The following is a 72,089-nucleotide window of genomic DNA, read 5'->3' as shown; positions in this document are numbered from 1 at the left end:
GGGATACCTCCCTAACTTTTTATTCTTTTGGGGTATTGTGCCCATTCTAGACCTTTCTATAATAACTTATTATAGTTTTGAGTAGTTATGTCATGGTCAGCTAACGTCAGTACTACTACTATGTTATCACTTAGATGGCTTTACATAATGTAACTGCTTATGTAATTAATGCTTCCGCTTATTGTAACTCTGACAAATATTGGAATTGTATTCTTTTTTACTCAATGTATTTATTGGGGTGGGCCTTTGGGTGATGATCATGCGCTAGGACATTGTGTCGTTGAACCTGGTAGGTATTGGGGTGATGCATCCCAATCACCCTCTTAACTGTGCTTGTGGTATAAGCCCGGGATAGGGGCGTGACATTACCGGCCAGCAAATGAAGGTGGAGAGACATCGACTATATGGATTGTTGCAGCCACTCCCTATACCTGAATGGAAGTGGGAAAGAATTACCATGGATTTTGTGATAAATTTACCCAACACCAGGTAAGGGATGAATGCATTCTAGGTGATTGTAGATGGACTAACAAAGGTGGCTCACTTCATTCCCATCAGAATAAATTATTCGATGGAAAAGCTCATCCAATTATACATTGAGAATATAGTCCGCTTACACGATGTGCCTATAAGCATTGTGTCTGATAGGGATCCTCATTTTACCTCAAGGTTTTGGAGAAGTCTGCAGAAGGCACTGGGATCTCAACTAAATCTCAGTACGGCTTTCCATCCTCAGACAGACGGACAATCCGAAAGAACAATCCAGACTCTAGAGGACATGCTCAGAGCCTGTATATTGGAAATGAACAACAGTTGGGATGCCCACATACCTTTGGTAGAATTTATATACAATAATAGCTACCAGTCCACCATTGGTATGGCACCGTGTGAAGCTCTTTATGGTCGGAAGTGCCTGACCCCATTGTATTGGGATGAAGTTGGAGAACGGAAGTATCTTGGGTGTGAGATAATACAAGTAACCTGTGAAAAGGTGGATATCATTAGAGAAAAGATTAAAGCGGCCCAATCAAGATAGAAGAGTTATGCCAATATTCAGAGGAAGAATATTGAATTTAGAGTCGGAGAGAAGGTATTCCTCCGAGTATCTCCAATGAAGGAATTGCTACGTTTCAATAAGAAGGGCAAGTGGAGCCCAAAATTTATTGGTCCCTATGAAATCCTCAATAGAGTGGGACCCATAGCATATCGGCTGGCATTACCATCTTCCCTGCAAGGCGTCCATGATATCTTCCATGTGTCGAGCTAAGAAGGTATATCAACAACCCGGCATATGTACTCTCAGCTGAACCTGAATAATTAGATGTGGATATGAACTATGAAGAATAGCCTATGGAGATATTGGACAGAAAGGAACATAACCTCTATAATCGCACGATCGCATTAATTAAGATTCGATGGCGAAACAGTCCCATAGGGGACGCATCGTGGGAATGCGAAGAGGAAATGCAGGAAAGGTATCCCCAACTCTTCGAGCTACAAGGTAAGCAAATTTCGAGGACAAAATTTTTGTAAGGTGGGGAGAAATGTCAAACCTGCTCCTTGACTGACTGGGAATCTGGACGAAGAACAAGAAACCCTGGCCAATCACCCAAGCACTCTGTGGAGCATCACACCAGTGGCTAATACAAAAGGAATGATCTCCTACATACCTACCAGAAGGTGGATTGTAGCTCCATGTCACTGTACAACCCACTACATAATGTATAGCCTGGACTCCAGGTAATTTCTCTCCTCCACATAAATGTGGGGGTGACACCTAAAATAGGGTGCATTTGACCTTGGGTGAGGTGTAGGTGTAAGGCTTAAGCCCTGGGCCAAGCCCTAGTGCAAGCCCAATGAGATACAGCCTTGCTGTATTCTTTGGGTGATGCAATGGGTGATGCACACATCACCCAGTGAATCACCCAGAGTGGTAAAAAAACATTATTTTAAGCTACAGAAGTATGGGGACCACCTATACAGACCATAGGCACTCTCCAGAGGTAGATGGGAGTCTTGGGAACCACCACATACCCTCAGACCCCTGTGGACCCCACCAAAGTGCTCAGAATGGCCCAGAATTAGTTCCAGAATGCATTCTTGAAAGTGGGCCCAGGCTGCCAAATAGACCCTAGTTGTGGCAAGTCTATAAATAGGGGGTCTCAGGCTGAAATTAGAACTCTAAACACTATCCAAATCGTGGGAGAGAAAGAAGAGAGAAAAGAGGGGAAAAGAGAAGGAAAAAGTGGAAGAAAGGGAGGAGAAGAAGGAGAAGGAGAGGAAGCTTATCCCTGCCTCCAGGCTCAGCTCCAGCTACATATACAGACCTGGTTCAGGTATGAAGACCATGTTCTTTATACTGCCTCTATTGGTTCTCTGTCTAATTCCTTAGTCTCCGAGTTTTGAAGGTGTAACTGGTCATGGACAGCCCAGAACACCTGGGGGCTGCCATGTACTGCTCCAGATCTAACATGCAAACCAAGTGCATGAAAGATCTAAGCATTTTGAAGCTATTTTTACTGCTATTTTATACTTGGGACTGAAATCTATCCCTGTGCTAGACTGCACTGCCCTGTTGCACCAAAAACAGGTAGTCTGGGTTTGGATCTGTGCATGCAAGCTAGTCCTTGCCTGGATCTTGGTAGGGACAGCCTATTGCCATGATTTGGCATGTAAATCAATCCATGCATGCAGCCCAAACCATGACCATATGCTGGAACACAGCTGGGTTACTATTCCCTGTACTGTCTGGACAGCTCCTTGCTGCCAAGTGGTGGGCCCAGGTCATGATCAATGTGGACCACTGTAAAACACTCCACATGGGGTCCACAATGACCTAACATGCATGAAGGATCGACCATGGCACTACCTGTGGTGCGAAACCCAAGATCTGGAGCCTGTTCTCGTTTTAAACAGGCTCTGGGCGATGCACACATCACCCAGTGAATCGCCCAGAGAATTAAAAAGGGTTGATATACAGATCTGACCTTGGAGGCTTCCACCTGTGGACCATGAACAGTGTAAGGAGGTGGTAAATGACCAAAATACCCCTCCTCACATCTGTCCATAAATATGTACACCATGGGTACCCAAGTGGGCCCCACAGGGCTGGGAAACCCTGTCTGAGTTAGTTCAGCTACACTTCTGACCTAGGGACTGTATTGTGAGACTGTCGGGACCATGAACCATGTACTACATTGGTAAAATACCATGTTTGACCCTGAACTACATTCTCCAGATGATGCACTGGGACATAGACCCAAAGCCCAGTGCAAGACCCAGAGAATTCCAAGTGACATCAAACTGAGCACCGAGTCAGACCAGTGAGCCTAGATCAACACTGGGACATCCAAGAACAGTTTTGAATATTAAATAACAAATGTCTGATTTAATAGTTTAGGATTTGATTCCACGCTCAAGGTACACTGCCAGACACCAGCCGAGACTGAAACAACAACTGAACCTGTAGGACTAGACCAAGGTGAGTGGAATGTCATCGGGTATGTACGTGTAACATGAATGCTATGCTAAATTTAAATTTTATAATAATAACATTGTGGTACATGTTTAATTGAAATCTTATAAATTCATTACAAAACTGTGTTGGCTGTTGGACAATTCTATTTGAATGTTCTATACTGATTGTGAATGCTAGACTAGATGTCGTAGCCAGCTTGGAAATGAGGCCTGTGGTAGCCCATAGAATGGGATACGGTTGACACCGCCTAACTCATATGATGCCATATAGACATGGGGTTAGAGTTTCATCACCCGTGCTACACACCCTTACCAATAGGGGTTATGGTGTTTGATGCCTGTGGGAGTGACCGTATATATGAGAAAAGAAAAAGAAAAGAAAAGAAATGTGATAATGGGCTATATGCCGGGCTATAAGCCAGAAAAGAGAAAAAGGGATAGATGCCTCATAGGTTAATCACAGAGGGCAGGTTGGGCAAACCTAGGTGAATGAATGCAGGAGCTGACTGGTCCTCCTCGATAACTCAATGGGTGTATTTTCGGAAGGGGTTAAAAGCCCGCACCAGGGATACATGTATTGGGGATTGTAGTAGCACTTACCTGACTTAGTTGTATTGATAGGTGGCTAATAAATAATTTGATCTGCATATCATGTAGGATCATATGGATTTTGGTTGCATATGCATGCATGATGATATGTTTCATTCACGGGCTCAGTGGAGCTCACACTCTGTTTAAATGATCTTATAGGTGGATGTCACTATAGCGGGGAGGATTATTACCCAGAGGAGAGCCATGGTAGTTATGATGATATTGGTATGGACCCTGATGGAGGTCGTGCCATTGATGCAAGTGTTCTCAGTGGTTACTGAAGTTGACCCGTGAAGGGTGCTCTTGATGCTTTTTGTCTTGGAGACTCCTTTTTGTCTTTGACAGGAGTTTATCCCCATTTCTACTTTAGCTTTCTTCTTTCTTTTTGGGGCTTGAGTTACCTCGCCCTGTGTATATTTTCTTTTTATTTTAGGTGATGTACATATTATCATTTACTATTTTGTTTATGGGAATGTGTGAGGGAATGATCAACCATACTTATGTATATAACATCATTTCCTGTACTGCTACGCTTCTTTTATTTCTCAATGTATATATAGTTTCTCTGCAGCACTCTGAGTTACATGTTGTATTACTATGGATGTGTTTCTGTGAATGGATTAACTGCTTCTAGATCCGTGGGATTTGGTGGATTGTTGTTATGCAATTCGGGTCACCTACCTAAACCTCCCAGGGGGTGTTTTGGGTGTGACACCTATTGCCATGCATTGACGACCTATTCGACCAACTACAAGGTGTGAAGGTATTCTCTAAGATCGATCTGAGGTCCGGATATCATCAGCTGAAGATTAAGAGCAGCGACATTTAGAAGACGGCGTTCAGAACCCAATACGGGCATTATGAATTCCTGGTGTTGTCGTTCAAGTTAACCAACGCTCCAACTGCATTTATGGACATGATGAATAGAGTGTTCCACGATGTATTAGACAAGTATGTCATTGTGTTTATAGATGACATTTTAGTCTACTCCAAAAGTGAGGAAGAACATGCCCAACACCTAAGATTCATGTTGCAGCGGTTGAGAGAACATCAACTATTCGCCAATTTCAGCAAGTGTGAATTTTGGCTGCACCATATTGGGTTCCTGGGACCTATTGTCACTGAGACGGGCATTAAAGTGGACCCAAACAAGGTAAAAGCAGTTCTTGAAAAGGAGACTCTAAAGAATGCCCTGGAAATCCATAGCTTTTTGGGACTGGCCGGGTATATTGGCGTCGATGACAAAGCTAGCAAAGAAGGGGGCAAAGTTTGAATGGACCAACGCGTGTGAGAAGAGTTTTCGAGAATTGAAGGACCGGTTAGTGTCAGCACCGGTATTAATTATTCCAGATGGTACAAGTGGCATGGTAGTGTATGCGGATGCATCCCGAGCAGGGTTGGGTGCCGCACTAATACAAAAAGGGAAGGTAATCGCCTACACCTCTAGACAATTGAAGGGACATGCGAAGAACTACCCTACCCACGACTTGGAGTTTGCTATGGTGGTCTTTGCTTTAAAGATCTATCAGCACTATCTATATGGTGAAAAGAGCAAAATATTCAATGATCACAAGAGCTTGAAGTATTTTTTCACCTAAAAGGAGCTAAACATGAGATAGAGGAGGTGGCTGTAATTGGTAAAGGATTACGATTACGATATCCAATACCACCCAGGAAAGGCCAACATTGTCGCTGACGTTCTTAGTAGAAAGTCTCAAACTGCGTCCCTTGCATCTTTGGACATTAGTGAGCAACTGATAGAAGAAGCTAGGAAGTTTGATCTGGAACTTACAGTTGAAGGAATGGCCGTACTGCTGGCAGCAACAGACGTGCAACCATCGATCAGGGAGGAAATTATTAGGAAACAACCTAGAGACCCCGAGCTAGCAAAGATTATCTTGGAGATAGGACAAGGCACTCATAGGGATCCATACTTCTTAATTTCCAACGATGGAGCACTAAATTTCAGAGATAGATTATATGTACCAGCTGATTATGACGTGCAAGATCGAATCCTTAGGGAAGCGCATAATTTACCTTACTCGATACATCCTGGCAGCACCAAAATATACAAGGACCTTAAGGGTTATTATTGGTGGATTGGGATGAAACATACCGTAGCCTTGTACCTGTTGGAATGCCTCAGCTGTCAGCAAATAAAGGTAGAAAGACACTGACCTTATGGACTACTACAACTACTTCCAATCCCGAAATGGAAATGGGAAAGGATTACCATGGACTTCGTAACCAGCCTGCCAAATACGAGGAAGGGAATGAATGCAATCTGGGTAATTGTCGATGGATTAACAAAAGCAGCCCACTTCATTCCCATCAAGATAACTTACTCCATAGAAAAGCTTTTACACCTCTACATTCAAAATGTAGTCCGTCTTCATAGCTTGCATGTGAGTATCGTATCTGATAGAGACCCTCGGTACACATCAAGATTTTGGAAGAGTCTATAGAAGTTCTTGGGGACATCACTAAATCTTAGCACTGCCTTCCATCCCCAGATAGATGGGCAATCTGAAAGAACGATAAGACTCTGGAGGACATGCTTAGAGCCTATGAATTGGAGATGAAGGATAGTTGGGACGCTCATATTCCCTTATCCCAAGTTGATACAAGCAACTTGTGAGAAGGTGGACGTGATTAGAGAAAAGATCAGAGTGGCTCAGTCCAGACAAAAGAGCTACGCTGACAACCGGAGGAAGGACATCAAGTTTAGGGTTGGCGAGAAGGTATTCTTCCGGGTTTCTCTAGAAAAAGGCCTACTGCGGTTCAACAAGAAGGGGAAATTGAGCCCAAGGTACATTGGACCATATAAAATTTTGAAGAGAATTGGACTGGTAGCACACAAATTGGCCCTACTACCATCTTTGGAGGGTGTCCATGATGTATTCCATGTGTCAATGCTAAAGAAATACATCAACAACCTGACACATACTTTCGGCAGCACCGGATCAGCTTGATGTAGACATGACTTATGAGGAGAAGTCAACGGAGATATTGGATAGAAAGGAACATGACCTCCGCAACCGCACAGTTACATTTATTAAAGTTCGATGGGGAAATCGCCCACCTGAGGAACCATATTGGGAGCGTGAAGAAGAAATGCGTGATAAATATCCTCAACTCTTGGAACAACAAGGTATGCAATTTTGAGGACGAAATTTCTGTTAGGAGGGGAGAATGTTAAACCTGCCCCAATCTGACTGAAACCTTGCTTGTAGAATAGGAGCCTGAGGTCACTCACACCAACACCTTGTGGTGTATTAGTACTGTAATTAAGATCAGTGAGGAGCCGCCACTGATGGCATCCTACTTGCCAGTAAGAAGGTGGATACCATTGCCTTGCAATTGCTCAATGCATCATCAGATGCATAACTACCACTCCAGGTAATCACACCATAATATAAATATTTGGGGGCCATACCCATATTCATACATATATTATCGAGATAAACATGTGGGAGAAGTTGCCCAAGCAAAAGCCCCAACCCCTATGGAAGGCCAAAGCAAAAATAGCAAAAATAGTAAAAATGGAATTCTCTGGGCGATGCACCCAAACGCCCAGTGCAAGTCCCAAAGTTGCTGAATCATATTATATTCATTCCAAACTTGTGGGAACCATGTGCATTGTTATTGGACCTCATCAAGACATTCCCTAGGACATGTAGGAACTATTCCCCAGCCTTGAATCCATGTGAGCCCCACCAATATAGCTTTATACATAAAGAAGCTAGGAGAAGCTAGGATAGAATGCATTTTAATAGAACAGCCCCTAAGCCAAACAGGCCTTATTTACTCAAGGTCTATAAATAGATGGCTCATCTTTAGAGTTCACTTCCTACTGTTCAAATCATTGGAGAGAAAGAAAAGAAAGAAGGAAAGAAAGAGAGAGGAAGGAGAAGAGAGGAAGTGGAGCTAGGACACCCCCATCGAATTCTTCCCAAGCTTGAAGGTAACCTTTGGAGCTCATTCTAACCCCTCATGTTTTACTTTTGTACCTTGTACGAAGATCACTAAGACTAAGCCATATAGCCATGTCCTACCATGCCTTCATGTGCAAATGTCATGTAGAACTCTAGGATGGCCATGGAACCTCACATGCATGCCTTCCTTATATGATTTACTCATCATCTACACTGATACAACATGTAGTTGCATATATTTCATGTTCCAGCCATGGTTCATAGCTTAGTCTTAAGTTAAAACATGTAAGTAACACATGGATGGTAGGATAGAGCCATAGATCCTTGCATGCATGTTATGTTTGTTGTTGTATAGCTTAGGTTTGCTACTATAGTAGGAAAATATAACTAATATCATGCTGTTTGTATAAATTGACGGTGTTAGAAGGTTGATCTTGGCCATACTTGTTTGAAACTTGAATGATTGAACCCAACCCATCAATCCATATAGCAAACCATGTTTAGATTCTTATAAACCTATAGCTTCTACCTAATTATATGTGTTATCAACCTCTAAGAGTCATCTTAGATCGATTTGGGAAGAAACCAGCAAGCAAATCCTATTTTGGATTCAAAAATCTCATGTTCAATAGGCACTCAACGTTGCATTGGGAGTTGCACCCAAACGCCTAGTGAAATGCCCAGAGTTGCTGTTTGGGGTCAGATTTGATCCAGGCCTTTTGGAACTTCACCCACAGCCCCAAAGTAGTATTTTAAGCATGGAAACCACCATGGAACCCTACCCCATTCAACCTTGCTGTCATCCATACCTTAGGTGCACCAATGAGCCCTGACGGCCATCATCTAAAGGACCATGGGACCAAAACCTGAGCCAACCATGGGGAGAACTTTTGCAATCACTCCCTAAGGCTATCATAACTTAGAACAAAGGAAACCCAGGAAGAAAACCCCACTTTGCTGTATTTTTATTCTTTGGGAGATGTACTGGGCGTTTCTCCCTAAGGCCCAGTGCAAGTCCCAGAGAATGCTGTCATAACTATTTGATGCCCAGATCTGAAACCTACCTAGCCTAAGATAACCCTAGTAATCTAAACCTCCTTAGACGATATTTAACATATTCTAATGATGCCATTAACATGGGTTATAGCCTCAGGTGCGAAGAAGCGTGTCAGAACCCGATTGGGACTCGACCGACTAAAGGACAAGCAGAACTTGAACAAGGTGAGTTAAATTACACCATACGTGTAGGTGTAACATGACTAATGAGTCATGACAACAATATTAATTTATTTTACTATCCTTATAAATTTTTTATTGTTGATCTAATGGCATTGTTATTATTGTTGGCAACTTGGTGGACAGCAGTGGTGTAAGGAATGTGCTAAGCTAGTCTGCAAGTTGGGAATAAGGAACACTGTGTGAGCCTCAAAGCTAATAAATAAAATAAGTCCCCATGGCATGTGAGCTTCCAATAAGAAGACAAAAAGCACGACCTAGAAAATGAAAGGGGCAGCAAAATCCTATGGCATGTGAGCTTCCAATGAGAAGACAGAAAGCATGACCTAGAAAATGAAAGGGATAGCAAAATCCCATGGCATGCGTGAGCATTCAACATTTTATCATATAAGCATTGCCAATAAAAATAAAAGGAAAAGAAAAAAATAAAGCCGTAGAAAGGCAAAAACATTGGGTGCCTGACTCTTCTTGCAAGCCAGGTGATATACATGGAAAATGCCCATAACTCTCCAAGGGGTTTCCAACTCTTGACAATCTTGCTTAGGATGACATGACTCCTTGAGGTATGTCTTGGTAGCACACAATAGCATTGTAGTTTCATTTATGCTTATTTTTCATGTTTGCAAAGTATATTTCCCCATTGCATGAGTGTGTGAGTGTAGGCCACCTTGTTTAGTTATTTGAATATGCTCATAATCTCATAAAAATTGTATTTGAGGTCTAACAACCTTGCTCTCAGAGATCTGGAGGTTTTGTGTACAGATCATGGAAAGCATGTACATGGTTGAAGAGGTAATGGCTTGGTTTGAGAGATGAATTCTTAATATAGAGAGGTTTCTGGTGGTTTGAGCTCTTGGTGGCTCTTATTTCAGTGTATTAGATATGTTCCTAGAAAGTTTAAGGTCAAACTCGAGCTATATTGCCTCCTCAAGGTTAAAGTTCAAGATTTCTGAAAATTCAAGTCAAAATAGTGTTTTTCTTGGTTTGGAGGTTGGTTTAATGATTAGTGGGACCCACTAGTCTTTCGAGTGGCTACGCATGTGCAAATTCTTATTGGTGATGTGTTTCAAGTGTTACTTGAGCCAAACAATGGTTACTTTTGAAAATGACATGTTCAGTTGCAAGTTTTTAAATAAATCTGAAATTCAACAACTGTGAGTGTGAAGCCTTTTTGAGACTCTTGAAAAGTGTGTATATGAGAGAGAAAAGACAAATGGTTTGTGCCAACATGTTTACAAAGTTTTTCTCTACAAGGGTGAACAAACCACAGAGTCATTCGAGCTACAGGTTGACGTGTGTGAAGGCCAGAAGAGTGCATCAGGGTCATTGTTAGTGAAGCTAAACAACAAGCTTGAGTTAATTTTGAAGAGAGAGAAAGAGGAGAGAGTGTGGACCCCACCTGGAAGTGCCACGTGTTAGGGGGTAGTAAGGTGGCATGTCCACCTTGGCATTTGACTGAGTCAACATGGCCATATGGCCATCATAGCCTTGACAGCATGGCTGCACAAGCACCAGCCCAGTAGCCTAGCACCATGGGCACTGTAGCCCAGGCAGCAGCCCAGTAGCTCAGCCTCATGGGCACAACAGCCCAGCCCTCTTGGGCATTTTGTCAAATAGATTATGGATGCACATATACGTAAAAAATATTTGGAGGTTTTGAAAATCAAGCTACTGGAAGTCATTCTCTGTAACAGGCTAGTGAATTTTTTGGAGCATCACATGAGAATTCCAACTGTATGGATGTGAAGCCCACGTGGTAAATAGTGGGAGATAAAAATTTTAGCTTTTTCTGACCCGTGTACAGATCATGGATGAGTCTTCGTTGTCCCAAAAACGCAAGCAATTGTGTGGTTGAGATTGATCTCTAAATCTGAATTAGAGTCTCTTGTTCTGATTGGTTGATCTAAATCATAATCAATGGCTGAGATAAAGGATTCTAAATGGACACCTTAAAATTAAGCACATGCGAAATTGGTACACTTAAGTGATGACTTCTCATTGGTGGATTAGGAATCTAATCTGATGGTTCTGTTTTAATCTCATATCAAAGATGAGAATCCAACGGCTTATGTGTGCTCCACTCCCATGTAAAGCGGAAGACAGAAGATCGAATCTTATTTTAATCTGGGCCGTCGGTATGATCTGATCTAATGGCCCAGATTGACTCAATCTTTGCCTCAAACTTTAGGCTATTTAAAAGTCAAATTTTGGGATTTGTGTAGAGACGCTACCCCCCATATTTTGACGTCCTCTATGCATTGGTGAAGTTAGATTTAGGGTTTGATGCCTCTATGATTTAATGTTTGAATTTTCTTAGAGAATAAGGCATTTTGAGTAGATCAATGCATTGGGATCCGTTTTAGAGGCTTCCAGGACATGCCGCACGCTACTACTGATGTCCAGAAGGTCTGCATCGACAGTGGTTGTAGTTATACTTTGTTCTTGAGGTAGTTTTTCATTCAAGTTCCCCTTCTTATCATTTAGTCTTGTTGTGGAGTGAGATTCATGTAATTTTGAGTGTTGGGAATTTGGGTTGATCATATAAACTCATTTTTAGTGTTTAAAGCCTACTGTGCTGATACAGTTAGGTGTGTGGGAGTATTTCCTATGGTTCCTGTGTCATATGAAACTATGTTGAACGTGTATAATAAGGTTTTTTAATAGAAGTGTGCTGAGCAAAGCACTAAACCCGTGAGAGGTATTGCTCCGTGGACATAGGCCATTATGCCGAACCACATATATGCTTGTGTTGTGGTTTGATATTTTATTTTGAAGTGCTTACTTGCAGAGTGGGTATTGGTTGTTATAATCTGAGTTTGCCAAAAAATTTAATAAGCACAGATTCACCCCCCCTCTCTGTGCCAAGTGTCATTCATCATTTATTCTTATTGAATGATATTGTGAATTGTAGATAGCAAAGCTTGCATATAAACTGCTAGATTAGATGTCACAATCAGCTTGAAAATGGGATTGGTATTGGCCCGTAGAATGGGATGCGGGGCACCACCTGACCCATACTATTTCATATAGAATGCATATGGTTAGGGTATCATCACCCGTTCTGCAAAGCATTGCCAACAGGGGTTAAGGTGTTGGATGTCTGTGAGAGAGCTAATACTCGGGGGTATTATCCAGTTGGGTACCCGTCTTCAAGAAAGATGGTGTCAAAAGCTAATCTTTGAGGGCTGGTCGGGCTGACCATGGAGAGACTGTTGGGGTCGACTGGTCTTCTTTGATGACTCAATATGGTTACTACCAGGCATGGGGATTGTAGTAGCATCTTTATCTGCCCTAGTTTTGTTGTTAGGTGGCTTAATAAATATCAATGAATCTCATGCATATAGACTCATAGTTGTGCTTGCATATGCATGCATGGTTGATATTCATTCATGGGCTCGATTGAGCTCACACTCTTGTATATTTCTGTAGATGATATTGTAGGTGGATATATCGATGTCTAGGAGACTCATTTCGTGACAGAGACTGATGGTGATCATGAACATCTGGGTTTGGACCCCAAGGGAGGTTATCCCTCTTTTTTGGGTGATCAATGCGACCCTTGAGGATGACCCTCAAGGGATGGGCAGCATACTTATTCTAACCTTAGGGATTTTTTTGGGTAGATAGGATCTACTAATTTCCCTTCTTTTGTATAGCTTTAATTGGGCTTATGTTGTTTAGCCCTTTTTGTTGTTTTGTGAAGCTATTGGTTAGAAATGTATCGACTACACAGAAATGGTGAAATGGAACAAGTATAATGATGTAAATATTTTAATTATTTAATGTTAGAACTTAGCTTCCTCAGCACTCTATGTTCTATTCTATCCATTGTCATGGTTGTGTGTGTTTTTGAGTGATATTAACTGCTTCTAGATCCTGGGGATTTGGCGGATGGTTGTAAACATTGCTGGTCACTTGCCCAATCCTCCCGAGGTTGGTTTGAGGCATAACAGCCATACTCATATTCCACATCGATGTACTACAAGTCGGCAGAGACCTCACAGCCCACCCAGCTTGCTCAGACATCAGCTTCATCTCAACCTATTGGAGGCGGCAGTGTGCGGTGCTTCAATTGTAACATGTATGGGCACATCACCCGGGGCTGTCCATGCAAGCCCGAGGCATTTCAGATATCATCTCAGTCCACTGCATCATGGGCAACCCATTCTAGGCCTCGAGCATTCGAGAAAACACAATTCATTTAGAAATGCACTTAGCAGCACGTTTTGGATGCTTTGGTGGCCATGCACAAGGTCGATGTGGTGGGAGTTGCTGAACCAAAGGCCCAATTCTCGAAAGCAGTGAAAATCATGAGGATTGGTATAGATTTTGTTTGCTCTAATGGCTCTGAATTTGGTGATAGACTATGGATCTTCTGGAAGTGCAATATATAGGTGGTTGTGATAGAAACGCACCAGCAATTTGTCACAGTGGAGTGTGAGGTTGCAGCCCAGTTGGCTAGATTCAATCTAACCTTAGTGCATGGGGATTGTTTGTTGGCTGAAAGGCGGGGGATGTTGGAAAAGTTGACTACCTTTGCCAGGTCGTGCACCCTCCCATGGGCCATAAGAGGTGATTTCAATGCAGTGTTATCACCATCGGAGAAAGTGAGGGTCGTCCGGCTTATTTCCTATCTCTTGAGGATTTTAGCTATTTTGCCAGTCAGGCGGCTCTTATTGATACAGGGTATGTGGGGAACAAGTACACGTGGATAAATAAGCAGGATGGAGTGGCTAAAATTATGGGTCGGCTGAATAGGTTTCTTGTCAATTCTGCCTTGTTGTCGACCTTCCAATCGTGCTAGGTAAGTCACTTGAATAGAGAGTGCTCGGATCACTCTCCTCTTTTGCTTAATGCTTCTCTTGTTTGTGCCACTTTTGCCTCCTCGTTTAAGTTTCAGCAGATGTGGCTCCACTACCCTGGCTTTCATGATTATGTGAAGGAACAATGGAGTAAGTAGGTTGTTGGGTCCCCAAGTGTGGTACTATACTTGAAGTTGAAAGGGCTTCGCATAGGTTTATGCTCATGGAACAGAGAGGTGTTTGGCAACGTTCATCAGAATGTTAGAAATGCTGAAGATGAGGTCAGTAGGGCTGAAGCAACCTTTGATCAGCTTTCCAATACACAAGCAGAGGAGGATCTTCAGGTGGCTCAGCACAACCTAAGGAGCATATTCTTACAGGAGGAGATTTCTTGGAGACAAAAATCAAGAGTAAACTAGCTAAAAGAGGGAGAGCGGAATACAAAGTTCTTGCAAGTGCGGAGAAAGAATGCTGCCATCAGTAAATTTAAAATGGAGGATGGGAGCTGGTTAGATGGCCCTGTTGAGCTCAAGGCTGAAGCGGTGCAACATTTCTCAACTATTTTTGCATCGTAGGGATGCATGGTGGATGAGACCTTATTAGATTGCATTCCTCAGATGGTGACACCAGAAGTTAACTCGGTCTTGCCCCTTATTCCATCTCTGGAGGAGGTGAAAGAGGCAGTTTTTTCTCTCTCCTATGACAGTGCCCTAGGACCGGATGCTTTCTCTGGATACTTCTTTACTACTTACTAGGAGACTGTAGGGAGGGGCACTTGGGCAGAGGTGAAGGATTTTTTCTCAAGGGGTTTTTTAGCCAAAAGCTACACCTCAACAAACCTGGTTCTCATTCCTAAAAAGGAGAATCCAGAGACTATGGAGGATTTCTAGCCCATAAGCCTATATAACTTTTTGTTTAAAATTATTGGGAAAATCTTCTCGACAAGATTAACTACTTTGTTGCCTAACTTAATTGCAGAGGAGCAAGGGGCTTTTTTGTAGGGTAGGTGTATTCATGACAATATTCCCCTGGTTTAAGAGGTAGTGCAGGATCTGAATCAGGAAACTAGAGGGGGAAATGTCATTCTAAAACTTGACATAGCTAAAGCCTATGACCAGCTAGAGTGGAAGTTTCTGTATGCAGTGCTGGACAAGTTTGGTTTCGCTAGTGCTTGGGTCGAGTTAATTAAGAAAATCATAGAGAACTATTGGTTCTCTGTAGTTTGGGGTGGAACGCCTGCAGGTTTCTTCAAATCGACCAAGGGATTGAGACAAGGGGATCCCCTTTCCCCTGCTTTATTTATCATTGCGAAAGAGGTTCTTAGTAGAGGATTCAAAAACCTTTTTGTGGAAGGCAGGGCTGTTTTTTTCCATTTACCTAGAGGCTGTCTGGGTATCTCCCATTCGTTGTTTGCTGACGACATGATTATTTTCACCAAGGGCTTGAAGAGTTCCCCAAAGCAGATCCTTGGGCTCATTGGCAAGTACGAAAGTTTTTCCGGCCAACAAGTTAATAAACAGAAGAGTTGCTTTGTCATAAGCTCTAAAGTTTCAGAAGAAAGGGCATCTTTGGTGGGGAGAGTCATCGGTTTTACCAGAAGGTTTTTACCTCAAACTTATTTGGGGGCGCCCCTATTTATAGGTAGACTTCAGATTTGTTTCTTCGATGATTTTTTGGGGAAAGTCAGAGCTAAGGTTGCTGGCTGGAAAGGAAAGCTACTATCGATAGGGGATGCCTTATATTGCTAAAACACGTGTTGGCCTCGATGCCTATACATGTGTTGGCCACCCTTGACATGCCTAAGGCTATGACTAGAAAATTCTATAGCATATGTGCTGACTTTATTTGGGGAAATTCAGAATGGGGGAAGCATCATCATTGGGTCAACTGGGCCAAAGTGTGTAGGCCTCTGGCGGAGTGTGGTTTGGGTGTTAGGAGATTGGAGGATATTGGGTTATCATTGAGGCTGAAGGGACTTTGGCACATTGTTTCTGAAAACACTCTATGGAGCACGTTTTTCAGAGCTAAAATCTTTAAAGGTGTGCATTGGGTCATGATCGAGCCAAGAAGGACAGGGTCTAAATCATGGAGAAACACTCTTGCTTACAAGGATTTTCTCCTGGCAAGATCCAGATGGTTGATAGGCACTGGTAACGTTAACTTTTGGTTAGATATTTGGTTTGGTGAGGGTCCTCTAATTGATTTGGTTGATAATGCTCTTCAAGTGGATACTTCTATTAGTGTGAAAGATGCGGTTCTTTAGAGTGGAATGTGGGATATGGAAGTCTTGAACAGAATTGACAGCATGGAGATTAGGGACAACATTGCTAATTGGGTAATGGTGTTCACTAATATAGATGACCGGATGGTATGGACCCCCGTTAGGGACGGACGATTCACTCCAAATCAGCCTGGAATGAAATTAGACATCAATACCCTAATGTTTCATATGCCAAATGGATCTGGAACCAAACTCTCCCAACTAAAATCGCTTTTTTCACCAAGCAGATTTTTAATGGTAAGGTTCCTATAGATGATACGTTGATGTCCTTGGGCATCCCGATGGTGTCTAGGTGTGGGTATTGTGGGAACCCCTGTATGGAGTCGATGGATCACTATCTTGTAGATGGGGTGGTGGCCTCGAAGTTTTGGATTCATTTCTCTGTGGTTTTTGACATTATTATTGTGCAGGCTCAGGATGCAAGGAGTAGGTTCGTCTATGGCAGGGATTGGCTAGGATGGGCAATCTTTGTAGCTTTATCATGGGTTTTCTCCCTTCTCTTATTATTTGGGAGCTTTGGCGTGAAAGAAATAACCACAAGCATAGAGACGGGGTTAGAACTGTAGGGACCATCATATGGACAATAAAAAGATGGGTGAATAATTTTTGCTACCCTGCAAAATTAAAACATTCGGGGGGTACTAGAGAAGCGCTTATCCTGGAATGTTTTGGTCTCAGAAAAACGACATCAGGGGCTATGTTGCCACGGCCTGTCTACTGGTGTCCTCCCTTTGTGTCTGTCAAACTCAATGTTGACGGTGCCTGCAAAGGTAGTTCTGGGCCTAATGGTGGGGAAGGATCCTTAGGGACTAGGAGGAAAAAATGATAATGGCATTTTCTAATTTTTATGGTGAATGTACGAATTCTTTGGCTGAACTAAGGGCGATGCGCGATGGGCTGAAGTGGTGTGTGGAGTTGGGACTATCTGATGTTGTAGTTAACTCTGATTCGACTATGTTGGCCCAAATGGTCACCAAAAATTGCTGCACTTTGTGGAAGGGTTGGTATCTGTTTCAGGAAATCCTTAATTATTGCATGCTGACCAGGGCGAACAATTTGTTTTTGCGTATAGGGAAAGCAACCGGGCAGTAGATCTTCTAACCAATCGGGCCTCTGAGGGTCTTTCTAATTTTGTGTTCCATGATGAGGGTACCCTTCCACGGGATCTCAGTAGGATTCTTTGGGAAGATAGATTAAGATTCCCAATCCTTAGGTGCTAATGGTTTGAGGATGGTTTAAGTAGGTTTTGTTTATTTTTTTTTTTTATGTCCTTGTATGGGCGGGAGTTAAGTGAGATTTGTTGAGAGATTTTGTACCCTTGGGCTGAGGTAAGGCTGCTATGTCCCCCCCATTGTTTTTTTCCTTTTTAGCTCTCTTTCTTAATAAAATTTTAGGGGCCACCCCCGGGTCCTAGATAATATTTGGGGTAAAAAAAAAAAAAACCATTCTACGCCTACCGGTCGGCCCCCATTCGCTTCACAAGGCAATAAGATCCCAGGACAGGCATATGTGATGACTGACGCCGAAGCTGAGGCAGCCCTTGGGGTTCTGATAGGTGAAACTCTTGTATTAAAAAAAATTGTTTATATTTCTGCATCGTGTCACCTCATTTCTTGCATGGTTGTTTATTCTACATTGTGTCAGGTACTATTTGCATTGCGTCCATACCAGTGTATGTTTTATTTGATTCGGGTGCTTCACACTCATTTGTATCTCCTTCATTTGCCAAGAAGATGGCGATTGCCCCTAAGAGTTTAGCTCGGGGTTTGGCCATCAGCACATCAACGGGGAGTGTGGTTAACTTGGATGTAGTTTATGAGTTGTGTCACATGTAGATATGCAGACAGGATATGATTGCACATCTTATTGAGTTAGATATGAAGGACTTCAATGCAATATTGGGTATCGATTGGTTAGCAGCCTACTGGGCTAACCTTGCTTGTGCGGAGCAGCGGATTATGTTCAAACCTCTAGATGGGGAAGAGTTCGCCTTCTCGGGAGATAGAAGGAAATGGTCCAAGAGACTTATCATCTTGGCTCTCCAAGCCAAGAAACTTATGGATCAAAGAAGTTAGTGTTACTTGGCCTCAGGGACGGACACAGAAGCCCAAGTAAAGTCCATGGAGGAATTGTTGAAAGTGAAGGAGTTTTTCGATGTCTTTCCTTATTATTTGATGAAGCTACCCCTTGATCGAGAGACGGAGTTTGTTATAGATCTATTGCCTAGAGCTGAACCGGTGTCTAAAGCACTATACCAAATGGCACCAACGAAGTTGAAGGAGTTGCAATTCCAACTTCAAGACTTGCTGAAGAAGGGATTCATTACACTAAGCGTTTCTCCTTGGGGAGCACCTGTTCTCTTTGTCAAGAACAAAGATTGAAGCATGGGGATGTGTATCGACTACAGAGAGTTGAACAAGTTGACTATCAAGAACAAGTATCTGCTGCCCAGGATTGATAATTTGTTCTTTCAGCTTTAGGGTGCCAAGGTGTTCTCCAAAATTAACTTGACGTCGGGGAATCATCAACTAAAGATCAAGAAGAGTGATGCTAGTAAGACTACGTTTCATCCACGCTACGGACACTATAAGTTCTTGGTGATGTCATTCGGTTTGACCAATGCCCCAACGGCATTCATAGAGCTGATGAACTGAGTCTTCCAAGATGTCCTGGACAAGTGTGTAATAGTATTTATTTGATGATATTCTTGTTTTGTCTAAATCAGAGGAGGAGCATGCAATGCATCTCAAGATGGTGTTACAAAGATTAAGAGAAAAGAAGTTGCATGCGAAATTCAACAAATGTGACTTTTGGCTCACACAAATTGCCTTCTTGGGCCATGTGGTTTCAACAGAAGGGATCAAAGTGGATCCAGGAAAGGTAAAAGCGGTAATGGACTAGGAAGCACCCAAGAATGCAGGCGAGACTGGTAGTTTTCTAGGGTTAGCCAGTTATTATCGGTGCTTTATTAAGAATTTCTCATGCATATCTGCTCCCATGACCAAATTAACTTGGAAAAGGGTAAAGTTTATGTGGTTTGATGAGTGTGAGAAGAGATTCTAGGAGCTAAAGCAGAAGTTGAGTATTGCCCCAGTGTTCATGTTACCTAATGGTACAGGAGGGATGATGGTTTATAGTGACGCATCGAGATTGGGTTTGGGTTATGTATTGATGCAGAACGGCAAGGTAGTGGCCTATGCTTCGAGGTAGTTGAAAGACTATGAGAACAACTATCCCACCCATGACCTAGAGTTGGCAGCAGTGGTCTTGGCATTGAAGATTTGGCGTCACTACTTATATGGTGAGAAGAGTGAGATTTATAGCGACCACAAAAGCCTGAAGTACTTCTTTACTCAGAAGGAGTTAAACATGAGGCAGAGGCATTGGTTGGAACTGATGAAGGAGTATGATTGCAGAATCCACTACCACCCTGGGAAGGCAAATGTGGTGGCAGATGCCCTTCGTAGAAAGTCCCAGATTGTATCCTTGGTGGCCTTGACTTCGTGCGAGCGATTGATAGAAGAAGCTCGATGATTGGATTTGGAGGTGTTGATCGATGAAACTATGTTGTCCATGGCAGCCCTCACTGTTAAGTCATCATTGGTTGATACGATCAGGGAGGCCCAACCTTCTGATCTTGAACTACAAGAATTGATGGATAAAATTTAGGCAAGTGATCAACCGGACCCAGATTTTACCATATCCGAAGATGGCATGCTTATGTTTCAGAACAGGATTTGCTTACCAATCAAGAGTTGGGAGGAAAGAAGTGTTGAGTGTGGCCCATAGTTCGCCATATTTGGTGCATCCGAGTAGCACCAAGATGTACAAGGACCTGAAGAGGAATAATTGGTGGAGCGGCATGAAGGCGGATGTTGCCACTTTTATATCTAAGTGCCTTATTTGTCAACAAGTTAAGGCAGAGAGGCAGCGACCACATGGGTTACTACAGTCAATAACCATTCTAGAGTGGAAGTGGGATCATACTACCATGGACTTCATCACTGGCTTACCCCGTACAGCCAGAGGCATGGACTCTATTTGGGTTGTAGTAGACTGACTAACCAGCGCAGCTCATTTCATTCCCATGAAGTTGACATTTACAATGGACAGGTTGGCCCAGCTCTATGTGGATAATATCATTCGCTTACACGAGGTGCCGGTTAGCATGATCTCGGACCAAGATCCGAGGTTCACATCAAGGTTTTGGGAAGGTTTCTAGAAAGCCATAGGCTCCTTGTTGAATTTTAGCACAACCTTCCACCCACAGACCGATGACCAGTCTGAATGTACCATTCAAACTTTGGAGGATATGCTTAGGGCATGTGCTATTGGCATACATGGAAGTTGGGATGAACCAACATATCCCTTATTGAATATGCCTATAATAATAGCTACCAGGCATCCATTGGCATGGCACCCTTTGAAGCTTAAGGTAGAAAATGTCGAACACCACTATATGAGGACAAAGTGGTGAGCGACGAATATTGGGGCCCAAATTGATTCAAGTTACCTGGAAAAGGTAGATTTGATATGACAGTGTATCAAGGCGGCACAGTCAAAGCAAAAGAGCTATACTGACGCTCGGCGTAAGGATTTGAAGTTTACCGTTGGAGATAAGGTTTTCCTTCATGTGTCGCCCACAAAAGGGGTGATGAGATTTGGGAAGAAAGGGAAACTAAGCCCAAGATTCATTGGGCCATTTGAGATCCTGGCACTCATTGGACAGGTGGGTGGCCTATAGGTTGGCACTACCTCCAACCTTAGTAGGGGTACACAATGTGTTCTATGTATCCATGTTGAAGAAATATGTTTTCGACCCGACCCATGTGCTATCTCTAGAGTTGCCGAAGCTCACGGAAGACCTGACCTATGAAGAGAAGCCTGTTGCAATTTTTTATCATAAGGTGCTTCACCTTTGTAACTATCCCATCACTTACATGAAGGTGAAGTGGAGCAACCACTCCGATAAAGAAGCATCGTGGGAGATGGAATCTGAGATGCAAGTGAAGTTTATGAAACTCTTCAACTTATTAGGTACATTAATTCGAGGACAAAATTCTTATAAGGTGGGTGGAATGTTACACCCATACCTAACTCATACTAATAGGACCACGCTTTAATGGCGAGCTTGTGATTATTTAATACCCATTGATGCCCAATAATACCCTCTTGTGTGTATGGAATCCCTTGAGAAGGCTCCACCACATTTGAATTATTAAATCCCTGGATTTGACTCAACGGACGATACAGCAAGAATCCAGTAGACGATACATCGTCCACTCTATACTTTGTCCGTTGGACGTAAATTGCCCAAAAATCATATCTCTTGGCCTTGGACCATTAAGGCTTGAGCCCGGGCCTCCATCCTGGGTTAGTGTGATCAACTAATGACCTATTGGGACCAACTTAGACTTAAGACTAAAACTCTACATCATATTTGGATACCCAAACCTTGAAAACCCCATTTTTGGTCCCAAATCACTTTCCAACCAAGCATACCCCAACTTCCTTAGCTAAGCTGAGCTAAACCCTACCTTTCTCATCATTTCTCTCATTTCTAAACCCTAAGGAAGAGAGGAAAACATGGAGAGCTAAGCTTGGAGAGGAGGAGGAGAAGTGAAGAAGAAGGTGGAGAAAGGACACAATCCAAGGTCATTTTGACCTACCGTTGAGCTCATCTCACTTCCTTTACTCAGCCTAGCACTAACCTTGGACTTGGAACTCATGAGAGAGGTGGATTGAAGCTCAAATCCAACTTTGAATCTTGTTCCCTTACTGTACCAAGCTCACAAAAGCTCACCCCCATTGTTAGCAAGCTAAACCATGAAATTCCTATTCTAATCTCTTAGCATTTGATCAAAATGTCATCTAAGTTTAATAGTAGTTAGAACCTCTATTTTGTTAGTTTAATGTCAATTGATGACCTCTATTGGCTGGTCTCCTTATCCATAGCCAAGCCACCATAAAACCCTAAGCCCAAATTGGAAAATTCATGGTGAATTGAACCCAAACATCATAAGGATCCTAATTGGATCAAAGTCTTAGGTATGGTAGCTCTTATAGAGTCTAGGAACACCCCTCAAGGACCCCCAATTCCCCCATGGACATTAGCCAAGGACTGGTTCGAACTCAAGCCAAAACTCAGCAGTTTTGTCCTAAGCAGATGATATAGTCTGCGGACGAAACATCGTCCGCTCTATTTCTACTAAGCTGCTATATGCATAGTCCACTAGCCTACAGACGATGAACTTAGACCGCTCAGGCCAGTGAATGTTAGCTATGGGGTTTGACTTCAACTTGACACCTAGGCCTTCTCTCACCTATTTATAATTGTTTGTGGACATGTTAGGGTAGCGTGCACCTATGGTGGAGGGCCTGTACTTCATGGATCTGTGATTTCTTATGCTTCAATGATTGTGACTGGATTAAACATTTAAACTATTTTATGGAATGTTTCTCATTAGGCATGCACCTAGGAATTGCATAATGATGTGATGTGTTGCTAATGCATGTTATGTCATTTAAGTTAATGTGAACATGATGAGATATAAGTAAGATGGATGATGCTAAATTGAACTTTATGTACAAAGTTATATGATTGGTAGCATAATGAATAAGGAACATGAAAGAGTGATGGAATATAAGTGCCGAGAGTGTGCGCTAGACTTGGGATTACCGTGAGAGTGATTTGACGAAAGTAATATACAATGATTATGATTTGTGTATGATGGATTGTGTTGGGTTGTGACCAGCTGACCAATATTTTGGCATCACATTTGACATACTACTATTATCTAGTGTATGTGTCTAAGCTAAAGAGGGTGAGAGAGTAACCGGTCACCGTGTTTTGGCACTATGGACTCGACCTCTAGGCTACACAGATGCGTACCTATGCATCTCAATAGTTGCTTGCTAATTAGGACATAACTTACCTAGTACGACGATCCTTACCGGTAGGGGTTTAGGTGTCAGGCAAACCCATGGGACCCGACCGTGTTTTTGGGGTAGCCCACCAAGAAGTTCAGGGGCCAATTGTATTTCAGGCTGGACACCAAGACGGGTTTTGTATGCGGGGTAGCGGACAACCTAGTGGAGAGGTCCGATCTTGCTGGCTTCCATTGTAGTATGGGTTTGACATTGTCAAAATTTCATTCGGGTTATGACATCGTTCGCCAATGATGCTACCTGTGCTATAGTAGTACTTGACTCGACTTAGAATCTTGTTGCTAGGGGGAAATAAACAAAAGCATTCATGCATCATATGTGACTTAGAATCTTGTTGCTAGGGGGAAATGAACAAAAGCATTCATGCATCATATGTGATGTGCACACTTTAGCATGCATTATTAATGTATCTATTGATGTATGGTTTAATCGCTTGTTGGACTTATGGAAGCTCATCCCTTGAGAACTTTTTTTTTTAGATGTTGATGCAGGACATGCTGTGGAGTCTGAGGAACAATCTCACTAGCCGTATCTGGCTGGAATTGATGTGTGGGGAGACCCTGGTTGGACACTCATGCCCAAGATTATATTTTGTGGACCCACAAATGAGTGTCATGTCGATGATCTTGCTTGTGAGATGGATGTTCAGGGAGAGTAATGGTGTGGGCTGAATGCCCTATGATTGGAACACTGTTTGCATCATGATTTGAGAGTGATTTGGATAGTTATAATTAAATGATGTTGGATCCTTTATACTCTAACCTTACTGCAATTTAATGGTATTTGGTACTTATTACTTTTGGTATAAAACTTGTATAAATAAATTAAATGATATCATTTAGAAATCCCTATCATATGATTTTAGCATTCTCTAACTCTTCCGTTGTGTCTCTAAATTTATCTTCGATCTTTATTCTTGGAATGGTGAACACGGTACTGCAATGTATCGATCTTGTGATTTGGTGTGGAATATGAGGGTATTCCCATTATATAGCCCTAGTTTGGGATGGAGGTGTGACATCTTTGAACAAGTCTTCAGGTTAGAAAGAACCGCTTCATCCTGCCAGTCTTTGTTGGAGTCCACACAATCTTCTTGAAGGATCTGTAATCAGTCCATTTGATCTGTAAAGAAGATTTCAAGACCTTGCATTAGTTTTTGAGAGATTTCATCATACCACGGTTCGTTAAATCCACAATAAGAGAGGGTATCCCCTACTTTGATGAAATATCCATTGAGAGTTTTGGGGTAAGCTGTGACAACTCTTATCTCAGCTTTTGTGTTCTTTGACTTCTTACCCCTCTTGTGCTTCTCGGGGTCCTCTTCGTACAACTTCTTCATGTAACCCTCACATCTCCTTTGTTTTTCTTACTAGACCTGTTTGAAGAGGTCCTCCTTGGTCGGGATGTTACATAGGAGTTGTGCCGGGTTTGTAGTGTACACTGTATCGAATTGAAAGCTGGCTAACTAGGAATCTATTTCTTTGCTGGTCTCCTCATTGGCTATCATGCTTATCACCTCGGGGTCGGACAAGATGGTAATAACCTTGTCGTCAACTATGAATTTGAGCTTTTGATGGAGGACGGTATGGCCCCAGCTGCATGATGCCATGGCCTTCCAAGGAGCATGTTGAACGATGAAAGGATGTCAATGACTTGGAACTCAACCTGGAACTTCATCAGGCCCATGGTAATTTTGGTGCTCTGAATTCCAATGGCGTTCCGTCTAGTGTTATCATAGGCTCTCACTCCTTATGTGGAGGGCTATAACTTTTCTGGGTCGATCCCTATATGTTGGATGGTTCGTAGTAGGCAGACATTTAGGGCTGAACTGTTGTCCAGTAGGACTTTAGGGATTCGACTTCTGTTGCAATCGATAGTGACGTAGAGCGTCTTTGTATGGTTAGATCCTTCAGGTGGGAGATCCTTTCTGAGAACATGACAACCTTGACCGCATAGAGGGCCCCTACTATATTGGCTAGTAGGGTTGCTTCAGTTTTAAGTGGCATACACATGCTAGCCAATGCTTTTAGGACTACCTCCCTATGGGTTCGGGAACCAGTTAACAAGCTCCAAATTAAGATGTTGGCTTAAGTCTTCTTGAGTTGCTTCAGAACCTCATTTTTTGGCTCAATTGTAGTTTGGTTTTGGTTTTGGTTCTGGTTTCTTGCCAGCTCTGCTGGGTTGTCAACATTGAGTCGGTATGGCTTGAAAATCTTCCCACTTCTAGTATTTGCATTGTTACATTCTTCATTGGAAGAGAAGCAAAGCTTAGAATCAAACTGTGCTAGAAGGTGGTCCGCATCATGATCTGACTCATCCGATTCTCCATCACTTATGATGATCATGTTGACTTCGGGTTCATCAGTAGTCACATTAAGTTTTTGGAGCTTATCGCACAGCACCCACAATGAAGTCTCGATTGTTCATGTTTCCTCATCTAGGTCATGGAGGCGGTCAAAGATTTCATCCTCATGGCTAGGGAATGGCAGGCTTATTTATCTCCTTGCGCTTAAATTCAACCTTCCAAGCACATTTCTGCGAATGTATGCATTGAACCCTTAGATTAGTTCATTGATGGCATCAACTTGGTCTCGAACACTGTTCAAAAGGTATGTGTGGCTATCCTATAGTCTCTAGTATTGGTCATCCATTCTCTGGTTTTTATTTCACAAAGTCTAGATCTGCTCCCTCTGGGCTGCAATTATGTTCTAACTCATTAAGTTCAAATATCTATCTTGGTTTTGACGTTCTTTGAGAAATGCTTGCATGTGCTGCCGTCAATTCACCATGTCCTTGGCATGCCCTCTGATGAATTGAGCCAGATTTTTTATTTCTTGTGCTATTCCTGGTAGGGATCTTATGTCTTAGACCCGTTTGTATTGCTAGTACGCTCCTTAACTATAGGGTCCAAATGGGGTGGGATCTCTTGTGACATTAGTCCAAATGGAAGTATCAGCTTCTTTTATGATCTGGTAAGTTTCTTCAAAGGTGGTGTACAGGCTTTCACCTTAATCTTGGTGATCGTGCCCAAGTACTATAATGGCATATCTTAATTGTTGGACAGAAGCAAGCTCGTCCCTCTCTTGGGTTGGACTAAGTGGTTGATCACTTCCAAACATGCTGTCGACTAGACTATCAGGCCGATCACCCCTTTGTTCATCGATGGCTATGTCAACGAAGCTATCACCATGGTCCTCCTCTTCTTGTAATCCTTCAAGCATAGACTCAATAGGAATCTCTTCTTCATGATCGGAATGATCATTGTTGGAGTCTTGAGAGTCTTCATCCTCATCAACCCCTATGTTTATCATGATGACATCATCAAGAAGTGCTTTCGCTAAAGTGGTAGCAGTTAGGGCTTGAATCAGCTCTTCAGTCCATTCTATGGCGGGGAGATCTTGTTGGTTCTCGACTAGTGTGATCAATGCTTATAAGTTAATGGGTTGATCCTCCTCTTCAAGAATGTTAATGGACTTATAGCTTTCATCATGTGACGGAAGGGGGTTAGCTTGACTAAACTGCAAGCTTTCCCTCATCAAGTAAGTCTTGAACCACATGCTTCTGTTGGTAACACTCATCAGTCGCATACCCATTTTGTTGATGTAATCATAATAAAGATCGGGCTTGTACCATTTTGGTAATGGGTTTGACAAGTTAGCCGGCTGTATCTCGGTAAGAAGTCCTTTTTGGATCAACTTCATAAGGACTAAGCTCAGAGGCATGCCTACATCTATAAATTGCCTCTTTTATCGGTTTGCCCTTGCTCTTGGGGCATTATTCTCAATCAGAAGTGGGGCCTCTATAGTTGCTGCCACGACATTCACCTTGGTGCTCTTGCTCAAAAAGATCTTTTTACCAACCCCAGTTCGCTGGTTGTTCAATGTCACACCTTTCTTAGAATTTCCATGGATCAAGTCAGGAGGATTCAAGGCATCTTCAACTTATTGGCCAGCTTCAAACAAGGCCTCAAAGGTGGTCAAGGCTTGGGCAAACAGGTGAGTCGTGCAGGCCATTTGGAGATTCTTAATGATCATCTTGACTTATTCTTTCTCCGTGGGTCGGTCCCACATCAATTCAGCCTTGGACCTGAACCTCATCAAGTATTGGGTGAACCCTTGGTTAGCCTCTTACTTAGTGATTTCAACATCTCAACGGATTAATTCCATCTTAGTGTTGTATGAGTATTGGTTCTTAAAGGCCTTCACCATGTCATCCCAAGTGCAGGTTTGAGAAGAATTTAAGGACATTTAGAATGTTTGGCCCATTTGCTATTCAGAGAAGTTCCTGATTCTCATTTGGCCAACATATAACCTAAGGTGGGCTCGTAGGTTGCCGGTTCCATCGAACTTTTTGGATTTCCATTTGAAACCCTTGGGTAAGCGTGCTTTAGGGAAGAAACAAAGTCCCTCAAAATCAATCTAGTCTTCTACCCCTTTCACATTCTTCATAGCATGTTCCAATTTCTCAACCTATTGTCTCAAGAGTTGGGTCTCGATTGAGTCCACAGTGGGTTGTAGCTCGGATGTGATGACCTATCCTCTAAGGCTAGATTAGGGTTAAGTAAAGATTCTCCATGGAGTCGTGTGCGATTCTGGTCTAAACTGGCTTATGGCAATGATGGAGTAGTGATACTTGTCACAATCTTAGTCACTAAGCTTACTAGGAGTTGCATCTAAGCCTTCAGCGCCTCTATATTCGTACGATTATTTTCAACACCTATCTTCGGTTTAGCGGGACTCGAAACACGAACTAGTTTTCTTTCGATTCTAGCCTAACTGGTCGTAGAACCAGTATCTTACAATCCCGAAGTAATGGTTCCTAATTAGATAGGGTTATGATTAGACCAAAAGGAGATTCTGAAAGAACCTAGGCCTATGGTAAACCTCGTACCCCAAGTATGTCACCCTAGGAAAGGTATGATATGCAACATGTGTTTGCACAAAATAAAAATCGTAAGCTTACGGATCAATCGTAGCTGCGGGTCGAACTCAAGGTGATATACGCCACCCTATTTTCCTCATTTTAAAGCAATGCAAAGTGAACCAAATTAAAGTGTTAAATTAAACTAATTAAACTAACAAAAATTAACGCGTCCTAACTCACAAGCATCTACCGAAATTACGCATCTAGGGAACTGAATTGGCATGAATTGATTGGCGTCCTAACACATAAGCATCTAACCTATCAAACTAACGCGGATTGGAAGGAATAAATCGCAGCCACAAACCACAACCACATAAAAAACACAAGGAAAAAGTAAAGATAAGAGATTAGAGAGGTAAACCCAAAGGTGCTTGAATTGGATTGAAATTGCTTACTTCTCACACTTGAAATGGCGCCTCCAAATCTGAAATTAAAATAAAATTAATTAAATTAAGATCCTAACATGATGATAATAGTGAATAAAAAAAAATAATAAGAATCCTAAAAGCATGATTGAACTAGAGAGATAGAGAATGAGAATAAACTAAAAATAATGGAGAATTAAAATTCCTAATAGAGTAGAGGGATTAATGGAGTTGAGAATACTAATAAAATAAAATTAATAGAAGAAGAAATTAGAAACTAGAAAAATTAAGAGGTTAAGAAGAGGAAGAACACAAAAATAAAAATAAGAAATTGATACTCCCTTCTACCCAAGTTGAATTGTATGAACTAATTAATCCTTGCATAAATGTAATTTGATGAAGCTTGAGCACTTGAATAACCCTACCATGGCTTCCTCTTCCAAGTCTTCTAAATCTTCTCACTAGAATTAGAAGCCTAGACTAGAAAGCTTTAAACTAAACTAGAATTATTACAACCATATTGAAAACATAAAATTAAAGCATGAATCAAAAGCATTACAACCATGGAATTGAAAGCATGAAGTCAAACTAGAACTTAGAAAGCCAAAAACTAGAAGAAGAAAAAAAGAAATTTCACTAATGAATTGAACAATTTTACAAGAGAGGGGTACGGGTATTTATAGGGGGAAGGAGAGGAGAAGAGATAAGAGAAGGGAGGGAGGGAGGCTTCCAACAATTTTGGGGCTTCTCTCCCTCTAAAAATCGTGGAGAATGGAGAGAATCTTCCCCAAAAATTTGATTCTCTTATCTCTTTCCCTTACAATAAGGCTTGGTCCCCAAGAAAAAAAATAAAAAATAGAAACTAAGAGAGATAAGAATCCTAGTTACGTAAACCTTCTAGTTTTCAAAAAGTAACCTTCTAATTTTAAACTTGTGCTTCCTTATCTTTGTAGGTGTCTTCTCCAAGCAATGAGATCAAGGCATCTTTGACTTTTCAACCTTCCAAGTATAAGAGCATCTTTTTCAAAAGAAAACCATCCATAGTATAATTCCAAAAGTGCCCTTAAAAAGTCGAAGGAGAGAGAGAGAGAGGTGACTAGGACTCCACTTAACAATTAAATAAATCCCTATCAAATCCTCTTAAAAACATGGAGGTTGGGTGCTCCCTCTAAAAATCATGGAGAGTGGATCAGGGAAGTAAAAAAAAATTAAATAAAAAAAAAAGAGAGAATTTAGGAAAGAGGGAAGAAAAAGAGAAGGAGTTAAATTAGGAAAAGAAAAAAAAATAAAAATATGGGAAAGAGAGAGATAACGTGGGAGAAGGGAGAGATTTTAGGAAAGTAATCTTTTTTTTTTTGTTTTAAAAAAAGGATGAACCGTGGGGGAATGGTTTTGGTTTGGAGAGATGAAATAAAGAGGGAGAGAAGAATTAGGAAGGGGAGAAAGAAAAGAACAAAAAAAAGAAAAGAAAATAAGGAGAGATAAAGTAGGAGAGGAGAGATAAAATAGGAGAGGAATCTCCTATCTCTTGAAGCCAAAAATCATTGGAGTATGGAGCCACATCACCACACATCTCTACCAATAGCAAATCTCCAAAATAATATCCAATCATAATTCGGGAAACAGGATCTACTTGAAAGTAAAGCTCAATGAGAGAGGAGCCCACTTGGTCATGCTTGGCAACTTGTATCATGATAGTTCAGCTTTAATTGGCTCACTTTAATCACTGGACAGTCAATCCATCTTGATTCTGGGCTCAGGCTTGTATTTCAGCCCCTTTCTAGCCCATTATTCTTTCTTGGGCTGAAAAGAATAATCAACTGCATGGAGGGCTGAACGAATGCGTAACTGACTTCCGTCATGTCCATGTTGCTCAAAATTTTTCCTTGAACGCAGCTATGTAAAAATATTGAGCAGCTTTACGTGTAAATTTGGACATACAGCTCCCGATAGTCCAGAATAGCAATAAATAGCCCAAAAACCTGAAACGCATAAGAAAGCACCAAGTGACTCTGTCCAATGTGGTAAAATATACGCTTTATGCCCTAAGAGGCTCATGGAGATCCATGACCTCTTCCTCAACTGGAGTAGGCATCTCAATGTATGGCTATAAACGTTGGCCATTTACCATAAGTTTAGCAACTATACTTGGATTGAGGACTTCAACAGCCCCATGAGAATAGACAGTCTGAACAATATAGAGGTCATCCCATTTTGAACGCAACTTACTTGGAAAGAGGTGCAGACGAGAATTGTACAACAAAACTTTCTGACCTACCTCAAGAGATCTTCTCAAAATATGCCTGTCATGTAAAGCCTTGGTTTTTGCCTTGTAAATCGGGGCATTCTTATATGCCTCATTCCTAAGCTCTTCCAACTCAGATAGTTGGAGTTTCCTATGGGCACCTATAGTGGGTAGGTCAAAGTTAAGCTTCTTGATAGCCCAAAAGGCCTTGTGCTCAAGCTCAACAGGTAAGTGACACGCCTTTCCATACACTAGATGATACGGAGATTGACCAAGATCAGTCTTGAAGGCGGTCCTATAGGCCCACAACGCATCTACCAACCTATTAAACCAATCCTTGCGGTTTGGGTTGATGGTTTTCTCAGGAATTTGCTTTATCTGCCTATTTGAAACCTCAACCTGGCCACTAGTCTGGGGATGGTAGGGTGTGGCCAATTTGTGAATGACACAATACTTCCTCATGAGGGCCTCAAAGGGCCGGTTGTAAAAGTGCTTGCCCCGATCGCTAATGATAGCACGGGGGGTACCAAAACGGAAGAAGGTGTTCTCCTTCAGGAATTTCACAACCACCTTGTGGTCATTGGTCTTACAAGCAACTGCCTCAATCCATTTGGACACATATTCCACAGCAAGTAATATGTATAGGTTTTCAAAAGAATTAGGGAAAGGCCCCATGAAATCTATGCCCCATACATCAAACACCTCAACCACCAGGATTGGGTTGAGGGGCATCATATTCCTCCTGGTGAGACGCCCTAAGGATTGGCATGAAGGACACGCCTTGCAATAAGTAAAAGCATCTCTAAAAAGAGTAGGCCAATAAAATTCACACTGTAAAACCTTGGCCGTTGTCTTATTGGGCCCAAAATGGCCTCCACAAGCCTGATCATGGCAAAAGATAAGACAGATTGTTGCTCATAATCAGGAGCACATCTCTGGATTACTTGATCTGGACAAGTCTTAAAAAGATAAGGCTCATCCCAAAAAAAATACTTTACCTGTGAAAAGAAATGATTCTTATCTTGGGTGGACCAATGTGCAGGTGTCACACCCGTAACCAAATAATTGACAGTGTCAGCAAACCAAGGTTCACTAGACACTGCCATCAAATACTCATCAGGAAATGTCTCGTTGACTGGAGAATCAACAGCCAAAGAATTAGGCAGCTGGGATAGATGGTTTGCAACCAAATTTTCACACCCTTTCTTATTCCTAATTTCAAGATCAAATTCCTGGAACAAAAGGACCCACCTAATGAGGCGAGCCTTAGCATCTTTTTTCAGCACAAGATATTTGATAGCTACATGGTTAGTATAAACAATCACATGTGATCCAATCAAGTAGGGGCTAAACTTCTCTAAAGCAAACACAAGAGCTAAAAATTCTTTCTCAGTGGTGGTATAATTGAGCTGTGCATCATCAAGAGTCCTACTTGCATAATAAATCACATGGGATAATTTGTTGATTCTGCCCAAGAACAGCTCCTACTGCAAAATCAGAGGCATCACACATAAACTCAAATGGAACTGTCCAATTTGGAGCTTGAATAATGGGGGCTAAGGTCAATGCTCTTTTTAATTGCTCAAAACTCTTATGACACTCAGGGGAGAAATCAAAGGGAAGTGAGAGGTCTAGCTATCTGGCCAAAATCCTTGATGAATCTTCTATAAAAACCTATATGGCCCAAAAAAGATCTAATGTCCTTCACACTCTTGGGTGGTGGTAAATTAATAATGAGGTCCACCTTATTAGAAAAGGAAAGCCAATGGGGGAATATTGGATATTCCACCCAAGATTGGATTCCCCTAGCAATGCATATCTTTTCTTGTGGGAAAAGATTAGATAGGCTAGCAATTGAGTCCCATTAGGAAACTCAATATGCTTTGCCTATGTGAGCTACCAATTTGGGATGAAGTGAGGAGCAATTCATATTTAATTTTGGGATTGCAAAATCACACACAAGGAATGGACAAGGCACCCAAAATGTGGAGCTCTCCCTCTCCCTCCTAAACCGTTTTCTCCTTCCCCTCTCTTAGTGTTTGATCTTAGAGATAGTCCATACTTTGTGCTCTTGGAAGTATGGAGGAGACAGCTTGACCGTGTGGGAACGTAAAGCTTGCGTGGTGCATGGAATAATCGTGAAAGGGCTATCATTGATTGGAGGTCTTGCACTTATGAGGCTTAGGTAATAATCGATCCCTGATTTGTTCTGTTATTTGAATGACTTCTCCATCGATACTGTGATCTTGTTTACGCTTCCGCTGCGATCGCACTTGCGATGCCTTCAGTGGCATCAGAGCCTCTTTATCGATGGGGTTGTTTTCAATTTATTTTTTTTCATTATTTATGTGATGCTCATTAAAATTTTATTCAGTTTTTTGTTTATTAAAAAAAAAAAATTGGGATGAGTTGCATGCGCACAAGGGGGCCGCGGGCTTACTGCCTGCGTGCGCCCCACCTGTCGTACTTACCCCAGCCCCATGCCGCCCCATGCCCCCTCTGTCTGTGTGCACCTAGCTGCCTGTGGCATGCACGCATGGCTGCCAGCTGCGTGCGTGCGTGGGCAGCCTTACTGCGTGCGGTGTTGCCTTGTGCCTTTGTGCACCTGGTTTCATGATTTTTCCTTTCTTTTGCTATATTTTGTGTAGCAGTTTTTTTTTTTTCATTATTAAAAAAAAAAAAATCTATTTTACTTGTCGAAGGGAATTTCATTGGAGAAGATGGGTGAAGAGATTCCTCCCTTCACCCACCTTCCCCAATAGGCATAATGGCTTATTATAATTTTATGATTATTAATTTTATTTTAAGCATGTATGTGATGGCTTTGTGGGGGTAAGTGTCATGACCATTATAGCATAAGTTGTCATGGTAATGGCTATGTGATGTACATGATCATAGTGACATTGGATTGTCATGATAATGGTCTTGTAATGCACAGAACCATTATGACATAAGTTGTCATGGTAATGGTTGCATGATGGATGCATTGGATGCACATGATCATAATGACTTGTATTGTTATGGTAATGATGGTTTTATGTGTTTTTTGGCAATTTTCACATAAAATATTGGAATATTATTTTAGAGCATCATATATCTAATGAGGAGCATGGTTATGGGATTTAATAATTACATGCATTAGATGTATGTGTGTGCTAGGTATGGCATGGATGTGATTTTATATGTAATTTCCTTCTTTCCTCCAGGCAATCCAATTTTGGTGGACTGGTTTCCTGTTATATAATTTTATTTATTTGGAAAGGGTTATAATATTTTTTAGTTAGTTTAAAAATATTCATTGTAACCACTTGGAGACCATTGTGGATCATGGATCATGGATCTTGGATCGTGGATCGTGGATCGTGAATCGTGGATCAAGGATCTTGTCGGTTCGTTGGTGAGAAGATTAAAGGATGGACTTGCATTCATCCATTTATTATTTATGATAAATGAGAGAATTATACGGGTCAAGGCCTAAAGATGTCAAATCATTTGCCACTTGTCTCATGATTATAAACTAGTGGACAAGTAGACAACCTTGCACTAGTGTTGACTTTGGGGAAGAGCACAGATGTGCCATTTTCTTTCATTACACGTCATGGCCATTCTCTTCTTTAAGCTCTCTCTACACTTCGCTTTCAATTTTACATATCTTCTCAAAGTATATCCTTTCTAGGGAGAGAGAAGAGATAAGAAGTCACCATCTAGATTAGAGTCATCTAAATTAGACTCAATTTCAATTGATCTAATTGGGAGATCAGGTTCTAGTCAAGTTATGAACTAGAGAAGGTGAGGCACCCAATCCATTTTGTTAAACAGGTTTCTCGTTTATATGTTATTTTTATTAAATAGTAATGAACTAATCATATGTTCATGTTGTATTTTACATGAATAATATACAAAAATATAATAAAAAAAAGATAAATGAAAAATGGAGATTAGACTTACCTATGCACATTCTTTACAAAACAAAGTTAGAGCACAAATTGTAACAATAAATTTAATGTCAGTAGGCTAACCTAGGCTATTGTTTGTCTGTAAAACATAATAATAAAATCCTAAATTATACGCCACAAATATTACAATAATTCCAATAATGGAAAAACACTAACCATGATAAAAGAGAAAATAAACAAATCTTAATATGAATGTGTGAAAATGCAAAAATTAGCTTAAGAATTTCCTATCTAAGAAAAAAATAAAAAATAAATAGGAAAATAGAAGGAAAAACCATATGAAATTAGGGGTTGAAGAACAATGTTTGAAGATGACATAATCATGAATAAACATCCAATTAACAAAGATTTCTCTCTGTTGCACGTAGGGCTTCTTTCACTCAATTTTTGGATCTCTTTGGATGTGAGAAAGGTCCCTGTTTATAGCTTAGGATGTCATATTACCTTCATTTTGATAGTAAAATTCATCCAAACCTGTTTGATATTAAAAGAGATATGATCAAAATAAGATCGATGACTCAAAACAGAGTATGATGTGTTCAATCTTTTTAAGAGAGCTTTCTTTGATCATAATGTTTAATCATGTAAAAACCAATCAGAATCCATCCTAAGAGTCGAAGAAATGATTTTAGATTGAAAAATGGGTTTAAGTCAAACGCGGTCTGGGTTGATCTGGATCCGGTCTGGGTAAATTTAGGTCCATTTTTCAAGGTTATCTTTTGGGTTTTCATCTCTTTTCAACATTTATAAAAATTGTATTGAACATGGTTTTCGTCTTTTGATTCCCTTTGAGAACTCCATTTTACTCTTTTTCTAGAGCTATTTTTCTTGGCAAATTTTGGAATGGTTGAAAACATTAGTTGGGAGTTGCACAAAACCTTTAATTGATTTCAAAGTTCTTTTATTTTTCTTCTCTGAAATGTATGCTCTTACTACTACAGGGTCTAGGAGGGGCAAATGTACGCAGCCTTACCACCCTTACCTCACAGAGATGATGTTTTCATGTTTTGAACCCACTACCTAATGGTTGCAATAGCGTAACCCAAGGCTCACCCACTATGTAGAATGGGTAGAAATAATAACATAAATAGGGGGCTATAACTTTCACTAGGGTAGTTCTCTGCCCAGCCTAGTTCCGCTAACAAGGGAGGGTTGAAATGACTACCCTACCCTTGCCCAAAACTCTGCCCGGATAGGGTCCACCACCCCCTATTTGAGGAACTGGGGAACTGGGCCAGGCAGAGAACTAGAGGAGATAATTTGCAAGTTTACAACTAACCACTTTGTGAGTCGATGTTATAAATGACTCTTCACTCATACCATTGGTCAATTTCAATTAGAAAATGGGAGTTAAATTTAAATGTGTCTTCAAAGTAAGGGTGTCAATTTGGGACCAGAACCGGGAACCGTCCCAGAACCATCCCACTAAAATCCGATACCGGACCGTCCCATTAATAAACGAGATGGTACTGGGATCTGATTTTGGTACCAAATAATAAATGGAACGGGACAGTTCTAGGACAGGATTCCCAATGGGATCAGTACCGAAATACCGGTTAGGTACTAGATGGGATCAGAACTATCAATACCCTTTCAAAGAGTATATTTCATGTTCTTTCGTTGAAGTTTTATGGCTGGAGTTTGATGTATTTGTGACGTTTTCTCTTATAGATGTTTCAGCTGATAGACCTTCAGTTTCTATTTCTATAAATTTGTTTTGTGATAGCACTAAAACTATAATGAACTTGTTTATTTCATCCTTATTAATTCTTAGTCGTCGTTTTGAGCAGCTTATGTGTGATCTAAAGAAGTAAAACCATGAAATTCAATTCATCAGGATTTCGTATTCTAAATTACTTTCAAAAGTACGGAATGAATGTCTTAAATCTCATAATAGTGAAAAGATCTTCAACACTACTAATTAAACCATCTCATTAGAAAACATTAAAGTTCTTCTCTCTTTTCCTACCAGGCTTAGAACCGTTTAGGAACCGGTATCGTCCCGTCGCATTGATAATTGGGATCGGGACCTAGGTTTGGTCCCGTTAACTAAATGGGACGGTACTGGGACTGGCACCTTTGGTACCGATACCGGTACAGACCTGTCCCAAATACCGAAAACCATCCCATTTGACACCCTTACTTCAAAGTTGGAGAAAATTACAAATATGCTACTAATGTCCATTAATCCTTATTTGACGCATCATAATCCCTTCGACCTGCATGAAAATCGCCCCCAATTTTTTTTATTTTTATTTTGGATAAACAGAAATACTATTGAAGAACATGGATTACACTCCTGGGATTTGACATTGAATCAACAGAAACACAAGGATCGGAAGTGGGCCAAACTATCCTATCTGTAAGAGGTAGAGCCCTCTTGGCAAGGGAATCAGCCACAACATTGGCTTCCCTTGGAATATATTGAAATGAAACCAGATCAAAATAAGTAACCAGATGTTTAGTATCAGTGACAATTGGCTTAATTGAAAGAACCGCAATCTTCGTAAAATCATGCATAAGAGATGACATCTTGGTTCACTCTCCACGACCAATATATAGGTTCCTTCTGAAAAAAGTCTCAAGTAACCCATCCCTAATAGCCCCATTACTTGTTAGAAGATTATGACATTCTTATAAATTTTCATAACTTTGAATCATGATTTGACCCACATTACTTATTTCTATTGAGCTAAAAATTTACCATTCAGGTCAGTAGAGGATCTTCTATAACATTGACTAACTCATGTCCACCTTTTCTTTCCACATAGCAACTAAGTAAACTCTGCAAAGTTCTCTTCTCTTTGCCACGATTGTCAACATTGACCTCCAAATTGAGTAATGCAAACCCCAAGGGAAAGGCTTAAATAGAGTTTGGAATAAAGAGAAAAATATGTAAAATTGAACAGTAAAACCCACCATTTTGTACCCTGTAATAGTAACGAAAGGTATAGGAAAGTTTCCCCCCACAAAATTCCAATGCATTCCACATTCAAACAAATGGAGCTTTTTACGCATTCTATTTCAAAAATAAAAACAGAACTCCTCATATTTGATTCATCCATGGATTCAATATGTGATGGAAGAAAATACAAGGGAGGTCTCTCAAGAAAATCAAAAGTCGCAACAAGAACTTTTCCCAGAAAATCCTAACAAGAAAAATGTTCAAATCACTCTTCTCTCTCTTGCGTACACAACGAGACAATAAAGCAAGGTAATAGTCTAAATTACCTCACAAAATTTTCCCTTCAGATCACAATCAAAAATGGGACAAACTTCGAAATAGATACAAGAATTCAAAACACACATAACAATCTGGCATGCCTGAATTTAGATTCAGAACAACCCTAAAGCACTCTATAGGGTTACCCATGGCCTAAGATTGAATGCATTGAAAATGCCATTGAAGAGAAACTAACACACATTTCTCAAGTTAATTTAATACTCTACAATTGAACATCTCTAGTTTACAATGGAATTGAAGCTTAAGGTTGCAAAATCCCAAACCTGTGAGGATTCCAATTTTACATGGCCACGTAGAACAACTACCACCACATATATATCATATCATGTAAGAAGACTTAGAAGAGTACTCTTATCTTATGCTTAAATTTATATAATGCTTTATTCTTGAGGATAAGGAATTGATATCTTAAGTACAAAATTAAATTGCATAGGTGCTCTTGTGATTTTTGAATTGTAGATTTTTATACCAACTTGGAGGAGTGGGAGGCGACTTCCTCTCTTAACCCATATAAAAAATAAAGAAAATTGAAAGCAAAAAAATAATATATAAATGATACTTGCAAGAAAAGAAAAAGGCTTATAGGCTTAGCTAGCAAATATCTCAGCCTCCTTCAATGTGTGAGAGGGAGAGAGGACCGCAAAGTCAAAGAAACAAAACCCATATAGATAACATTAGGGTAAATTACACGTCACCCTTTGGTTTTTAAACGAAATTCAAATCACCCTCAGGTTTTTTAAAATACTCATCCATCCCGTTCTACGGTAACGGTGTTAGTCTGTTGTTAGTTATTGATGTGAAAGGACTATTTTACCCTTGTATTAAAATATTAGAATTAAATTTACAATACTACCCTTCAAAATCTATGTTTGGATGTCAAGGGTAGTTTAGAGTTTTAAATTATTTAACTAGTGACATCATTACTTAACAGCATAAAACTAACGGTAAGGACTAATTTGTCAGATTGGGGTCTAATACAGGGGTGATTTGAGTTTTGTTTGAAAACCAAGGGGTGACAAGTAATTTACCCTAGATATTAAGTTAAATCAACACAGGCAGAAAACAAAAGAGAATTAGGATGAGAAAGAAACAAGAAGAATTCATTCACTACCTCAAAATGTAGAGACATGAAGAAATAAATCAAAGAATAGAAATGTTAAGTGATTCAAGCTCTGCAGATACATGAACTCAGTACTATTGTTCTTTTGCTCCCTTATATTTACAACAAGGTGTTGTCTGTGAACTGTGGAGAGGATCAAAGGGAAGAAGTCAGTATAACAACAACAACTAAGGAAATCTAAATCCAACAACAAGATCTCTCACATCAGAATTTCCAACCAAAACCCAATCCACGACAAGAACTTAATTGATGCTTTCCTTCCAACTAGTAAAGATGTGTTTCTCCAAGTCCAAGCACATCCATGTGAGAAGAATTGGAAGGAAGCAAAGGGAATTCACTGAGACCTTGAATAAAACTATCCAAATCTCCAAACCCATTGAAGAACCCAGTTGAATTCTCACCTCCCCACATCTCTATTTCCTCTTCTTCCTTGATTCTCTGAGACCCATCTTGTAGATCTCTGTTTTTGGTGGGTTTGAAGCTAGAAATCAGTGATTCTTCTCTGTTAACACTCTTTGCTTGCTTCTTGTTGCTGCGTTTGTGATCAGTTGGCTTCCCAGTGAGTCTCTGAACCAGCTCTCTGAAATTGGCAACATCAGTCTTTATGATCTCTGGTGCAAATATGTGAACTATTCGGATCTTTGGCTGGAATTTTGATATTACGTGAGAGCCTCTGTGCATGGCTAGTGCTGAGGAAATCCTGTTGGGTTCACATGTGTGAGACTTCATCATCTCTTTCATGGCTTCAATTCAATTTAATTCTGATGGGATTTTGGTGTTGGGGCAGAAACAGGGGAGGCTCTGAGAGAGAGAGAAAGAGAGAAAGACAAGGGTTGCTTTGGGGGAGGTTGGTGTTGGTGCTGGTTTGTCTGGAAAAAAGAGAGGGGTTTGGGGGTTTAAATAGATATGGAAGCTGGGCTGTATTGTTTAATCACTAAATTAATCAGATCAGAAAGGAAAGTTTTGAAACATAAATTACAGAAGGTGCCCTGTGGGAAGCAAGGGTTGGATTAATTGTTAATATGACAGAAGCCCAGATGAGTCAGTAATGGCTTTTAAGAACCCCGAGAGAGAGAGAGAGAGAGAGAGAGCACAATGGGTACTTTTTTTTTTGGTGGGGGCGGGGTACGGAATGTTCTACATTTTTTTTTTTAACAAAAAAATTTATTGAAGAGTAAAAAGGAGACAAATAGATTTAAAGACATACTAAAAACAAAGAAAGTTAAAGTATAAAAAGAGGGCTCAGTCTTAAAACATATTAGTGACGGTAACAAGTCACTCGCTCACCCAAGCGAAATAGTAAAATAAGGCTATGGGGGTTCTGTGAGACGCATCGAGAGGGTTTTTATCATATTCGAACGTCGAAAAATCTCAGCATATAAACTAGGCCGATCAAGAGCCACACGGGCCAAAAAGAGTCTCCTCCTCTGACGAAAAGGAAGATGGAATATTTTACAACTCCACTCCTAAGTCTTTTTCAACCTGATGTTTTTCTACCGCCGAAACAATTAAATTTGCCATAGAGAGATGAAGAGAGGTTTTCTATAAATGACTAAAATACCCTTGAATGCCCAAGATTACCAATGTACTTACCTACTCTAAAAATGGATTTATCATGGAAATTACAAATGTGTCTCAGTTCTTGTCAAGATTTCGATGGTTTCAATAAAAGTGATTCTCTAAAAGTGCTTTTTTCATATGAGATTTGACAAAGCATTTACAAATGAGGGATAATTTAATATAGTCAGCCCAAAGAAGGTTCCAGCAACAAATATTGACATTTGAAGTATACCTAATGACCTTAACCTCCCAATTAAGCTGTAAGTCTAACAAATTTGAAGGGTCAATGCCCTTAATTTCCTGGTTTTTAATTTGGATTTAAGAATCATGAACTTTGAAAGATGTGTTTCTCCAAGCCCTGCCCTTCCTAGGAAGATGAGCTTTTGCTCTTTAGTCATAGTAATTGGTAGTGTAGAGTGGGAAAACAAAAATGAGATTTCAAGAGAGATGAATCATTCCCATGTTTTTTTTGCAGTTTTAGCTCAATTGTTTTTTTACTCTACGCGTGGTTGCTGGTGGGAATAAAGAAAGAGAATTACTAACTTTATAGAAATAAATAAGTATATGTGATACACGTTTCCGTCCCTAATATATAACAATATATGTATATGACGTGGACAAAGTTATGATCCAAATAGCTATCACGTGGCAAATCGGATGAGTACCCAATTTTGTGCAAGGGTAGACCCCAATGTCCTCTACTTACATATCAAGTTTAAGTTTAAACGGGTAGTATCAAATAGAAAAATAAAGTTTTTGGATTTCATGAATAACTGAAAAATACGATAATGGATATCCACACATTGGACGGTATTTGATTAAATTAGATTGTAAAATTTGACAAATGACTAATCAAAACTAACCATCTATCCAAAAGTCATAATTAACACATCATCTTATCGCATGGTTGTATGAATGAAATTATCTCATATAAGAAACTTATAAAAATAACTCTCTTTAGTCTCCTCCATTAAAAAAATATATATATTCTCATAGGCAAAAGTCTCACTTTCAAGTTTTTTATCTATATTGCTACTAAACAAGTGAAGCTTACCCACTCCTAATAATCATAAACCAACATACATTTTACAACGACTGCAAACATTTAGTTTGAAATTTGAAACAACAATTATTGATACCTTGGATTTCAAAAATGTTATCACGAAATGTGCTGCAGAAAAAGAAAAAAAAAAAAAAGTCACGAAACCGATCAGCTTTAAAAAAAAAACAACATGGGCAATCATGCTAATCCCTTGCCTTAAACATTAATCATATTGAAATTTCTCTTTGTCTATATAAGATATATAGAGGTGTGAACATATATATGTAGGTAACTGGACCGAATTATGTAGATTAGTTAGTAGGTTTTAACTCATTAAAACGAACCAATATATTTTGAAGTAGGGAAAAAGGACTGTCCGGGAGCATGGCTCCTACTCTCAGACACATAATGGGGGTGAACTGACCATCCTGCCCCTAAATAAAATGTAAAAATTCTATCCCAAGTTGCTACTTCCTTGTGTGCTCTCATTGGCCCGTATGTTAACGGATGGACCATGCTCCTTAACAGTATATGAACATGAGAGAGAATATCCTATAAAGACAGTATAGAAAAGAATCTACACACTACAATCAATAAAAGATTGAAAATAATGTCATCCACGTGAAACCCACATGATCAAATGTCAGTGTGAGTCTCAAGAGAGGATTTGGTCATATGGGTACGGTGAGAGAGTAGGGGGTGAAGATACGGTTAATTCCGTAGGAGATTAACCGTGTGATATGATGCACGTGGGGGAGCAGAAGTGACAGTAATTAATTAGCAAGTCTGAATGTGTGAGAGTTTACTAGCAACCAAAGCTATGGATCAGCTGATCGATCTCTGAAGTATGAATCCCAGTACCTATCACAGAAAAGCTGGCGCACGAGACTGGTGCCGGCAGCCGGCCACGGGCCACGGGCCACGGGCCACCCCACCTCACGGCCTCACCCTACTCTCCACGCCAGAGGCCCTGACAGCCTGAAACCACCCCATGGGGCATGCATGGGCCATGAACCAACCTTGCTTGCGGCATTAACTGACAACAAGATTCCCTTTCCCGTGTTGCAAATGCCAAGCTTTGCCACTTGGTAACGGGGGTGCCATACAAAACAGCTGCTTGAGACTTAGAGAGGGAGAGGGATCAAGATTTTCCACGGTGTGGGTTGCTTGTCCTGTCACGCTACAGAGACACAAGGTGGCGTGTATTAACCGTCTTATCCTTGTCCAAGCTTCTTGCTTGAGCGGGGGTAAGCTGATCATTGTGTGCGACCCTATGTCTACACAGCACAAGTAGGACAGAGCAACACTCCATAGAAGATCTATGTTGGAGGGAGAGACACTAAACCCTCTCGGACGAAATTTTGCTAGGAATGTTCCTGCTACAAGGCTAGCAACCAAAGAAATGAGATCTAAAAGAGTATTTTAAAAATACTAAAACCTAGGAGGATATTTAAGAATCCAAAAAGAGAAGGGAATTATTCCATTTCATTAGCTGCCAGCCCTACAAATGTAGCAGCCAAATTTTTTCCAATCCTCTCTCCCCTCCTACACTGGGAGAGTCTTCACTATGGTTAGAGAACTTAGCGGGAGCCAACTACGGTTAGATTATTAAGTCATTCATTGTTGTCTGCCTTTGGGTGTGTGAGTGATTGCCTGATTGGGCTGTGAACGTGTGTAGCACTATTGGCTGTTTATCAAATACCAACCAACCCCACCTGGTATGATATATATCTCTCCCTTGTGCCTGACATACTTTGTCTCCGTAGCCATTTATTTTCTTTTCTTCTCTCTTTTTTTTTGTTTTTTTCTTCGAAACCTCTACAAATTTTTATTTCTTTCAATTCTTACAATCTTGCCCCAATTGAATTTTCACCCACTTTAGTCATTTTAGGAATGTTGTATTTTTTGACAGTTGGATAGAGAGGTCAAAAAGTGAATTAGCCACATGTCAAATTTAACACATAAATTCAATCAAATACGATCATGTGTATTGGCATGCATCACTGTATTTTAGCGATTCATGTTTGTAATACAATTTCTTGTAATCTATGGATTTTTAGAATTGGGTTGATGTTCTTTGTGCCACTGCAAAGCCTGTGCTCAGACATATGAGCTGGTCATTCAGGGGGGCAAGGTGACCATTTCGTCAACCCCCATGCGTGTGGGCGTAGCTTGCGTCCTAGCACAGAGAACATTTGGCCTTTTAGAATTTTACTTTCTATTCACAAAATTTTGGCAATCTACCCCATCTTGTGAATTGCATTTTGGGGGGGGGGGGGGTACCTGATGATTTTAGTTAGTGACCTTGACCAGGTTCTCTAGCAGTTTTGTTGGGCTCCACATGAATCGAGCTAAGTCTTCCATGATTCTGGGTGGTACGTGTTTCGCCTATGGTCTAGGACCAACTTTTCGTTGTGATGGGTTTCTCTGAGGTTCAACTTTCTATAAGATACCTAGGTGTTCCTTTGATCTCTGAGAAGCTAAAGGTAGCAAACTGTGCTCCCCTCTTTGCTTTGGTGAAGAGACGGCTTGAAGGGTAGAAATGTAAATTCCTATCCTATGCAAGTTGGAGGTGTATTCTTGATGTTGTCCCCATCAAAGACCAGCTTAGAAAGAGATCTTTCTGGGTTTCTCTCTTCAGCTGTTTTTGCTAGGCCGGAGTTAAGAGTAGGGATCATTTGTTCTTCGATTGTTCGTTTACCTTCTAGGTTTGGATAGATATCTATAGGCTTTGCTCCCCCACCAAAGGAGACCAACTAGGAGCATTGCGCAGTTGGCAGATTGGGTTTGCGAAGACATTCAAAGGGGACTCAATTGGTAGTATCACTAAGCTTGCATTCTAATTTGGTTAATTGGAATTTATGCATTTAAGTTAGGTGAAGGTCGTTCAGTCATCAGACCACTAGAGGTATTGAATCTATTGGGATCCGGATCCTCTCCAATAAGGAGATCACCCATTGAGGCATCCAACAGCTGGGTTGGCTGGCACACATTCCGGCGCGTGCCCAGTGTTGCGTGTGAAAACCTCCGTCGTCCAGTTCGCCCACGAATGAGCATGCAAAAATCGAGTGAGAGCAAGAAAGCCGGTGTGGCTCCGGCCAAGAATTCTCCGACGCTCAAGTCAAGTCTCCAGTGCGATAGCGTAACAGCTTAGTAAAAAGAGAGTTGAGTGTTTGAGCTCCATACCTGGGTATTTATAGGATGAGATGAGGCGATTGGCGAAGTCCTTGTATGGTAAGAATCCTTCCTTGGTAAGGCTCTTCCACACGGAGCGAAGTGGAAAGTTATTTTCGGAGTTGGACTCTTACTAAGGTAAGAGTCCTAACGGGAATGTAATTCGGTATCTCGTAGGATCATGGCTCGATCCTTACCCCGTGATTCTCGGGTTGTGCTGACGTGGCACCGCGATTCCCGATGGGGCATTATTGGTGCCTCTGAGGAGGGCTCGACCTCGAACGGCCACGCCCTCAGTGCTCGGCCTCGTGCTCGGTGCGTGTGGTTTGAGGGTTGCTCCCAGACGCGTGCGTGAGCTCGGCTGAGTCCAGGCACTCCGCTGATGGTCGATTTGTGCGAGCTCGGCCCAGGGCTTGGCTGGCCTGATGCTCGGCCTCTGAGTCTGTCCAAGTCAGAGACGGGGAGATTTCCTTCTTTGTCGGTGTCCCATCTAGCGCTGCGCGCCAGGTGCTCGGCCCGGTTCTCGGCGGGCTATGTGCTCGATCGCGGTGCTCGGCCAGGCGGGGAAATGAGGTGCTGCCTCTCTCCGAGTGACCGGTTCGGCATGGCCTTATACTGCTCGGCTCAATCCTCGGATTCGGTCTCAGCATATCCACGTGGCAACTTTTGGTTGGCTGAGGATTCTATGACTCATCACCCAGTCAACACACCCAACCAGCCTAACCGTTGGATGCTCATTGGTCGCTCACCTCAATAGAGAGGATCCCGATCCAATCTATTGTCACCCTAATAAGCATGAATCAAGGGACCGGGTAGCTCAATCCTGAATCTGAAAATAGTAATATGGAAGGTATTCACACACAATTATTATCTAGGATCTGAGGAAGTCCCTAGAATTTTATTAATTAAAAAATAACTAAATTTAAAAAACTACAAGGGGGGTACAAGGAAGGTATTCAATATTACCTAGATAAAATGGGATATAAATTTGATTTAGTATAAAACCTAACAAAATGTTACTATCAAGGTTTAAAAGCCTAAAAAATAAAATCTAAGTACGTTAATAAGCAGGAGTGCAGACCAACTTCAACACCGACCAGTTCCTTAGCTGGAAGGGCTTAAATATTATATTGCAACAGAGAGTTTGTTGAGAATTGTGAGTGATGGACTTCCAAGTCCATGGCGTTTCTTCCATGTTTCAAACTCTAAAAAACTTTATTTCTGTCCAGCCCAACGAGCAATGTGTATATGTGTTTATGCTTTGCATGTTTTAAAGAGAGATAAAGAGAGGGGCTTGGCCGTTGGTACCATCTACGAATATAAGCAAGAATATATTAATGAAGGAAGAATGTTATGTGTGTCTTGAATTCATGTACTTATTTCGAAGATTTACTTGTTCTGACATATTTTGGCGGTGACCAGAATAAAATTCTTTCTGAGATCTGTGATGGTAGTAGAGGGCTCGAGCCGATGGATTGACCCAATGGAGGATGGAGGAGTGTATATATATTGGCGTGTGAACACGTTAAATCTCTGTATCTTCTTACTCTGTTCTTGTTTTTGTTCGTATTTTACTTGGTATTCGTTCTAACAAGACATAATAGCAATGGGCCAGGCTTAAATATTGTATTACAACAACAGAGAGTTGGTTGAGGTTTGTGAGTGCTATCGTTTCTTCCTTGTTTCAAACTCAAAAAAAAAAAAAAAAAAAAAAAACTTTATGCCAACCCCAAAAAGTAATGTGTATGTGTTTATGCTTTACATGTTTGAGAGGGAGAGGTTGTTTTGTACTTTACGCGGTTTGGATTTCTTGAAAATATAGGATATCCAAATCATGTAGAAAGATTAAGAAAAAGTGTTTATAAAAATCTTAAATCTCTTTCTATACTTTTAATAAATTTTCTTATTATTAGCCTTATTATATGTTGAAGATTTTATTTTTTTAAATATAAGAGTGTGAAATCGATGTTTAAGATCATTTGAGTACCGGATATTGGATCTCACAAATGACAAACCTTCGGTCCCCATCTCATTGAGGAAACTAAACTTTTCATAAAAACTGAAATTTGTCACACCCTCATCCTTCTTTAATAGTTATTCTATTTTTAAATCACATTCTCTTTTTTTTTAATGGCAAATGGGTGTAGAAAATTATTCTTAAGATGCTCATGACACACGATTTCATTATTTTATAACTCAATCTACAACAGTCTTTTTATCAATAATTAAAAATTGACATGGTGGTGTAATTCAGAGATATTTTATTTAGTTATAATGGAGTGTTAGTTATACTTATTTTCCTAATTAAATGTTAGTTGCACTTAGTTTTTCTTGTCAAAAAATGTTTGAGTATCTTTCTGTTAGTGCCTATTGGGGTTCGAGCTAAGTATAGGTGCTAGATTGGGTCAGGCTAGCATGATATAGGGTAAAGAGCTTGATTTAATGCATTTCATCAGCTCTAGAGCTTTTGATGTATTGATCATGTACTTAACATTTTGGAATTTCTAAAAAGTTTTAGGGTGAAAAAAGAAACAAAAGAGGCTTTCATAAAAAAAACGAAAAAAAAAAAAAGAAACAAAAGAGGCAAAAAGTAATGCAAGAAAACTTATAAATCTTTATGGTTTTGAAGGAAATATGGTTTTTTTGGTCCATAAATAGTTTTATGTTTCTAATATGTAAACTTGCAAACTTTTTTGCAATGAATATTATTAATATTATTATTATTATTATTATTTTTTATAATATACGCGTATGAGTTGGATGATTAATGTGTCTCTTATTAAGAATGTATTGGAAAGAATGTCTTTTGGGGGTGAGAGGGGGGGACTCTGAAACCAATTTCATTCAACAGAATATCATTAAATAAAAAATTTGTTTTCGAAAAAGAAATTTGCGAGTATTACAGTTTGGCAAAAATCTTCCCAAGTATCCATCTAGGAAAGAATCTCCTTGATGATCATTCCTAGTTTTGCCATGTGAAATAGTGATATGGAAAATCTGACATTTGGATGTGCAGGGAATGGTCTTAATTGGCCACGTAAAATATTTTATCTATAAATTCAATCAAATATCCCAATATATTGACATGCATTCCCCTTATGTACATATATGCATGTTTATTGGTATTCTAAAAAGTATTGGATCTCTCCTGATTTTTCAATGCTTGATTTGTTACTTGGCAAATCCGGTTTAGCTTGAAACTTCACATGTGAGGAGATGATCTTGGGGTCTATTTTCCCATAAAGTTTCAATCACATCTGACCTACAACATCGTAAATTTAAATGTCCATCAAGGAGATTCTTTCATTAATATCCATATGAGAAAACCGGGTCCTTATGCACCCCCTTATATCCATGCTTGGTATAAATGAATTAAGTGTACGTTTTACAAACACATGTGCTGAAATGAAATCGTTTCATTTTGCATTTACTATAGTAATTAATGGTATATAGAGGTGATGCTTCAAAATAGGGATTATCAACAATCATACAAATTTTGTAAAGAAAATAGTAAATGAGATAATTAGGCTTGTCTTTTTAGGCATAACATTGATGAATGGAGATGAGTACAAAATTTTAGTGAAGGTTGTACGTAAATACTTAAGGAAACTTTACATCAAAAAATACCATGGGAAACTACATTAGGCATAACATTTCAATCTATGTGGCATCCATGCCAAACTTGACCATACAAATTAATAAATATAATGATTTCTTATACTCTCAAGCATTTTTCATATTAATATTCAAAACATTAAGATAATCATTTTTTTCTCTGTTATTTTCGATGATTTTGAACTCCAAAAATATTTTTTTTTATAAAATAAAAACTTACATTCAAATCATCATTTCCTTGTCGACGTTTACTTACAAAGTATAAACTTATAAATCAATACCAATGTAACATCAATGAGTAATATTTTGATATATTTACTCAGCTAATAAAAATTTGGATAACTCTTAAATTTGTTTAATAATATGAATTGATTTTTTTTAATCACACCACTTGTTAATTTTTATAAATAAAATAAATATTTCAAGTGCTGAAATGTTATGACTACTCAAATAAGTTTGGTTGTGACGTACTCCTTTGCACATTAGATCCAACCTAACTTTATAGTCTTGTGTGTGCTTTTTCTTTTTCTCTTTTTTGGGTACCATTATATATTCTATTTCAAGTGTCTTAGTTTATATAAAATGGTTTGGCAGTTCTAGTTTAGGGCACTTTGAATAATTGAAATTAAATCGTTGCAATAGGGATGTGGAAAGTTTGGTTTATATAAACAGATGATAATTTACAAATTAAGAAATAATTTTTCTTCTTCAAACCCAATACAAATGATCAAAAGTGAAATAAATCTTTCATTTTTGGGAACTTATTTTTATTCTTTTATGTATACATCCTTCTCAACTAATAATTTTTTTTTATATTTATGCCATTTATACGGAATTGTTTAACTATTTGCATAAATTCCCAAATAAAAAATGTCTTAGAAAACGAGATGACCGACTTCATTTTATAAAATATTATTTAGTACAAAAATTTGTTGTTTATGAAATAAAAATTTTAATGGAGCTATGTCTTGCATAAATGATGTTTGTCAGTTATTAAATATGCATTTTATACTGACATTTATGTTAAAATGATATCATCCCATTTTGAACTCCCTCAACAATGGTATATAGAAGTGATGCTTGTAAAATACGATTATCACTGGTCCTACTAATTTGTAAACAAAATTGACACATAATGTTATTCGGTCTATTTTGCTCCCATATTACTTCTAATAATATGGCAAACGACAATCATAACTGGTCATCCTATGTGACTGATCTTTACAATTAATCATATACATCGCTTTCTTATGCTCTCAATTGTTTCTTCAAAATAATAGCTTCAAAAGTTATTACTTCTAATAATATGACAAACGACAATTATAACATTTCATCCTATGTGACTAGGATTTACAATTAATCATATACATCACTTTCTTATACTCTCAATTTTTTTCACAATAATAGCTTCAAAAAGTTAAGGTCATTGTTGTTCTTAAAAATAATGGATTGGTCTCTTAATCATTTGATTTTCAACTCCAAAAAAATATTACTTAATTTTTTAGGTGAAAACATTCTTAATTTTTGGAGCTTACATTAATTTGACATCACCATCCTTCCTTCGTTGACATTTACTGATAATCTATATAAGTCTATTAAAAAACATCAAGGAGTAAGTATAATTTGTTTAACTAATAAAAACTTGATTATTTTTCTGTGCCATTTATGTATATTAATAGTTAGTTGTTTGTATAAATGGAGAAAAATAATGCAAATGCTAGCTCAAATGGTTATGTATACTTAATCAGGTTTTGGTTACAAGATAATTCCTTTACAAGTTAGATTCAACTTGTCCTTGTAAGTTCTTATGCATGCACTCCTCCCCCCCCCCCCCTCCCCCTCACTCTTTTGCCTTGCTCCTTTGGTGCCTGTATATGTACCATGTCACATGTCCATTAACTTGTATGTGTAGATAATTTTGTTTTAATCTCAAGCACTCCGCCAGGTAAGTGAAATTCTCCTCATGTGAAAAAAAATTAAAATACATCATCACAATAAGGAGATTTAATCATTAAGTGAATAGATAATGACTTATTAAAAAAAATATAATAAAAGGGAAAGCTAATTTCCTTCATATTCAAGAGAAACAATTAAAAATGTTATAAATAATCATATTTGTAGAAATTACTTTTATGTTTGAAAAATGTTGTTGGTAACTCAGAGGTTTCAAATTCATTTCAACCTTACTATTCTACCCTTATATATATAATTTCTTTTAAGAGGGGCAATAAAGTAATTTCAACCTTGTCCCTTTCATCTTCTATTCATCTAATCTCCCCTTTCATTTTAACCTCTCTCTCTCTCTCTCTCTCTCACAGGTAGCATTCTCTGGGTAATTAGAAGGGGTAGGTTCAATGGGATTGTACTTTTTTACTCTTTTAGTTTGACTCCTAACATATTTTTTTTATTTTTTATGTTGCTTTTAATGAGGGTAAAGTCTATCATTTCACATGTTTACTCCAAAAAATATGTTAGGCATTGACAAGTTTTGATAGGTTTTTATTTTTATTTTTTTTGGGAAAACAACTTTTGATAGTTATTCAAGTAACAATGGAAGCTAATGTTTAAAAAATCACAAGATAAATGTGAGCCAATCATTTTTATGGTTTTTTTTCAATCTAAAGTGTCTATTTCCACTCAAAGTTGGGAGTGCGTGCAATAATGCCACAAGTACTGGTGCACAATCATGGACATACACGGAAAATGTGCAAAGGGGGTATTTGATTGAATTAGATTCTGAAATTTGACATGTGGCTAATCTAGATCATGTCCTCTTTATCCAACAGTTGGAATAGATATATCATGTGTTCATGTGACAAAATATATGTATTGCAACATTTGAAAAAATAACAGACCTTTGTGACAACAATAATTCACCATGATATAATGATAACTTATTTTCAAACAATATTAAAAATTATTTCTGACACTCGACCTAAGGAATTTTGGAAATAAGACAAAAGGGCTATCAAAAGAAGGTGTTAAATTCTAAATACACCTATATAGGTGTCATTTAGACTTCCATTGTTAAGATGACTATTTTTGCCCCTAATTTAAAGTGTTATGCCAAATAGATGAAGGAGAAATAAAATCATGTTAAAATAACTAAAATTCACCTATAGAGGTGTCATTTAGACTAAACGGTTTATTTGTTCTCTAATTGGCGAACGAGAATTAGGACATCATGATTGTTTCAGCCCACGAAAATGAAATAAAACTCCCCTTATTGGATGAAGTGTCCGAATAACCCCTCAAAATGTGATTTTTATCTCTCCCGTATCCCTAAACCATTATAGTCGGTCAGAACAAAGAATCCCTCCTCCTAGAACTTTTTTAACTAACAAAACTTGTCAATTTTTTATACCATCTAAATATAATTGTTTGAAAAATTGAGTAAATAATGCAAGTGGACAAATGGTTATGATCATTTTATCAAGTTAGGTAATGGGTCACATTCCTTTATAGGCTAGAATGGAATCTATCTCTATAGTATGTAGATACTTGTGTGCGCTATTCCATGTGCCGATCACTAGCATTAAGAGGAGTTGAAATTCTTCATCATAGTGGGGAAATAGAAATTTTGACTGTAAATAAATATAAAATATATTACTAAATAAGAAATAAATATTTGAAATTACAATTTTTTTTATAAAAAAAAAATTGGAAAAAGATTTGTCATGATGTTAGTGTGTAGATTTCAATGTATACCATCTCATATTTCACCCGTGGACCTCACACTCTCTTTTTTCATTAAACCCCTATATTGGATAATTCGATTACCCGCCCACTCATTGATGGGAAACTCTCCTCTGGTGTCATAGCGATCCTTCTCTTTTTAAATTCAAAGGAAAAAATAACACTATTTGATCGCATGGATTCTTATGTATGATGCACTGACTTGAGAGGATAAATTTCACTTTTCATATCCCACATGTGGTTTTCACATTTTCTCTCTTCATTAAATGCTCATCCCGATTGGACATTTCATAACCCTCCTTCCTCATTGGTCCAAAACTGCACTCTTACATCCTAACGAACCCTTCCCCTATATTTTTGTAAAAAATTAATCCATTTGAATATACATTCTCTTGACTTACACTACGTTTCAACTTTCAAATCATATCCTACGTATACGTCACCATACGTTTTCGTTTAATTTCTGGAAATAAAAATTGCCACGATGTCACTGTGCAGATTTCTGGGCTCTTAAAGCCCTTATTGAAAGATTTGACTTGCGCCACCCCTCACTGATGGGAAACTGCACTCTGACGTTGGTATAACAAAGTCATAAAAGATAATGCCAAAAAAGAGAAAAGATGGCTAACAACTAATTAATATTTTGAAGTATTTTTAACACCATATCCAGTTTGGGAGCCTAGTCTTATAGTAAGTCTGATCCTCTCTCCATAGGACAAAAATTAGGCAATCTCAATACATATAGTGTTTAGTACAAAATTGAAAGAACTCTTGCTGATTTGTCCAAAAAGAAGGCAATCTCTACTCGTATGGTGTCATTACTAAATAAATCTAGTTTTGAAAAGGAAATCTCTTCAATCATAGGATTTGAACCAATTCTATGATTGGATTGGGGAATGGTATTTTCAACTTCATTCAATAGTAAGTCACAGTTAATGATGAACCCAGAGTCCAATTGAGCCCAATCATCGTATCATATTACCATTGGTGAAGAGATTCTCTCTTTTCTCTTTACCATGGTTGAAGTAAAATTTAATCCTTATTAAATAGAAAGATATGATGGAAGGTAGCTTAACTGAGGGATTAGACAACTTTATTTAATGAGTTGTTGATTTAGGCAACCGACAACCAATTCAATATTCGTATCGTTTTTTTTGTCTAATTAAGTTTTTTATTTTTTTTTCCACATTATTAGCCAAAATATATGTTTATCATTACTTTCCGTGTGGAAGACATTTATAAAAAGAAACCCACACTTGTCTCACACTTGTCTCACACTTGTCTCATTGGTCAACTTTCGAAGGCAAGAAGACAGAAATTGCTTCAAAACTGAGTCAAAAGAGAAAGGAAATTATATAACGCTACCATTAACATTATTAATTGGGAAAGCCCTCTTCCAAGGCACCATGAGATGATGCCTAAACCTTCCGGGTAGATATACCCAGGCGTGCTCCTCATTGGTCCAGACGCTTGTGTAGAGACGATGTGATCAAGTAGAAATCTCTTGTCCTAAAATGAAAATCATCTGATTTTATAAAAAAACTTTAGGACTTATTTTTATGTTTTAGCCATTTGATTGTTTTGGGCAGGAATTTGATTAGTGAGATGAGTTTGTATTCCTTATCACTTGGACACAATCACATCCCTTATGGGGTCATTTTGGACAATACAAGTAGTATATCTTAATCTCATTTTCCAAGGATGGTAGAGATTAGGAGAGGAGCAAAGAATCAAAGAGGGAAGAGAAGAATATGCTAAAACCAAACTTTAGTATGATTAATTAAAGCTGCTCTTGTTGTGAGGATATTATGAACAACCATGTAAGAGTTTTTCAAAAAAATTCAGCACCAATACCACAAGGACTGTTGATGATGATTTAATGAATGTCACTTGTAGATACCAACCCATTCAAAGAATTAGAATTAATGGACTGTTTAGGAGCACCTGAAGCATATCATTCTTTCATGCATATTCCTCAAATATTATTTTTTGGGTAGAAAATCCCCAAATATTTGGATTAGAAATCAGCAGTAGTCCGATTTGATTTTTTTAAAGGGAAAATTACAACAAAAAAAAACCCTGTAGTTTAAAAAATTATACCGATCCCCCTCCAAAATTACATTCACCTCCCCTTTGGATAGGGGAGGCATAATATTGAAGGGGATCGGTATAATTTTTTCAAACTATAGGGGTGGTAAACGTAATTTTCCCTTTTTTTTTTTAATAAGAAAACCTAGTTTAACTCCTTGAATTATTGACTCAGTCCTTGAGTCATGGATAAGCTCCTCAAAAGTTGAAGGAAGATGATTTAATGAATGTCACTTGTAGGTATCTTCATTATTTTCTTTCTTCTATTATGACCATGTAGGTAGGAGTGTAAATGAATAGCCGAAATCCGTTTCTGTATCCGTGTCCGTATCCGTTTAGCACTATCCGAATCCGTTCGAAAGCTAAACGGATGCGGATACAGATAAACTATAGCTATCCGAAAAGCTATATTTACATGTAAACGGATAAAATATCTGATCCGTATCCGTGTCCGTATTCGTTTAGCACTATCCGAATCCATCCGATAGCTAATCAAATGCGGATGCGGATATAGCACTATCCGAGCCGAATTCGATCCGTTTACAGCCCTACATGTAGGTCCCATGTGGATGACATTGTTCCTTGCACCAAAATTGATGTGGCATGTAATTTCCCCTCTCCTTGTGTATATAACATGAAATCCTTCAAATAATTTTTGCATATAAGATGCCCAACTTCAATACTACAGCTTATAGCAAGAAGTACAACAAATTTGTCTAGAATTAGTCTAGTGTTTATCTCTTTTTTTTTTTTTTAAGAACTTTCAATATTAATCGATACAATAGGTACATCATTTGATTCACTCTTCCTATACCCCTAGCTCTGACGGTGCAAGGTTAGTCAAGTTTAGGCTCAACTTTGAACCAAAATGAGATGGGCCGGAATGGGTTTGGGCTCAATTCAGTTCGAAGTTTATTATTTTTCCATTCCAAGCCCACCCCTAACTATCACCATGTAAACAAACTTGCTCAGATAGCATTTTCAGACGTAAGGACTATATTAACAAAGGGCGCATGTTCTCTGTCAGAGAGCGCTGCGCCCAGACACATGGGGTAGGACGGGGGTATTCAGGTCATTGGGGGTTGGGAGGGTTGGTCATTAGTCATTAGGCCCACCCCCATGTGTCTGGGTGTACTCTGCGCCCCCAGTGCAGAGACCTTTATCCCATTAAGAAAATTCCATTTTAGGCCTTATTTTGCTTGTATACTTTGCAGCAAAGACAGGAATTAGGATCACCGAGCACCTCTTTCTCATTGGTTGAGAATATAGAGAAAACCAGTTTTGGTCTAACTTCTAGAATGGGTTGAAAGCTTGACCGATAAATCTAACAAAGCCATAGGATAGGAGGAAGCTACTACTCTTAGCATATGGGCTTCAAGAACAAGATAGACCGATACATCTTATTCAGAGGTGGACAAAGCCATAGAAATTAGGAAGGAAGGAAGCTTCTACTGCAAGCAGCTGAGCTTCACGAACAAGATAGCCAGATACATGAATGAAAGAAATCTCAGAAAAGAAGCTTACACGTGATTCACGTTTTTGGTGAATTCATTTAGCTATAAAAGTTTATTGGATCTCCGGCCCACTTTATAGGCCCATTTCAATGGGAAACAAAATCCTCTATAGTGCCTTAATCTTGTGGTGCGTTGTAGTTCAGACCTGAAAACTCAACATGTGATAAATACATATCCAACATGTGATAGATACACATCAAACAGTGCTAAGCTCGAGAACTCGGGCCTAAACGGCAAAGCATCGTAAGATGAAAGAATTGCAGAGGATAGAGTGAAACATCAAACGTAACGACCTGAAGGGCAGCAGAAAAAAAGAAGGGAAAAAGAATTATTGCCGCGACAAATGTTTTAACATTAGAAGAACAAAAAAAAAAGGTGTTACAAAAAACAACACCAACCATTGAGATGGAGTGGAGTAATAGACAGGTTACCATGCCCATACCAAAGCCGATCATTGATTCTTCTTCTCTTCTTACATGGTTCAGGTAAACAATGTCTTTAAAACAAAAAAAAAACAAAAAAACCACCAACACAACGCCAGAAGCTACTGCCTACCTTTTTTTTTTTATTTTTTTTATTTTTTGGGGGGGGGGAATTTAAAATTTTTTTTATAATTTAAATAATAATAACAAGAAAAAAGAAGAACAAGAAGAAGATGATCTCGACTCCTTATAGAAGAATAAGCCAATAAGCATTGTCGTCTGTTGGTGAGCCACAGCAAGCAATAGTGATTAAAACAAAAAAACTCAAAACTTGTTGCTGTACCAGAAGACACCTTTGTTCTTTGTACTATCATCAGGCTCCACGTACGCACATTCCCGGGCCTCCCTCCACATTGCCTTGTAGATTGGTGTTCCATCGAACTGGTAGTAATCCCCAAGTATGGGCTTGATAGCCTTTGTCGCTTCCATTGCATTGTAATGAGGCATTGTCGAGAACAGATGGTGAGCAACGTGAGTGTCGGTGATGTTATGGAACACTTTGTTCAACACCCCATAGTCCCTGTCCATCGTCGCCAATGCTCCTCTCAACCAATCCCATTCCGACGAATCATAGTGGGGCAGCGCCGGGTGAGTGTGCTGCAAGTAGGTTATCAGTACCAAGAAACCATTCACGATCAACAATGGTACTCCATACACGCATACCACCCAAGCCAGGCCTTTGGCAGCTACGAGGCGGAACAACACATACGAGACGGCGAGAACACCGGCGTCGGAGATATAGATCTGGAGACGCTCGCGGTCGGAGTAGATGGGGCCGTGAGGGTCGTAGTGGCAGGCGAAACGGTCGTAGTGGCGGCCGGAGACATTGAAGGCCAAGTAGAGAGGCCAGCCGAGGGTTAGGGTGATGGTGAGGGCGAGGACCCGGCCAAGTGGGTTGTTGAGATACTTGGAGTACCAAGGGAGGCTGGATTTGGGCTTGGGTACAAACACCTCGTCGCGCTCGAGGGAACCGGTATTGGAGTGGTGGCGACGGTGACTGTACTTCCAGGAGAAGTAAGGGACGAGGAGGCAAGAGTGGAAAATGAGGCCCACGGTGTCATCAAGCCATTGATGGTCGCTGAAGGCGTGGTGGCCGCACTCGTGGGCGATGACCCAGATGCCCGTGAGGACACAGCCTTGGACTACCCAGTAGATGAGCCAGGAGACGAGGGAGAGCGGTGTTGGGAGGCGGTGGAAGTAGGTTGTGGCGACGTAGTAGAGGATGGAGACTATGGTGAGATCATAAACCAAGTAGGAGAAGGAACGAAGAACAGAGCGTTTGAAGCAATGGGCTGGGATGGCTTTCTTGATTTCGCCTAGTGTGAAGGGGGGCTTGGAGTATGGGACTCTCTGAAGGACCTCATGTTTTTGTTCTTCTCCTTCCTTCTTCCTTGGTGCGGTGACGGGCCTTTGACCACCGGCGCCCATTTCTTGCTGTTTGTGGAGATGGGAGAATCTGCACGTTAGAAATGGTTCGTCATTTCCTTATATCAATCCGCAAAAAAATGGTCGTTCAATCGTTCAACACAATTAAAGGAAAGAAAATAGAAAATGGACCATGGAGTATGAGCTGTCTACAGATTTTACGTAATAAAGGGCCTGAATCAAGCTCAGTCCCTCATTGACTGCCCCATGTCAGGGTCAGGATTGAACAGCAACAATCATCGAGTACCCATCTCCAAGATTTTATCCAGACCTTACGATCTGGGTTGGGTCCATCAACACGCTTGAGGCCTGATTGAGCTTCTCCAGGACCTAAGCTGTGACTTGTTACCTAATTATTTTTCTTCATTGAGACAATATCTTTTCTTTTTTCAGTGCATCTTACCCTTTATTTAATTCCTAAAAGAAATGAGAATGCCATCCAATCCTGCGCCCTGACATGACAAGCGAAATGACGGTCACATCCTTTGAAACCCTGAAAATGATCAGGAGCGTGGCGATCATTTCACATACCCTTGTGTCATGGCGTGGACAGTGTGTCTGGTGCAACTGGATGACGTTCTTTCAATCAAGTAAAAAAAATGGAAAAGGTTTTCATGCATCATCGTTTTTCTCCCTTAGTGCATCAAATAAAAAGGGGGGGGGGGGTGTGGTCATATCAAATTATGCCCATCCAACACCCACGAACCCATGAAGCATAAAAACTTTCACCACACAAGATTTACAAAATAATCTTCTATCATATTATTTTCAAGAGCTCTCATCGTCTTCACAATTCAATATACATAGAAAATTACAATAATTTACCTGAAAATAAGGATTATATTAAAGAGATTTTATTATTGACAATCTTTAAATTATCAAATATTATGTTTTCTTTCAAAACTGACAAATCTTGTCAATTCACATGTGTACTCCAAAAATATGTACGATGGCAACAATTTTTTATAATGGCAGAATAATAAGTCGAGAAGAAGAATGCTGCCTGATTGTGTGGTCACCAAAGTTCTAAAACTCGGGTTTCGACAAGGTTTCGATTAGCCAGAAATTGAGTTCATCTTGGTTTCGACCATATCTCGGTCGAAACCTGGGATTTTTTTCCATTGATGGGAAAACCAAGGTTTTGACCCTAAAACAAGGTTTTTTAGGCCTGGTTTTTTGCAGGTTGCCTATTTTTCACATTTTAAACACAATCCATGAATCACATTGACAAAAAAAATCACTGAAAATAGTACTTGTGGTTATTGACCCAAGTTTACTAACGTACGCGCTGATATAATACAGACACTACAGTGGTATTATAAATTTATAATTAGTTCACATAATTATAAAGTACTTGAACCTTGAATAATACATTGAATCCAAATAAAACATTAAAATGCCCCTCTTCAATTGCAAGCTACAAGTGTGGAATGGAAGGGATGGACAGTTACAAGTGTATTCTTTCAAATCCTCCTATGGAAAAGGAATGTGTGACCAAGAACTCAAGGACTAAGAAGAGGAAAAGGCATCACAAAGGTTTCTGTGGAGAAATAATGAACAAGATCATGATCCAGCAAGAGGAGCTGCAAAACAAGCTTCTCCAAGACTTGGAGAGAAGAGAAGAAGAGAAGACTGCCAGAGAAGAAGCATGGAGGAAGCAAGAGATGGCTCGGATGGACAGGGAGATAAGCTTATAGCCCATCTTCAAGAGATTGCATGTGATAGACTACAATAATTGGTTTGAAAGCAAAAAAGAAGAAAAGACATGGTCTGCAAAAGTAGACTTGTGACTCCGTGTACTATTATCATGCTCTGTCTTCAAAAACCATTGAAAAAGTAAATGACATAGCCTTGGAGTTTCAATACATAAAGGCAAGCTGGAAAATATGCATCTTTCAAAGCAGAAAAGTAGATCTGCAATAGTATTATTTTCCAGGTAAGAAATGATGTACTTTGCAAACTGGATTCCATGTTTATGACTCACCCACACCATAACTCCCGCTCTCTCTTTCTCTGTCTCTCCAAGAGTCTACAGAGAGAAACTGTGATTTCAGTCTCCTCTATCTCTTTACTCTGTTCTAAGAAAGATGGTCAGACACGACAATTTATTCGCCCAGAAATCCGATCCCACACCAAAAGCTCCATGAACCCGTCATCATAGCCTTGGTTTCGACAGGTTTTGCATTGGTTTCAACCGAAACCAATACCAATACGGAACCGTCAAAACCAGTCGAATTAATGGATTTTTCAAAGTTTACGTCCAACTCGTCTCGGAACCTGTTGAAACCGTTGAGTTGTCTCAACGGTTTCGACAGGTTTCGACCGAATTTTGATTCCATGGTGGTCACTACACCAATATGATACAAATGAGTGGATGCCCAACAATTTTTCATTTTGTAGAAGGGCGGTGGGGGTGGCAATCATTTCAAGGGGTTGTGTCTAGGTGTACGCTGCATGCGACCAGATAATGTTATTTTTTCCTAACAAGTCGCACTCAAATTATTTTAGAAAATCTTTTTTGCCCCTTTACTTTAAGAGCTTTTGAAGAAGACAACGACAATCAATAGGTGTCAAATTCTAAATACACTTGTAGATGTCTCATGCTAAAAGTGCAAAAAACAAATTTACAACTTTTTCACCTAACTTTAGTTCAATAAAAGGGGGGGGTTTCAAGGGCAGAGTTCTAAGTTGCCTTTTCACATATGGCATGGTTTTTGCACTTAAATTTGTACACATTTTCCATATTGAAGAATCAGATATTGCATGAATGCTATTAGCCATGTAATGAATAAATCTTTAAAAAACAATTGATACATATGGTAGGGGAAAAAAAGAAACAACATAAAGGAATGATCACTAGGTAAAAAATACAGACCAAACCTAAGAGAAAACATTTCATTTTGTTTCATTTCTTTTCTTAAGCATACAACATAACAACCTTAATTATTATATCACATACCAAACCTTGTGACTCGTACAAATTTGCACTAGTGACCAGACTTCTCCCTCTAATTACTACTAATAGTTCCATAGTTAAAAAAGTCAATAATCTCCTACCAACAAAGTATTAATTTACAACGGATTTTTTTTGGACAGATTGGGATGTAAACACATAAATTCCCAAAAAATCCTATCCGAATCAAATAAGAATTAAGGTCCATCTACTCAGATCCTTCATATGGATCCAGGTGCTTCATAGTATCTGGTTACCACATTTCTTTGGGGACAGTAGAGACAGAAGAACATATTACAGAGGTTATACAGAAACACAAAGGGGATTATATTACTATTGAACTACAGAGGAATAAAATGCAAAAAAAAAACAACTACAAAGGAATGCAGAACTGTAGAAAACCGGGGGGCGAGGGGGGGGGGGGGGGGGGAACAGAGGAGCAGGCAAGAGAGAATCCCCGACGAGAAGAGCACAATCGACTCCATGGCATCAACCATGAGCTAGCAACATTCGTCATCGTATTCTAATTCTCTTTTTTTTTTTTTTTTGCTAAAAGATCATATGTATTAAAAGAATCAAAAAAAGAAATATACAAAGGAAACTAGAGAAAAATACTCAAAATAGAAAATACAAAGACCAAAACCCCCACCTTCGAAGGACTCGCAACAACAAAACTAACTAGTCAAGATACGAAATCTTGGCCTTCCTTAAGCATCGATTAGCAACTCATCATTACTCAGTAATGATGTGATGTTACGATTAAATTTTGAGTTTATCTTATCAGCAACTCTTGCTCCCTATTATTTATGTGAGATAAGTGAGTTTATCTTATCAGCAACTCTTGCTCCCTATTATTTATGTGAGATCTGTTGAGATATCCACACATAAGGCAAAAAATAATAGTCTCACATCAAATATGAAAAAGGATATTGGTGGGTTAATAGGTATTTGGACACCCTCTCCTCAACGACTAGTTTTTGGGGATGAGACCCAAATCCCTAAAAAATGATATCAGAGCCAGGACATGAACACTCTCGTTTGACCAAGGATTCTTAGGAATTTAATCTCAAGTTCCACGTCAGCTCCCGCGTGGAGGAGGATATCGAGATCTCATGCTCCACGTATTTTCCATCCGAGGAAAAGATTATTGGAATATCCATGCATAAGACAAAAAAAAATAGTCTCGCATCAAATATGAAAAAGGATGTTGGTGGGTTAATAGATATTTGTGCACCCTCTCCTTTACGGTTAACTTTTAAGGATGAGACCAAGTTCTTAACAAGATCCCATTTGATAAAGAGATTCTCTCCTCACACCGAGCGGAAGGAAATTCGAACCACGTATCAAAAAAAGGTTTAGAATAAACATGACCTCAAGTATCAAAACCTAGTTTTATATTTCTACCAAATAAAAAGTTTGGAATAAACAAGATTTTGGTGGTTTTAATTGAAGGGAAATTTTTAGCGCCACCCCCTCAAATGGACCAATATTTTAATATCACCCCATTAAGGATCAATATATCACTTTCGGCCCAAAAACTAACCGAAATAACTGAGAGTTAACTGAATGAAAGTAAAATGACTAAATTACCCTTTATGTTAAAAACATTAAAAAAAAACCCAGCCTTCTCCGTCTCCTCCTTTTCTTTTCCGTCTCTGGCTACCATGGCACCCGTCTCCCTTCCCGCTCCCTCGCCGGCTCCGATTCCGGCTCCATCCCTCTCCCCTCCAAATCTGGCCCAAAAACACCCTCTCTAACCTCTGCCATGACCCTTCCTCATAAATTGGCGGCAAGCTCCTCCACAGAGCGACCTTGATATGGCCTCTGCCTCCCTCTCTTCCATCCTCCACGACCTCGACTTGCTCCTCAAATCCGGTGTCCTCCACCAATCGAATGTTATCGTTCTCTCTCAACACTGTTCAGACTCCGGCAAAAAGGAGCTAGGTTTTTTCATCCGCGACTTCTTCGCTCGCTTGCAGGAGGAGGCTGTAAGAGGAGCTAGGTTTTTTCATCGATCTCTCTTATACCTTTTATCTTTCGATTTGAGAATTAGTGTAGTAGTCATACACCCTAGGATAATTCAGGCTGTTGAATCTAGGGCTGAAAGACCGCCGGGTTTATGAGGTCCATAGGAAAATCAGATCTGAACTTGTGATTATTACCAGGATTAGTTGCAGGTCTTAAACCCTCCTTAAGAGTAGATGGGCAACCCACTAAGCACCAAAATCTTGGCTTCCAACCAAGATTTTTTTAACAAAACAACATGCGAGAGAGAGACGAATAAGAGGTTTGGGATTTGAGCATAAACAACACCCAAATGGAGTTGCATAATCCACGGACAGAACAGACAAACTAAGAAGAAAAAAACACTTGGAATGGGGTAAAGAGAAATGGAAGAATGGAAAATCAAAGGAAAGAGAGAGATGAAGGAAATGGGGATTCTACTTATCAAAAAATAAAAAAAGAAGGAAATGGGGATTCAAACCTTATCACCGCAAGGAAACCCCAACGACTTGGTAAAAATATTACCCATATCGCAGCATAAAACGGAAAACAGAGGAAATAGAGCTCTAATGAAGGAGTTCTCTCGATTCAACGCCAGTGACTTTGAAACTTCAAGCGAAGGTTAGTAACCCCCAAATCTATTGAATCCCGGCCAAGGAAACTTCAGCAAATAAGTATTAATTTAACAATAGATTTCTGAAATTGATTCAGGCGGACAAAGGAATTGTTGATCTGGTTCGTAAGTTGGGGCTTGGAAGATCCACCCCAAGTGAGTGTGTGCAAGGGTGCAGAGGTGAGAGATGGGCAGCAGTGCCAGTTGCAGAGATGGGAAGTCGACGGAGGAAGAAGAAGACTAGATTAGGTTTAGTTGTTTTAAAGGAAAGGGTAAAATAGTTTTTTAAAAAACACTGGCATGTTGACATCATTAATTAACAGTTAAATATTGGCCCACAGTGATATATTGGCCTTAGTGGGATGGCATTAAAATATTGGTCATTTGAGGGGGTGGCGATGAAAATTTCCTTTAATTGAATAAACAATACTTGGCAAAATCCCCCACCGCATCCCGAAAGTCTTGGTCAAAGCGTTCTATGCATATTAAACCATAAAAACCACCGAATATGTGAGGGGGCAACGATCACAGACGTCATATGGGATCCCTTTTTTTTTTGGGTTTTAGGTAACTGTTACAAGAGAATCTATGGCATTAAGAGCCCATACAAAATTAAACCCAAAATTATTAGCACGGCCAACTAGAGAGGCTCGTGAGATGCGACCTTCGCACAAGACAACAGCGTGAGGTTGAATAAAATCCGGGTCCCTACATATCTTTATTTGTATGATAGGGTCCCACATCCATATAGACCCACCAAAACAGTTGGATCCAGGGCATTAGTCCAGCCCTTCCAGGCCAGTTACGAGCACTACCGTATACTTTGAACACTTTCCCTCCACAAAGGTTAGATGACCTCATCTCTATTCTTTTCACCAATAAAGCGGCAAGAGTACATCCTGTCAGTATCACACAAGAAAAACCCCAGAATTCAGACTCCCGAGATGATAAGGAGGAAAAGATACAAGACATAACAGATGCACACACTTGTGGAAACAGCTTCACTGGATTGGGATCGTGTCAGAACCTTGGGATGTAATATGCCAATCAAACGAACATCCTTCTTCATCTACATCACTATCTTAGTTTGGAAGTACATGGGTTGGAAAGAATCTTACACGTGTAGTGGGACCATGTCTGTTACCATCGATCCTCTCTGTAACACTCGCTACTTGGAGTTCGCTAAATGGGAGGAGATGAACGTGCCAACTAAAACAACTCTCCTTGAGGCTCGTTTGTTTCCGGCTAAAGATTTTTCCCTTCCAAGTAATATCCTATCTTTTAAGACTATTATTATTTGAAAGAAACCGAATAGAGTACTAAAAGTAGACGAAAATACCAAACTACCCCCATAGGCATCATCCGGCGAAAGTAATCTAATCCGGCGGCACGCAAATCGAGCAGAAACCTAATGCGGAAGGTAACCTAGCATTTAAAGACCAAACTACCCCAACTATTTGTAAATTGTTCCATGAACAGAGAAGAAAGCGGTGGAAAAAATGGAAATAGTCGTAGTCTCTCCAGTCAGTTCAACGTTTCATGTGAATATCAAAAACGAAAATGCTCTCTCGGGTCCCCCATGAGAGCCCACTTTGGGCCTTAAAAAAGCAAAGAGAATCGATCTACGGAACCAAAGATGCAAAGACAGGGACACAAATCTCCGCAGAGTCCGGAGAAAAATAGTTGCAAGATCCATAGCTTAACAAAACATAGGAAATGGAAACAAATTATTCAATTTATTTTTATTTCATTTTAGTTTTTGTTTATTATTAAGCTACAGAACTTCACGGTAGATATTTTTCCAGAAATGATTGTTAAAGAGAAGAAGAGGAAGAGAGAGAAAGAGAAAGAAAAACAGTATAGATACTGTTTAGGGAAAAACGGAGCAACGAATCAAGAAAGCTGCTGTGTGCCGCGAGTAAAAGATCGAAAATCGAAGGGCATTAGAAACACCAGATCTCAGATCTAACAATGAGAAAAATCGATGTTCTGTTAATCATGGTGGACATGATGTTTCCATTAGAAAAAACCGAATTCGAGCTAAAGTAGAATCGACTCAATAAATCAATAGAAAAACTCAAAGATATATACGGAGATATATAACTTTGGGAACCGCTGATAGGTACTGCCAGGGAACCGCCAACTGCTAGCTTCCAGATCAAAAATGTTGCAGAGAAAAGGAAAAGAAGCCAGCCATTGGACCTAGATCTACCTTAAATACCACATATTGAACACAGAAACTACATCGAACATGGACAAATGTCGAGAACGAACTTAAGAACATTAATTATTAATTGAAAAATAGAAAAAGAACAAATTTACGCTGGGAAGAACAGGGGGAAAAGAAGAGAGGGAAGAGAAGAAGAATACCTGAAGAGGAACCCTTCCGCCTTCCGCCTTCCCGCCCTGCGAGAGATTCCTCTCTCTCGCTCGCTCTTTCACTCTCTCCTGCGCAAGTTTCGATCTCTGGCTATCGAGCTATTCTATTCTCCTTCTTCCCCCCTTCACATAAGCCGGTATTTAAGCTATTCTTTCCCTCCTCGGAATGCCTTAGGTGGGTCCCACTCACCAGATAGAAACTTCGCAGTTGTACTAGTTTATTTCTGCCGTAATCCACGTTTAAATCAGTGATTGGTAGAGGTAGTGGTATCTTTTTTTTTTTTAATTTACAGGAAAGTATACCAAGAGAACTTATTGCACAGTCAATTACATCTGACCGTCCATATTCATCGTATCAATTGCTTTCCGCGCTTGGACAGCGTTGAATTACTCTCACCAGCAAAATATCTGGCCTGCATCGGTAACTTAAATTTGTTATCCTGATGACGAAACTACCCCCATAGTTTACTTAAAATGACGATGCATAAGACTTGACGGTCCAGTTACGACTTGCGAGCACCGATTTAGGAATCGGAATTGGAATCAGAATCAGGTATGGATCAGTCTCAATGGATATTCTGGATGGATCGAAAGATTTACCCAAAAAGATCCTGTCCAGCATCCTGCCTGGGCTGCATGTGCAGCGCCGGACAGAGTGAGGCGTGAGAAGACCACCTCACCCCTACTCTGGCAAGGCGCTCGGGCAGGGGTGAAGTGGTCTTTTCACATCTCACTCTGTCTAGCGCTACATGTGCAACCCGGGCAAGATGCTGGACAGGAGCCAAGTCCATGATTTACCCCTATCTTCTAATATTTTAATATAATTTTACCCTTCATCAATACGATCCACCGATATGGGATCAGTCAAGAATCGAAGATCGAGGACCGCTGATGCCGATTTGGATCAAGTGATTCTACTAATCCGCTACCAATCCCTAAAACGGATCGAGTGATTACACCATAGTTGCGACAAAGCTATTCGTATGAATGTGTCAAACCGGACAGTTCTAGTCTGATGGTTTCTTATCTCAAGTGTTCTAACTCTCTTAAGTCTCAAACACTCAACTAAGTTCATTATGTTATTGATTTAATCATCAAGGACTCAATCTTCATTAATATTTAGTTATAACAGTTAACAGCATAAACTGAAACAACATAAAATCCCCTCACCAATCAGAAGCCGCCACGTGGTCGAGCCGGGGTCATCCCAAGAATCGAACCGAGCTGAATCAGAAACCGGGCCGACCTGATCTCCGTCACATCGCATGGCTGGGCCGAGCACTCTGCTGAGCCCGCGACACATCATCCATGCCGACCTCCTTGGCCGAGCATACACAGGACGACCTAGGCCGAGATAACTGACGAGCTCGACCTCCCTGGCCGAACATACACAGGACGGTCAAGGCCGAGGTGACTGCCGAGATCAACCTCCCATGGCCGACCTCCATGGCCGAGCTCCTAGGCTGAGCCCTCCACCAAGGTCATCACAACGACCTGCCAGGAATCGCGGAACCACGTCAGCACAACCCGAGTATCCTAGAATAAGGATCAAGCCACGATCCCTACACGATATTGAATCACACTCCCATTAGGACTCTTACCTTAACAAGAGTCCGACCCCGAAAATGACTCTCCACTCCACCCTACGCGAGAGAGCCTTCCAAAAGAAGAACTCCTACCATACTAGGACTCTCCCAACCGCCTCATCTCCCCCTATAAATACCCAAGTATGGAGCACAATTCCACACCTTACTTTCACTAGCTGTTACGCTGTCGCATTGGAGACCTAACTTGAGCGTCGAAGATTCCTAGGCCAGAGCCACATCGGCTCTCTTACGCTCACTCGGTTTTTTGCAGGCTCATCCGTGGGCGAACCCGGCACCGAAGGTTTCCACACGCAACAGATTTGGCGCCATCTATGGGAACGACGTTAGCAAGCCATCGTCGTTTCTACCAACTTCAAGAGCAGCAACAATGGTGCACACGAGATCAGGGTAGCATGGCTCGACTTCCCGTGCGGATGAGCTACAGCCCGTTGTGCAGGCGAGGCAATCACCGCCCCCTAAAGCCTCGCGGCAGGGTGCGACCGAAAGACCCCCTCAGGCAGGGGGTGCGCAGCCCAGTACGGGCGCTGCGACCAATCCCATTCCCCCACCAGAGGGGCGGGAATGGTTGAAGTGTGCTCGACACAACAGCGGCTGACCAGGTACAGGTCGAGCCAAACTTAAACAGGCTGATCCTACCACCGTCGCCGCCCTTACAGGAGAATTTGGACCCCGAAGCCCCAACAAATAACCCGCAAGTTATGGACTTGCAGCTATAGATGCTCCACACCAACGAGATGCTGCGTACTTTCATGACCCAGATGGCCCAGGGTGGGCTGATGGGTCAACCACTAGTTGCGCCCCCTCCAGCCCCGGTGCGCGTAGAGGGAAACTTACAGCAAAATGGTGGCCGGCGTAGGGCCGAGCCGAGCCGGGCCGCGTCATCACACCTGTCTTGTCAGAAGACTCCTCCTCGATGCCCTAGTAGAGGCACTCGAAGGGATGAGTAAGAGCATCACCGAAGCCCGGGGGCAGGGCAAGAAATCGAACCAGTGGGCTCGATAGCGAGAAGGTCTATATGTTCCGGTCGGCTTGGAGAAGACGGGTAGCCGAGGGGAAACCGAGAACAAGGGAACGAGCCAAATGGGAGACGTGTTGCGAGGCAAGGAGAAGGATCTCGCCATAGCCCCCGGTGTCGAAGTCGACTTCCCCGAGAAGAGCAACAGAGGAGCCCCTGTGGGTCCAATTTCCAGGTGAAAAGAAGAATAAGGAGGGATGGTGCTGACCGAGCCGACCAGAATGGCCGACCACAACGGGAAGACCGAGCATACCGACCCCGAGCTGAAGGACAAAATGGCCGACCTAGGCCGAGTGAATAAGACAATTTGCACCAGGTGGATGAGCCGAACGACCGAGCACCTGAAACCGAGCTGGAAAGGCGGCTACGAGACTTGGCCGAGCAGGTGGAGGGATTGAAGAAACAGGTGACCCCGGACGCCTATTCACTAGTCGGACGACACCCTTATCCTCCCAAAATCATGACTGCGCCACTACCGATCGGGTTCAACCCACCACCTTTCGACAGGTATGACGAGACGACCGACCCGACGGATCATATAAACTACTTTAATGCGATGATGACCATGTACGGGGGAACCGAGATTGTTTCTTATAGGGCTTTCCCCGCATCTCTCAAGGGCGCGGCGACCTCATGGTTCTCCTGGTTGCCGTCGAACTCCATAACAGGCTTTGCCTAGCTCTGTTGAGCCTTCGTCTCGCTCTTTCAGAGTAGCATGAAACATAAGAAGATGACGGTCAACCTCCTCAGCATGAAGCAAAGGTCTGACGAGTCGATCCGAGCATTCATCTCTCGCTTTAACAAGGAATCCTTAGACATCAAGGATTTGGATGAGGCCAAGGCTCATACGGCCATGAGCAACGGACTCACCGATATGGACCTGATCAAGGACTTGGCTCGAAAACCAACCAAAAACATGGCCGAGCTCTTGGAAAGGTGTAATGAGTTCGCGAATATGGCAGAGGTGCTCCAAGCTCAAAAAATGACTGAAAGCAAGGGAGAGAAGAAGAGGTCGGCCACCGACGATCGAAAGGATGAGAAGAGGATCAGGAGTGACCGTCGAGCTGAAAGGTCGGATCGAGCTCGAAGTCCACATTACACCCCTTTAAACGAATCGCTGAAAGAGATCTTAATGCAAATCTAAGATGACGGATACATCTGCCGTCCTCGACCAATGCAGGCCGGGTCATCCCGGAACCCTAACAAGTATTGTCTATTCCATAAAGACAACGGTCACGGCATCGAAGATTGCTATCAGCTAAAGAGAGAAATCGAAGAGCTGATCAAGGCAGGTCACTTGAAGAGGTACATCAGGGGAGGCCGAGAAGACCGCAGAGGTCGAAGGCCCTAGGGCCGCCACCAGAAGAGGGCCGAGCCGAGGTCCGAGAATAGGCGAGCCAAGCAGGACGAGAGTAAAGCCCAAGCTGACAAAAAAAATGAGGAGGCTGGGCCAGATACTGACAAAGGAGTACCCATTTACACCATCCTCGGAGGACCTGGACAAGAGTCTACTCGAAAGGCCAAGGCAAACGCGCGGTTCATCGGAGTCACCGAGATGCCCACCAAGAAGCTTAAGCCAGCAGCGACAATCCCCTTCACCGAGACCGACCTCGAAGGTATAAGTTTACCTCATGACGATGCTTTAGTGGTGCTGGTAGAAATTGCAAAGAGACCCGTCCATCGGGTATTGGTCGATACCGGCGCATCCGTGGACCTTATGTCGCTAGATGCGTACCGACAATTTGGCTTCGGAGATGAAGCGCTCAAACCGGAGGGCACCACACTTCATGGGTACTCGGGAGCCGCCGCCACCATCAAGGGCTCAATCGAGCTACTGATCACGATCAGATAAGCTCCATGTCAAGCGACGATCCAGGTCAAATTCATGGTAGTACGGGTAGTGGTGGCTTTCAACACCATACTCGGCTGCCCATCATTGACCGCACTCCAACCCATCATCTCGTCAACGCACTTGAAGATGAAGTTCCCTATCGAGAACAGTACCGGCGAGGTCCGAGGTGACCAGAAGAAAGCACAAGAGTGCTATGCTAATTTTGTCATGCAAAACAAAGGCAATGTCCGATGAATGACAATGTGCGTGGAGCACCTCCCTGAGGATCAGTGGGATGAGCTCACCGAAAGGAGAGGACGACCCATGGAAGACCTGACCCCATTCCCCCTCAGCGAGGAAGACCTAACAAAGGTGGTCTAGCTCGGATCATTACTGAGCGAGGATCAAAGGAATCAGCTCAGAAACTTCTTAAAGGCGAACGCCGATGTCTTCTCCTGGTCAGCTGCCGACATGCTGGGCATACCGAGGCACATAGCCGAGCAACGACTCCACTTGGAATCGAGCTGAAAGCCGATCCAATAGAAGAGAAGGAACTACGCCCTTGATCGGTAAGCCGTGATCAAAGAAGAGGTGGAGAAGCTTCGCCGATCAGGGTTCATCTGAGAAGAAAAATTTCCGACTTGGTTGGCTAACGTTGTCATGGTCCCTAAGCCGAACGGGAAGTGGAGAATGTGTGTCGACTACACCAACCTTAATAAGGCTTGTCCAAAAGACGAGTACTCGCTACCTTGGATCGACCTCTTGATCGACGCCATGACAAGGCACAAAATGCTAAGCTTCATGGACGCATACTCTGGCTACAACCAAATCATGATTCATGTGGAGGATGAGTCATACACGGCATTCCGAACTGACCAAGAAAATTTTTGCTACAAGATCATGCCTTTCGGATTGAAGAACACTGGAGCGACATACCAGCGGCTCGTAAACTATATATTCCGCTAGCAGATCGAAAGAAACATGGAAGTCTAAGTGGACGACATGTTAGTAAAGAGCTTGAAAGCCGAGCACCACTTGGCCGACCTAGAAGAGGCCTTTGGCGTATTGAGGAAGAACCAAATGAAACTGAACCCCGCCAAGTGTGCATTCGGCGTGACTTTGGGAAAGTTCCTCAGCTTCATGGTCTCTGTCAGGGGCATCAAAGCCAATCCGGCAAAAATCAAGGTCATCCAAGAGATGAGCCCTCCAAGGATGATCTGAGAAGTACAAAGGCTAAACGGGCGATAAGTGGCGACATTGGCACAATTCATGTCGAGGTCGGGCGATAAGTGCCTGCCGTTCTTCAAGGCCCTTAAGAACATCCAGAACCCGAAGGACTTCATCTAGTCGGACGAGTGCCAACAAACTTTTGAAGAGCTGAAGAAATACTTAGAGATCCCGCCTCTTCTCAGTCGACCCGAGCCAAAAGAGGAGCTTTAAGTTTACTTAGCTGGCACTTCGGTGGCAGTCAGCGCGGTGTTGGTTAGGGAAGAAGGCCGAACTCAGAAGCCTACATACTACATCAGCCATGTTCTTGTCGACGTCGACACGAGATACTCCAAGTTCGAGAAGATAGCGTTCGCCCTTGTCACGGCCGCGAGAAAGCTAAGGCCATACTTTCAAGCTCATCCGATATCAGTGTTGACCGACCAGCCTCTCAAGAAGATATTGCACAAGCCCGACGTGTCAGGTAGGTTGATCACTTGGGCGGTCGAGCTGAGTGAGTATGACATAAGCTATAGCCCAAGGACCGCGATCAAAGGACAAGCCCTTGCCGACTTCGTCCCCGAGTGCACAATGCCCTACCTCGGGGTCGAGGAAGAGAATATAGCAGAAGAGGTCAATGCAGAAGCTAAGGCTGACCCGACCTGGACCCTGAACGTTGACGGCTCGAGCAACCCCGGGGGAAGGGGGCAGGGCTGATCCTGGTGAGCCCCGAGGGCTTTTGCATCCAATATGCCCTAAGAT

At 40.8% G+C, this 72,089-nt stretch overlaps 2 protein-coding genes across 2 annotated transcripts; both read right to left on the bottom strand.

Moving 5' to 3' along the window:
• Nucleotides 1-39,326: 39,326 nt before the first annotated feature.
• LOC122643141 (VQ motif-containing protein 25-like) lies at nucleotides 39,327-51,864 on the bottom strand. Its single transcript, XM_043836785.1, has 2 exons — nucleotides 51,856-51,864; nucleotides 39,327-39,872 (listed from the first exon to the last, which is right to left on the bottom strand). Exon 2 carries the CDS (start codon nucleotides 39,862-39,864, stop codon nucleotides 39,388-39,390), a length of 477 nt encoding a protein of 158 aa, XP_043692720.1. The 5' UTR covers nucleotides 39,865-39,872; nucleotides 51,856-51,864; the 3' UTR covers nucleotides 39,327-39,387.
• Nucleotides 51,865-56,543: 4,679 nt separating this feature from the next.
• Nucleotides 56,544-60,606, bottom strand: LOC122642840 (delta(12)-fatty-acid desaturase FAD2-like). Its single transcript, XM_043836442.1, has 2 exons — nucleotides 60,600-60,606; nucleotides 56,544-57,750 (listed from the first exon to the last, which is right to left on the bottom strand). The coding sequence occupies exon 2, from the start codon at nucleotides 57,720-57,722 to the stop codon at nucleotides 56,559-56,561; it is 1,164 nt and encodes a 387-aa protein (XP_043692377.1). The 5' UTR covers nucleotides 57,723-57,750; nucleotides 60,600-60,606; the 3' UTR covers nucleotides 56,544-56,558.
• Nucleotides 60,607-72,089: the final 11,483 nt, after the last annotated feature.

This window comes from Telopea speciosissima, chromosome 10 (genome assembly GCF_018873765.1).
Source record: "Telopea speciosissima isolate NSW1024214 ecotype Mountain lineage chromosome 10, Tspe_v1, whole genome shotgun sequence".
Lineage (NCBI taxonomy): Eukaryota > Viridiplantae > Streptophyta > Magnoliopsida > Proteales > Proteaceae > Telopea > Telopea speciosissima.
Note: the sequence above shows the minus strand (reverse complement) of the source record. Positions and strands in the feature narration are given on the sequence as shown.

Coding starts and splice junctions, on each gene's coding strand:
- LOC122642840 (XM_043836442.1), bottom strand. CDS start 57,722: ATGGGCGCCGGTGGTCAAAGGCCCGTCACCGCACCAAGGAAGAAGGAA.
- LOC122643141 (XM_043836785.1), bottom strand. CDS start 39,864: ATGAAAGAGATGATGAAGTCTCACACATGTGAACCCAACAGGATTTCC.